Source organism: Lotus japonicus, chromosome 1, assembly GCF_012489685.1.
Source record: "Lotus japonicus ecotype B-129 chromosome 1, LjGifu_v1.2".
Classification (NCBI taxonomy): Eukaryota; Viridiplantae; Streptophyta; class Magnoliopsida; order Fabales; family Fabaceae; genus Lotus; species Lotus japonicus.
In genome coordinates, this window is record NC_080041.1 from 114471544 (window position 1) to 114542861 (window position 71318).

The 71318-nt window shown below is 37.9% G+C and overlaps 5 protein-coding genes and 1 long non-coding RNA gene across 6 annotated transcripts; 5 read left to right on the plus strand and 1 right to left on the minus strand.

The window, feature by feature from the left end:
• The first annotated feature begins 1998 nt into the window (after positions 1-1998).
• On the plus strand, positions 1999-33092 carry LOC130729481 (elongation factor G-2, mitochondrial). Its single transcript, XM_057581255.1, has 20 exons — positions 1999-2559; positions 3499-3720; positions 4240-4361; positions 4449-4599; positions 14315-14386; positions 23926-24021; positions 25038-25126; positions 25286-25352; positions 26094-26132; positions 26344-26404; positions 28640-28749; positions 28841-28915; positions 28997-29065; positions 29158-29279; positions 31103-31228; positions 31408-31528; positions 31648-31748; positions 31831-31891; positions 32587-32640; positions 32731-33092. Exons 1-20 carry the CDS (start codon positions 2164-2166, stop codon positions 32833-32835), a joined length of 2259 nt encoding a protein of 752 aa, XP_057437238.1. The 5' UTR covers positions 1999-2163; the 3' UTR covers positions 32836-33092.
• A 2206-nt stretch (positions 33093-35298) lies between these two features.
• LOC130732475 (uncharacterized) lies at positions 35299-36711 on the plus strand. The gene is made up of 3 exons (XR_009017046.1): positions 35299-35629; positions 35824-35945; positions 36151-36711. It is a non-coding gene; the product is annotated as an uncharacterized LOC130732475 (long non-coding RNA).
• A 7341-nt stretch (positions 36712-44052) lies between these two features.
• LOC130720252 (F-box/kelch-repeat protein At3g23880-like) lies at positions 44053-45784 on the plus strand. The gene is made up of 2 exons (XM_057570881.1): positions 44053-44586; positions 45149-45784. The coding sequence occupies exons 1-2, from the start codon at positions 44053-44055 to the stop codon at positions 45782-45784; spliced, it is 1170 nt and encodes a 389-aa protein (XP_057426864.1).
• A 4005-nt stretch (positions 45785-49789) lies between these two features.
• LOC130729483 (uncharacterized) lies at positions 49790-53855 on the minus strand. The gene is made up of 3 exons (XM_057581256.1): positions 52669-53855; positions 50553-50596; positions 49790-50474 (listed from the first exon to the last, which is right to left on the minus strand). Exons 1-3 carry the CDS (start codon positions 53477-53479, stop codon positions 49962-49964), a joined length of 1368 nt encoding a protein of 455 aa, XP_057437239.1. The 5' UTR covers positions 53480-53855; the 3' UTR covers positions 49790-49961.
• A 281-nt stretch (positions 53856-54136) lies between these two features.
• On the plus strand, positions 54137-59879 carry LOC130729484 (squamosa promoter-binding-like protein 7). The gene is made up of 3 exons (XM_057581257.1): positions 54137-54994; positions 56729-56847; positions 59418-59879. Exons 1-3 carry the CDS (start codon positions 54513-54515, stop codon positions 59657-59659), a joined length of 843 nt encoding a protein of 280 aa, XP_057437240.1. The 5' UTR covers positions 54137-54512; the 3' UTR covers positions 59660-59879.
• A 1630-nt stretch (positions 59880-61509) lies between these two features.
• On the plus strand, positions 61510-65808 carry LOC130729485 (probable plastid-lipid-associated protein 11, chloroplastic). Its single transcript, XM_057581258.1, has 3 exons — positions 61510-62044; positions 62867-62932; positions 65649-65808. Exons 1-3 carry the CDS (start codon positions 61563-61565, stop codon positions 65746-65748), a joined length of 648 nt encoding a protein of 215 aa, XP_057437241.1. The 5' UTR covers positions 61510-61562; the 3' UTR covers positions 65749-65808.
• The last annotated feature ends 5510 nt before the right edge of the window (positions 65809-71318 follow it).

A 71318-nucleotide genomic window follows, 5' to 3' on the forward strand; every position in this document is an offset into this window, starting at 1 on the left:
AGTAAGATAAGATATAGTTCGATAAAGGTAAGATATGATAAGAACATGATAGCCTCTTTGATTACGACGACTTTATCTCTCTTGCCTTCGGAGTTATGTTCATATGATGGTGGGTTAATATATATGTAATAGTACAAGAGCAGAAAAAAGACAAAGAAGGCAGAGCATGAGAAAGTGCCACTTATAGGCGTTACTATTTCTTGGTTTCGAAAATAGTTTATAGCATAAGGTAATGTTTGGTAAATAAGAGAGAATAAAGAAGAGAGAAAATTAGTAGTGAGAAAAAAATATGATAATGGTTAAACTTCTATAATTGTTTAGCATGTGAAATTTTATTGATTCTAATAATCAAAAGGAAATAAATGACTTTAGTATTAAAAATCAAAAATTAATGTCAATGGTTAAATATCTATGAATGTTGAATGTATGTAGAGATGACAGGAAAACCCAAACCCGCGGGGCCCAACCCGAACCGACTCGAAACTATGGGTGAAACCCGATTTCTTTGGGTTTGGGTTCGGGTTTGGGTTTCACCCAAATTTATTAAACCCGCACCCAAACCCAAACCCGAAGTCTTATGCATGTAATTACCAACCCTTATATATATATATATACTATTAAAGCTACTAAGTGGAGTTTTTTTTAAAGTTACTAAGTAGGCTTATGTTCATGAACTATATTTTTTCCTTTTTATTGGAATGATAATGAGGTTTAATCAGCTTACTTTCATGTTGCTCTCTTATGTACATGTTGTTTCCGGATTGATATTTTTGATTTTTTGTCGATTCGGTGCTCACATTGAGTTTTAGGTTTGGGTTCGGGTAACCCGAAACCCAGGGGTTTGGGTTTGAGTTTAACTTTTGCACCCATATTGAATTTGAGTTTGGGTTTGGGTGTTAAGTTTGGGTTTGGGTGTGGGAATGGCCAAACCCGCACTCACGGGGCCATTGCCAATCCTAAATGTATGTAATTTTATTTGGTTCAATTGATTAGTTTTACAATCAAATAAAACAATTTTTTTTAAAAGACAATAATGGGCAATGGCTTAATTGCATTGATATTAAATATAAAAAAATAAGGTTAAATTTCATTAAATGTTTAGCATATGAAATTTTATTTGGTTTAGTTGATTATTTTTGAAATCAAAAGACACTAAACCAATAATGGTTTTGGTATAAGATATCATCGACAACTTGTTTGACAGTAGATCATCAATAAATAAATGAGAAAATGTATTGAAAAATATATTAGACATATTTTTTTGTCATTCACGTTTAACAAATTCCTCTCACATTTTTTTTTCGTTATTTGAATCTTTGTTTTTCAAAAAAACACTAATCTTATGACTTCTTTGTATGAAAATAATCAAAATATCAAAAACATGAGGTCTGGGATGTATGTCAAAGTCATAGCTAGAATCATTCGACTTTCATCTTTTCCAAGTTTTAAGGATCCTAATGTGTCATATATTATGGAGATGGTTCTACTTGATGCAAATGTTATTTTGACACTTTCTTTTTATTTTTTCTACTTTTTTTCTAATCAAAATTGTGTTTACGGTCTTCTCCATCTCCGTATAAATTTTTTGTGTATTTTTAGAGTGATAAAATTCAAGCTTCCATTGACAATTCCATTGTGAAAGGTTTTTACAAAGATCCGCAAGCAAGTTTATCAATTTCATCATATTGACGTAGGTGCAAATACCCGCCCATATAAAGCTACAAAACATAATTACAAACTCAATTTCTAGAAGACTACGTTTGCAAAGTACGATTCAACCTTAACGGTTCCATTTAACAAACACACAAGAGTCAACAAGTGGAAATTCTTACAATTGGTGATGAAGAAAATACACACTTAATAACAACCAATGTTGTTTACAAATGTGTTTTTTCTAGAAATTAGTACATATATTCAATTTAACTTTAGTACGATTCAACATCAACTGTATCGTTTGTATTGTAATCGTTCATGACACGAGTTCAATACTAGTAAAAATAAACACACGAGACAATACATGGTCCATGAAAAAAAGTCGGCACTCGAACCCGACCCAGGTGAAAAATCCGACCCAGTTTCGTTTCATCATTTCTCTCGATCAAGGGTTTTACTTCGAAACCCCATTTCTCAAAACCCTGAACCCGACACCACCAACCACCATCCATGGCTCGCAGGTCCTCGGCGCCGCGCCTCCTCTACGCACTCTACACCTCAGCCTCAGCCTCGGCCTCACCGTCTCCGGCGTCGTCTCTCCTCGGCGGCGCATTCCACCTCCGGCACTACTCGGCGGGGAGCGCGGCTCGCGCGAAGACGGAGGATAAGGAGTCATGGTTGGAGTCGATGGCGAAGCTGCGGAACATTGGAATCTCGGCGCACATAGACTCCGGGAAGACGACGCTGACGGAGCGGGTGCTGTTCTACGCGGGTCGGATCCACGAGATCCACGAGGTGAGGGGCAGGGACGGCGTCGGCGCCAAGATGGACTCCATGGACTTGGAGAGGGAGAAAGGAATCACCATCCAGTCTGCCGCCACCTATTGTTCTTGGAAAGACTGTAAGGTAGTTACTGTTACATGCTCTCTATCAATTATTCATTCTTTGTTTTGTCTTTGCTCAATTCAACTTGAATTGAATTTTGAAGGGGTGATGAGCTTTTTTAGAATGATAAGAATCAAGGGAAAAAGGATAATTCTTGTTGCTCCAATGAAAAACAGTTGGTAATTTTTGCTCAAGCTTTAGTTGAAAATAATTTTATATTTTTTTCTTTCCCTTACTTTAATTTGAAAAATTACAAGCTAATAACTATTATGAAGTCCTAGGAGGATAGCTCAAGTGGTAGGAGCTGGGAGACATACGGGTTGGGTAGGGAGAGGTCCAGGGTTAGATTACTGGCGGGTGCAATTTATCTTTCCGATGTAACAAAAAAAAACTATTATGAATGATTACATAACATGGTATTATGGCTTCGAGCCGATGAGAAAAGACTTGATTGTTGTTGTTCTCTCTCTTTCCATGAAGTGAAATTGGGATAGGTGAATGAGTTTGAGGTTTTAGTTGAGGACAAGCTAAACTAGTGAAGTGTATTTTGAAGTGCTCGTGTTTTTAGAGTGATAGGGAATGGTAAAAATAGAAAAGTGGAATATTTTGTGCTTCTGGTTTCTGTTAGCATTATTAGTGTTAGTAATGATTATTGATAGATTAATGAAGTGAAAGTATTGAAGGTTGAAGAATGATGAGTCTTGTCTTTCTTTTTCTATGTAAGCTCGACTGAAATAGGTGGGGGGAAATAAAACTAATAGTTGTGCTAAACTGAAGCAAATTGTCTATTGAAGTTGATCAGAACTGTTGATAAATTAGATGCAGACTCCTTACTTTTCTTGCTTGCAGTATTGGCTGGAAGGTTAATTGATGTATTCTTCAAACTTTTTCAGATATTTTCCCCATTTATTTTTCTTACATTTATGTATATTTGAAGTCCTTGCAATTGTGTCTTTGCAGATCAACATAATTGACACACCTGGACATGTTGATTTCACGATTGAGGTTGAGAGGGCTTTACGTGTCCTTGATGGTGCCATTCTTGTTCTGTGTAGTGTTGGTGGGGTGCAAAGTCAGTCCATTACTGTTGATCGTCAAATGAGAAGATATGACGTCCCGAGACTTGCATTTATCAACAAGCTTGATCGGATGGGTGCAGATCCATGGAAAGTTTTAAATCAGGTGCATTTGTGATTTCTGGATGTCATGTCATCACAGTTACATTTTTTTTAGTTGCCATTTACATGATTTTGGTTGGTTTTGACAAGAGAACATTGGAAACAAGGTTCCTCAACTCCTGGTCAATTGGCATTGAGAAATTAATGAAGTGATCATTTTCTAAAAAGTTGAAGTTGAGACTCTTTCCTAACTGTTCCTTTATAACTGTTCTTGATTAAAACTTGTTTCTGTCTCTCTCCAACCTGTTCCTTTATAACTGGTCTTGATTAAAACTTGTTCCTGTCTCAATTTTTGGATGCATAGACCAGCCTAAATTAGACTAAGATTTTAGTATTATACAATTGATAAACTATATTTTTTTTATCTAGCATTATTTATTCATTTTTAGCTAGGGACTAAATTCACAATAGTACAAACTAAGGGAACCAAAAGTGCAATTAAGCCTATATTTTCAAAAAAAATTCTCAGCCTTATTTTTGAATTGAACTTTTACCATTTTGAGACAATTTGTTTTCTTTTCAGGCTAGATCTAAGCTTCGGCATCATAGTGCTGCAATACAAGTTCCAATAGGCTTAGAAGATGATTTTAAGGGACTTATTGATCTTGTGGAGTTAAAGGCCTACTATTTTCATGGTTCAAATGGGTCGGTTTCAAAAACCTCTGTACTGTCCATTCTAAGATGAAGTCTCTTGCCATTTTCTTCTGCTTACTTGATTGTTTCTTATTGCAGTGAAAATATTGTCATTGAAGAAGTACCTGCAGATATGGAAGCCCTGGTGGCAGAAAAAAGACGTGAACTCATAGAAACTGTGTCAGAGGTAGATGACGTACTTGCTGAAGCTTTTCTCGGTGATGAGACCATATCACCTGCTGATCTTGAGGTATAAGTTTAACAGGTTTTGTCCTGAGCTTTGTTCATTAATTATTTAACTTGATTCATTGCAGATGCTTTATATTTATTTTATTCTACTTCGAACAATAAATTTTTCACCCTGTTATCTAGAAATATAGAGGACCTTATGGCTTGAGCTTTATACTGAAAATGAAGGGAAAAAAAGGCATAGATATGTCAGCTTCTCAGCTTGTAATAATTTCATTATTTTACCAGAAAATTTATTCACATAGTTCCCATAATCCCATTTTCCCTTAATTCATGAACCATTGAAGGAAACTACTTGTATTTCTCTCTCTGTCCTTTGGTAGTGGTCACAAACAGACTCTGTTGCAGTAGACAGTGGTACTGTGGCACTACTCTCTCCTTTACCATTAGACGATGACAAAGGCAGGGTATGAGAGTGTGTGTGCTTATGGAGATAAAATTAAAAGGAGAACCAAGCGCAAAAAGTACATAATCTGAAGAATGTGTGTGAAGGGGATTAGCTTGACCAATTCCTTCAGTTTTGTTTGGAATTGATAAAGTGATGCTAGGTAGTATACCTATATGAGGTGGCAGAAAAGGATTTGTTAGCAGAGATGATCACAAGTGTACGAGTCAAGAATCCAGGTTGCTATGCTAAACTAGAAATGATAGGGTGTAGTGGATTGTATGCTGCTTTGAGTCAGAGATACTCATTATGCTCTGTGGAAAATCGGGAAATCTCGTCTGATGGGTCAGCTGGGGCAATTAGAGCAACATTCGTAGTTTTCGATTGTTAGTTTGCCGTTGTTTTACACTGGTCCTTAATGTGGTCAAATATGTGTTCGCTGGACCGAGAAACCAGCATAGATATTTTAATGGGTATATGGAGAGAGAATATTAAAATTGTGAGTGAAATAATTTTTTCCATTAAATTTCAAATCAAGGGTTGAGATGTGAGATAGTCACATGAGGGGATCCAAATCCCAAAAACTTGTGGTTTGGAGGTGTGCAACATTTTCGGAGAGTAGGATGTTGCAAAAATAATGGACTGGAGGGACTCCGAATGTGGATTAAGTCAGGTATAGAGGGCAGACTACCATGGATAAGGACAGTGAATAACTTCCTATTTTTCGTGCTTGTTTGAATTGTTAGCAAGAGGCATAAGGGCATCAATTCTAGCAATCAAGTTATTAAGCTCTGAATAATCAGTCCATAATCATATCAATGATTATTCATATTATTGATAGGGACTTAATCCATAAGCTAAAGAAAGACTACTCTAAGGTGTACACACGCAGGGGCAAAGTGGGAACAGCCATCGATTCCACTACCACACATGGGGGAAAATAACTAATTGATGAGCTGGCAGATCCTCTTTGCAGAGGATCAGGCCAGAAGGTGTGTATAAACATCTGAGGGGGGGAGAGAGAAAGGTAGGCATCATTTCTGTTAGAATTGGGAGAGAAGGGAACACTCTCGAATTGTTCCTAGCTATATTGCTTTCTATATTTTGCTTCCATTACTTCTGTATTTCCTAAGAATTTCTGGTGTTCTCATCAGAAATTCCCTATCAATATATCAGTAATTCAGTTTCTTCTTCCTAAAACCTCTGGTACCTATCATTGGTATCAGAGCTCCTGATCTAAAGGGAGCTTTGTATGGTAAATACCCGCGCGCAGATGGAGCACAGAATTGAGAACGTGGAACGAAATGTCACTGAGATGAGAACGATGGTCGACCAGCTTCACGAGCTGATGCTCCACCAAGAGCGTCGCCGGAGCATGGGAAGATCCCACACACCCCGTCGCCGTCACCGCACTGAGAGTCGTGTTTCAGACCCATCGCTAGATGACTCTCGGAGTTCTCACTCTGTCGTCCTCCGCCACGATGACGACTCACCCAGACGACGCATCAGAACAGGAAGGAAGATAGATCTTCCTTTGTTCAACGGTGAAGATGCCCATGGCTGGATCGTTCGGGTTGAACGTTTCTTCAGCCTCAACCACATCGACGACGGCGAGAAGGTGAAGCTGCTCGTAATAGCTATGGAAGATCGCGCTCTGAATTGGTTCCAATGGTGGGAGGAGCACGCTCCAGAACGTACATGGGAGGTGTTCAAGGAAGCGTTGATTCGAAGGTTTCAACCCGAATTGGTACAGAACCCGCTTGGACCATTGTTGAGTATTAAGCAGACAGTGAGCGTAATGGAGTTCAGGGAGCGATTCGAAATGGTCGCTGCACCACTGCGACACTTGGATCGGGAAATGGTCACTGGTATCTTCCTGAATGGACTCAAGGAAGAGATTCGAGCTGAACTCAAGCTATATCCACTGGGAAACCTTGAGGTTATGGACCGTGCTCTGCTCCTTGAAGAGAAAAACAGAGCAATGCGTTTGGGGAAAGGGGGTGATGAAGACAAGCGGGGATGGAAGGAGAAGGGGATGGCCACTTACAGAACAGCTAATCACTGGGTGGATGGCAGTAAATGGAAGAATACGAATTCTGGAACCACGGAGACAGAGAAGAATGCTTCTGACACTAAAACAGGGGAGCAGAAACCACAAGAAAAAAAATGGACTGGTGGACAGAGGCTCACTCAAACAGAACTCAATGATCGCAGCAAGAGGGGATTGTGTTTCAAGTGTGGGGACAAATGGAATCGGGAGCATGTGTGCAGAATGAAGCACTATCAGTTCATGCTAATAGAAACTGGGGAAGAAGAGGAAGATGATGAAGCGCCTTTCTATGAAGCTGAGTCAGAAGAATTGGTTATGGAGCACAAGACCTTACTCCTTTCTCTGAAGAGTAAAGAAGGAATCACCACCAGCAGATCATTCAAACTGATGGGACAGTTGGCTCTTGAAGGTATTGAGAGGACAATTCTAGTTCTCATAGATTGTGGTGCTACAAGTAACTTCATTTCACAGGGATTGGTCAATGAGCTGAAACTACCTGTGACTGAAACAGTAGCTTATGAAGTGGAAATAGGAAATGGAGACAAAATCCAGAATCAAGGAGTTTGCAAGAACTTACCCATATTGGTACAAGGTATGCATCTAATCCAACATTACTATGTACTGGAACTTGGGGGAACAGATTTAGTGCTGGGAATGGACTGGTTATCTAGTTTGGGAGATGTGAAAGCCAATTTTAAGAACTTAATTCTGCAATGGAAAGTTGGGGGAAGGAAGATGGTATTAAGAGGGGATCCCACTTTGAGCAGAACCCAAACTTCTTTGAAAGCTTTGTGCAAAGCCATGCACAACAAAGGAGAGGGGTTTTATTTGACTTGTGAAGACCCTATGTTAAACACCAGAGGTGAAGAGGGGATTTCAGAAGAGATGGCTGCCATCATAGCTGAATTTCCAGAAGTCTTTCAAGACTCTCCAGGGCTTCCACCATCAAGGAGTTGTGATCATGCTATAACCTTGAAGGAAGGAGCAACAATTCCCAATATCAGGCCCTATAGATGCCCTTATTATCAGAAGAATGAGATAGAGAAATTGGTGAGAGACATGTTACACTCAGGGGTTATCAGGACCAGCACAAGTCCCTATAGCAGTCCAGTGATCCTAGTAAAAAAAAAGGATGGGGGTTGGAGGTTCTGTGTTGATTACAGAGCCCTAAACAAGATGACTATACCTGATAAATTCCCAATTCCTGTGATTGAGGAGTTGTTGGATGAGCTGGGGACTGCCCAAGTGTTCTCCAAATTGGATTTAAAGTCTGGATACCATCAAATTAGGATGCAAGAGCAAGACATTCCCAAAACAGCATTTAGGACACATGAGGGACACTATGAGTATGTGGTAATGCCCTTTGGGCTCACCAATGCTCCATCCACATTCCAAGCCTTAATGAATCAAGTTCTCAAGCCTTATCTCAGAAAATTTGCCCTCGTCTTCTTTGATGACATCCTTATTTACAGCCAGGATGATGAGACTCATAAGGAGCACTTGAGACAAGTTCTGCACACTCTCAAGGAAAACCAGTTGGTGGCCAATCAGAAGAAGTGTTCACTTGGGAAGAAGCAATTGGGATACTTAGGACATATCATATCTGGACAAGGAGTGGCTGCTGACCCTAGCAAGATTCATGACATGATAGACTGGCCTATCCCCAAGGATTTGAAGAGCTTGAGGGGTTTCTTAGGATTGACTGGTTACTACAGAAAGTTTGTCAAGGGATACAGCAAAATAGCTTTTCCTTTAACTCAACTATTGAGGAAGGACAACTTCTGTTGGGATCAAACAGCCACAGAAGCATTTGAAAAATTGAAGATTGCTATGACTACCCTACCAGTTCTAGTGGCTCCCAACTTTGACAAGCAATTTGTGGTTGAGGCTGATGCTTCTGGCAAAGGGATTGGGGCTGTCCTTATGCAGGAAGGAAGACCCGTGGCTTACATGAGCAAGGTTCTGTCAGACAGAAACCAAAACAAGTCTGTCTATGAAAGGGAACTCATGGCTATTGTACTAGCTGTCCAAAAGTGGAGACCCTACTTGCTAGGAAGAAGTTTTGTGATCCACACAGATCAAAAGAGCCTCAAATACTTGACTGAACAGAGAATTATAGGTGAAGATCAGCAGAAATGGATTACTAAGCTAATGGGATACAATTTCACAATTAAATACAAGCCTGGAATTGAGAATAAAGCTGCAGATGCTCTCTCAAGGAAGTTTAATTTCTCTGCTATCTCTGTAGCTCAATGCCAAGAGTGGGAGGGATTAGATGAAGAATTGATTCAGGATGCCAAGTATGGTCGAATGATCAAAGCTCTCATGACTGATCCAAACTCTAATCAGGAATTTGAGTTCAGAAAGGGGTTGCTCTACTTCAAGGGCAGGGTAGTAATACCTAAATCATCACCTAGGATTCCCAGAATATTGGAGGAATTCCATAACTCTGCAGTGGGAGGACATGCTGGTCACTTCAGAACTATGAAGAGGATTTCCTCCCTCTTTTACTGGGAAAACATGAGGACATATATCCAACATTATGTCCAAAGTTGTGAAGTGTGCCAGAGGAACAAGTATCAGGCCTTGAGCCCTGCTGGTTTCCTTCAACCTTTGCCCATTCCTTCTCAAATCTGGACTGATATCAGTATGGATTTCATAGGAGGGCTACCCAGGACTATGGGGAAAGATACTATACTAGTAGTGGTGGATAGGCTCACCAAATTTGCTCATTTTATAGCACTATCTCACCCCTATTCTGCAAAAACTGTAGCTGAAACTTTCATTCAAGAAGTAGTCAGGTTACATGGTTTTCCTAAGACCATTGTTTCTGACAGGGACAGTGTTAGAACCAGATGTTTTATTGATGATAAACCCTAATTCCCAAACTGAGAATCATGGCAGAGTACAAGAGAAAGAGTCCACACTCAATCTCAAGGGAGTCCACACCCTCTTCCTAGGCCCCAGAACCCAAAATGAACTAAAAGATACCTCACTCTCTCCCTAAGTCTCTTATTTATAGTCACATTCACAAACTAACACCAACTAACTAATTATTAACCTCTAAGTAACTACTAAGAGACATGTGTACCTATCAATACTCCCCCCCTGAAAATTCACCTTGTCCTCAAGGTGAAGGACAAATGACAAGCTACATCATGGAACAACTATCCAAACAATCCAAAAGGGACAAGTACAGCTTCAACCAGGATCCCACAGCCTAAAGCAAAGAGTCCAAGACATGTATGACTTGGGGAAAGTCTTCAAAGTCCTGCTGAAATAAATGTGGCCTAAGTCCCAGTGCTGGAAAAACAAATAGCAGAAGTTCCAGTTGATGCAAAGAGGTTGAATACTGTAACTACAAAATAGAACAGCCATGCCAAGAACCAAAGGTGACAAGCACAATAGTTTCCTCCTGGATCCCATTGCAGGAAGCAATTAATCCCAACCATGTATGAAATGGCAAACACCTTCTCTGAACGTGTCAAACATATTATGCCAAGGTTCCAACATTTGCCAACCAGTTGAAAGAGCAGGGGAGCAGAGTCTCCACAGTCTAGCCTCCCCAAGCTTATATTTCCTAAGTCATTTTCATGTCCAGAACAAACTTCATAGCCAGTAAATCTCTTATACTTTCCCCAGCCCCAGCTCTTTATCAACTCCCAACATAATAGCCTCAAAACCTGACACAAAACAAAGCCTGCAACTTTGTAAAACTCCAAGCCATTATCAACAAATTGTTGATCATTTGAGGTCCCTTGGCCAACCACTTTTGCTTGCTGCACTTGGCACATCAAGACCAAATTTTTCTCCACTTTAACGGCCTCCTGAACCCATTTTCTATTCTGGGCTTGGCCCATTTGTTGAATAAGTATTTGGAGGGTAAATCCTTTGCATGCTGCTCTAACCAAACTCACCCATTTGCTATTTCTTCCTTGAGCTGCCAGCAAATAATTCACAGACCTTGGCAACAAGACACCTGGATCCCACTGCAAAAAGCTTATAAACCAAACATATATTCCAAGGTTTTTAACAACTCCTGCTAGTTGAATTTGGCACAGGAAGTCCAAAATTGTCTGGGCCTTGACTTCCTGGCAACATGCAATCATTGCTTCCAAACCAGACTGACAAATCAGAAACAACACACATGACTCACCTATCTCCTTCACACTTGCTATCGTAAGTCTGTTCCCCAAAGCTGCAAACTGTGGAAGAGAGTCACAGATCAGAAGATCTATCAACAGAAGTGGGTTTACCTCGTCTTCCAGCAGAACTTTAGCCACCGTACATCCTTGGTTTGGGGGTTTCGCCGGTGAACGAGAATCCTTTGCCAACAATTCCCGGTCTGGCGGTTGCGGTGGTGGGAGTGGCCTCGCCACCCTCCTTCGATGAGTCTTCTCTGTCGGCATGAAGAATCGACGGAATCCACTACCATTTTTGAATTTCTGGGTCCTGCTTCTCTCTACCCCCAATTTCAGAATTCTTGTTCCGTCGAAGAACCCTAAATCAACAATTTGGGGATAGACGGCGAATCCTTCCTTCTTAACACCTCGAAGGATGCAATTCTGTAATCCTTCCATTAATGAACCTTCAATTGTCGTTTGATTCCGTGTCGCAATTGCTACGCTCACCCCACCATATCTTCCTTCAACCTCTGTTTCAAAATTGAAGTTCTGAATCGCCTCCGCCACCGCTGAATCTGTCATCGTCGCGGCCTCAAAATTCTCCGGCGATGCCTCCGCCGCTACTCGCTCTTCCTCCACTACTTCAAGATTGGGTCTTCGCAACGGCTCCTCCGCCTCCGCCGCTACTCGCTCTTTTTCCGCCGTCGTCTCCGATTCACCCTTTGTTCCAAGATTCGGTTTCTGAATCGCAGAGGTTGAGTCTTCCTCTTCTTCAGATGCTTGCCCAGCCACTGCTGCGACTTGCTCTTCTTCCGCCGCAGTCCCCGTCCCTCTCGGCGATGCCGCCGCTGCCGCTGTTCGCTCCGCTTCGATTGCAGCCTCCGATTCTCTCCTTTCTTGTTCAATAAAGATGGTTTCTTGAATAACCTCAGAGAGAGAATGAAATTCACAAGATTGTACCTCTATCCGGATTTCTTCCTTCAATCCCTTCAAGAAAGTGCCTATCACAAATTCTGGATCAATTTCTCTGAGAGCACCCACGTACTTCTCAATCTTTCACATAATCTTCCACTGTTTCATCTTGCTTCAGAGAAAGAAGCAACTCAAATGGATTCTGAATCTTTGAGGGCTGAAACCTCCTCACCACTGCAATCTTGAACCCTTCCCATGAAGAATTGGGATTACAACTGGTCCACCATTGAAACCAGGTAAGAGCCCTTCCTTCTAAGGCCTCCATGGTTGCTTGCATCTTGTCTTCCTCTCTCACCTTCTTCAACAGAAAATAGCGCTCCAAACAGTGTACCCAATCATACGCATCATCACCCCCAAAAATTGGAATTTCCCTCACCAATTCCTCTGAAATTCTCACCATGCGCCTTGATTCTTCCATAACGCAGCAAAGAAGTTGTGGTTCAGGCACCAGATCGGTGCTCTGATACCAATGTTAGAACCAGATGTTTTATTGATGATAAACCCTAATTCCCAAACTGAGAATCATGGCAGAGTACAAGAGAAAGAGTCCACACTCAATCTCAAGGGAGTCCACACCCTCTTCCTAGGCCCCAGAACCCAAAATGAACTAAAAGATACCTCACTCTCTCCCTAAGTCTCTTATTTATAGTCACATTCACAAACTAACACCAACTAACTAATTATTAACCTCTAAGTAACTACTAAGAGACATGTGTACCTATCAGACAGTGTATTTATGAGTTCCTTCTGGTCAGAACTATTCAAGTTAGCTGGCACTAAGCTGAAATATAGTACAGCTTACCACCCTCAGACAGATGGTCAAACTGAGGTGGTAAACAGATGTGTGGAGACCTATCTAAGATGCTTAACAGGGACCAAACCCAAGCTATGGCCCAAGTGGTTAGCATGGGCAGAATACTGGTACAACACTAACTACCATGCATCCCTCAGATCTACCCCTTACAAAGCTCTATATGGCCAAGACCCTCCAGCAATCATCAGGGGAGATGTGACACAAACAGCAGTAGAAGAGGTTTCTAGGCTAACTGCTGAAAGAAACCTTATGCTAGAAGAACTAAAAGCTAATTTGGCTCAAGCTCAAAATCAGATGAAGCAACAAGCCAATAAGCACAGAAGGGACATTCAATTTAATGTGGGAGATGCTGTTTACCTTAAGATCCAACCTTACAAACTTCAATCCCTAGCCAAAAGGACCAACCAAAAACTCAGTCCAAGGTTTTATGGTCCCTTCAAGATTATTGAGAAGATCAGTGCAGTGGCCTATAAGTTACAACTTCCAGCAGGATGCTTAGTGCACCCTGTATTCCATATATCCTTACTGAAGAAATCTCTAACTCCTTCAGTTCCAGTCCAACCATTACCTCAGGGACTATCTGAAGCATGGGAACTCCAAGTGGAGCCAGCTACTGTACTAGATTCCAGGGTCAGTTCAACTGGGGAGATAGAGCTACTAGTCCAATGGAGGAATCTCCCTGAGTTTGAGAATTCTTGGGAATCCCTGCATCAATTCCAGCAGCAATTCCCAACCTTCCACCTTGAGGACAAGGTGTTTTTCAAAGGGGGAAGTGATGATAGGGACTTAATCCACAAGCTAAAGAAAGACTACTCTAAGGTGTACACACGCAGGGGCAAAGTGGGAACAGCCATCGATTCCACTACCACACATGGGGGAAATAACTAATTGATGAGCTGGCAGATCCTCTTTGCAGAGGATCAGGCCAGAAGGTGTGTATAAACACCTGAGGGGGGGAGAGAGAAAGGTAGGCATCATTTCTGTTAGAATTGGGAGAGAAGTGAACACTCTCGAATTGTTCCTAGCTATATTGCTTTCTATATTTTGCTTCCATTACTTCTGTATTTCCTAAGAATTTCTGGTGTTCTCATCAGAAATTCCCTATCAATATATCAGTAATTCAGTTTCTTCTTCCTAAAACCTCTGGTACCTATCAATTATGAATTATATTAATTTAAGAAGAATAATCTCATGAATTATAGCTAATCAGCGCTAATCACCTAAGTTTGTAACAACTAATTCTTCTGATTATACATGTGCCTAAGTGTAGCATGTATGTCTATTATAATGATATTTGAATACCAGTTATTAGCTCCCCTCCCTACACATTTTTCGCTTTTGATAGTTTTTGAATTTTGAATTTTTTTATAGGGTGCAATTCGTAGGGCTACCATAGCGCAGAAATTCATACCAGTATTCATGGGTAGTGCTTTCAAAAATAAGGTAACCATTTTCTTCAGTTTGTAATGTGTAGTCTGTAACTCCTTTATTTCTCCCCTTATTTGATTGATGCTCATTTTAATTTTTCTAAAGATTTAATCTAGTGTTGTGATTGTGATGTAATTTAGTTTGGGGTTTGATTTATTTTTCTTTTGAAAATGAATCCATTTATACTATTCTTGTTTACAAGCTTCCAGGGGTGTACACAAGTATCATAATGGCTACAAGTGCGCATCGCCGACCAGTAATAAATTTGATGCTCCACTATTGGCCTTTTGGGTCTGGTCACATGTTCGGCCAGGGCCCAACTTAAGTACAAGTTAATTTATACCTTAATATTGAGGAATAAGATGAGAGGAAGTGTAAGAAACAGAGAGAAAAAATGTGAGGGAAAGTTATTTGGTTTTAAACTTATTATTTCATTGATTTTGATATGGAGTGTCAGTGTTGTTAATTGTAGGTGGTGGGTCATGGCGGAAAGCCATAATAATACCATACATGACTGTTGAAAATGCTGAAATGTTTAACTGAATTTCATTGATTGTAAAACTGAATAGTACAATTGATAATCTCTCTATTTATAGAGAGCTAACAAGCTTGCATAAGAAGCTAACTAATTCTGTTATGCCAGCTCAGCTTGACAGCTAAGCTTAACAACTAACTCTGTTATACTAACAACTAATCTTGACAGCTAGGATAACTAACTTCACAGCAGTAACTTATCAGTTACTTATCAGAAACTATATAGTATACTCTAATAGGCCCCCTCAAACTCAAGGTGGTTGAGAAATAACATGGAGTTTGGTACAAAGATGAGCAAAGCGAGTTGGAGCAAGGGCCTTGGTAAAAATATCAGCTAACTGATCTTCTGAAGGAACATGATGCACAAAGAGGGACTTGTTAATAACTTTCTCTCTCACAAAGAAAATGTCAAGTTCCATGTGCTTGGTGCGGGTGTGAAGAACTGGGTTGTGAGTCAAGGCTACAGCACCCATATTATCACAGAAAACTCTTGGAGGAGTAAAGGGAACTTTAAGTTCTTGAAGAAGAGATTGTATCCACAATAGTTCAGCAGAGGTATTTGCCAAGCTCCTGTATTCTGCCTCTGTACTAGACCTAGCAACCAAGGTCTGCTTCTTAGAACTCCAAGACACGAGATTAGGGCCAAAAAACACACAGGACCCTGAAGTGGACCTTCTATCATCAGGATCTGAACCCCAATCTGCATCACAAAATGCCAGCAATGGTACAGGAGAAGTCAAGGAGCAGGGTTTCAGATGTAAGCCATGATGAATAGTACCCTTTAGGTACCTAAGTATGCGCTTGACAGCCTTCCAATGGTCCTCCAAAGGCTGGCTGAGAAATTGACAAACTTTATTTACTGCAAAGCTAATTTCTGGCCTGGTTAGAGTAGCATATTGCAAGACCCCTACAATGGACCTATATAGAGTAGGATCAGCAAAGTAATCAGACCCATACTTGCTTAACTTTGCACCACCAATCATGGGAGTAGAGATCCCCTTAGCTTCACCCATATCAGTCCTCTCAAGTAGATCATGAATATACTTTGTTTGAGTCAAGAGTAAGGATCTATCCTGCAAATGATGAACTTGAACACCAAGAAAATAATCAAGTTTGCCCAACTGCTTTAAAGAAAATTCTGAATTCAGATTCTGAACTATCTTCTGAACAAAAGGCAAGGAATTTCCAGTAATGATGATATCATCTACATAAACAAGAATGTAGATGCAGCTGCCCTTTGTATGGAATGTGAACAAAGAGGGATCACATTTACTAGGACTGAAACCATACTTGATCAAGGCTGCTTTCAGCCTTTCAAACCAAGCTCTAGGAGCCTGTTTTAGTCCATAGAGGGCTTTATTTAGTTTGCAAACTAGGGACTTGTCTGAATGTAGATAACCAGAGGGTTGAGTCATGTAGACTTCCTCTTGGAGTGCACCATTGAGGAATGCATTGTTCACATCAAGCTGATGGATGTGCCACTGCTTGGTAATAGCCAAAGAGAGAATTATTCTTATTGTAACAGGTTTGACTACTGGAGAAAAGGTCTCTGAGTAGTCAAAACCTTTAACTTGGTGGTAGCCCTTGGCCACAAGTCTGGCCTTATACCTATTTATAGAGCCATCAACATTTTCCTTGACTCTAAAAACCCATTTACAGCCAATAGGTTGTCTGTCCTTGGGAAGGGGGACCAAAGTCCAGGTGTTGTTGGCCATCAATGCATCGAATTCTGCCTGCATGGCAGCCTGCCATTTGGGGTCCTTGAGAGCCTGCTTGGCTGTTGTAGGTTCTGCTTGAGTTAGTAGCAATGTAGGAAATAATCTAGGCATCACAATGCCAGATTTAGGCCTTGTCTGCATGGGATGAGCATTCCTAGCTGGTTGAGGTGCAGAACCTAATGGTTGCACAGGTGGAACAGATTGAGAGTGATTGAGAGTGCCCTGAAGAAGCCTGAGAAACCAGGGGAGACTGGACAGGACTCTGCTGTTCTGAAGTTGAATGCTGAGGAGATGCACTAACAGAAGTAGTAGGTACTGTTGTAGTTAGCTGAGTGGGGATAACAGTAGGTCCAGCAGGCACAATTGGTATATCATAAGTGATACCTGGTGCAGAAGAACTTGGAGGAGGAGAAGCCTTGTCAGAATAAGGGAACTTAAATTCATCAAACACCACATCTCTGGACACATAAATCTTTCCATCACTATCCAAGCACTTATATCCTTGATGAGATGAAGAGTACCCAATAAACACACACTGCTTAGACCTCAAAGACAACTTTGAGTGTGTGTAGGGCCTGAGATGGGGAAAGCAAGCACAACCAAACACCTTCAGAAGCTTGTAATCAGGTTTAGTCTTGAACAGCTTGAAATAAGGACTTACATTCCCCAAAACAGAAGTGGGCAGTCTATTGATAAGAAATGTGGCAGCCATAAAAGCATGATCCCAAAATTGAAAAGGTAAATGAGAATGTGCAAGCAATGAGAGACCTGTTTCTACAATATGGCGATGCTTCCTTTCCACACTACCATTCTGATGGTGTGTGTAAGGACAAGTAAGCCTATGAACAATACCTAACTTTGCAAAGTAAGAGGTAAGAGGCTTAAACTCAGTGCCATTGTCAGTTTGAAGAGACTTAAGTTTCACACCAAACTTTAACTCAACCATGGCTTGAAATTGGAGAAAAGTAGAACAAGTATCAGATTTCCTTCTAATGGGAAAAATCCAAGTGAACCTAGAATAGGCATCTACACAAGTAAGGAAATAGTAAAAACCACTAGATGATTCAAGGGATGCAGGTCCCCATAAATCAGCAAAAACACGTTCTAATGGTGTATTATAGACAGTAGTAGAAGTAGCAGAAGGTAATCTATGAGACTTGGAAAGGCAACAAGCTGAACAAACTTGAAATTTTGCTTTATTAGGTACTGGAATATTACAAGAAGTCAAAGCAAAATGCAAAGCCTCATGATGAGGATGTCCTAACCTAGAGTGCCACAAACCATAAGAGGTTGGACATACAAGAGAAGTACTACTAGTGCTAGATACATCAGACTTAGGTAAAACAGTAGAGTAAGCAGAAGAAACAGCAACAGATGGGACTGAAGAAACAGCAGCTGAGGGAACTGAAGACACTTTGACAGAAGGTTGCTTGGGAGTATGCATGCCTTCAAAGATATACAAGCCATCTGGACCAACACTACCTCGAAGGAGAACCCTAGAAGTTTCCTGACATTTGACAACACAATAAGAGGAGTGAAAATGTGAAATTCAAAGTAGACATTATTATCCTTAGCAAATTTGCTAACACTAACAAGGTTCTTGGTAATATCCGGAACTAAGAGAAGTTTACTAAGAGTAAGTGTGGTGTTTGTGTGATAAGGAGAAGGAAAGGAAGCTGAACCAATAGAGAGAATAGGCAAACCTTGTCCATTCCCCATAAGAATATGATCATTACCAGTAAGTGAAACACTGTCAGAGAGCACAGAAGCATCATTTGTGACATGGTGAGTTGCACCAGAATCAGGAAACCAGGTGCTAAGATTAGCTGCAGCAGAGGATGTGCCAACTGATGAAGGTGGACCAGTGAGCATAGCTTGAGGAGGCCTGGTTGTAGAATTTGCAAGCCTTTGGCCTCCGCCAGAAAACTGTGAACCTCCATTGTTCCACTGTGAACCAGGAGCAGAAGCAAATCCAAACTGCTGAGAGGGAAGTCCTATGCCAGAGCCTTGGCCATAGAAGAAACCAGGACCAAACTGTTGGCCAAAACCAGAACCAGCTTGGTGACCAAACTGTGTAGGTGTGCCAAATTGTGGAATGCCATAGAAAGGTGAAAAACCAAACTGAGGCATCATAGGAGAAGGCACAGACATATTAGGCATATTGAACGGAAAATTCATGCCATATCCACCAACCATTCCAGTAGAAGCTGAAGAGGAACCGCGATGATAACAAATACTTGCATCATGACCATATTTATAGCAAATTTGACACTGAACACTGCGATTACCTCCTTTACCACGTCCACGTCCATCACCATAACCACCGCGAGAGTTGCGACCACCGCCACGTCCATTGTAACCACCACGGTTGCGATCTTCATAAGAGCGATCATCAAAGGAAGAATCCACAGCACTGGAAGCATAGTTCGCTTCAGTCGTCACGGTTGACGGGGCTGGCGGAGGCGCTGGTGGCGGCGCAGCCTGAGTCAAAAGCGCTGAAGGCGGATTCGCATTCAACTGACGAGATCGAGTGCGATCCAGACGCGCTTCATGTGCGATAATCATCGCCTCAACTTGCGAAACAGGAGTCAGAGCTTCACGATTGTAAACAATCGTCAGGAGAGGACTATAGTCATCGGGAAGGCCATCGAAGACAGCTTCAAGGTGCTCGCGATAGGTGACGGGATCACGGATGGTGATCAACGCATTCACGATCGATTTGATGCGTTTGAGATATTTCGATGTGCTCTTCGATCCTTTGGTTATGGATCGCAACTCAGATCTGAGTTGCGTGCTCTGCGCCAGTGAGTGCGCTTGGAAGAAATCGAGCACCGCCTCCCAGATCTGCCACAACTGAGTGCAATTGACCACCGTAGGAAGCACCGATGGCGAGAGCGAGGAGAGAAGCCATGTGAATAGAGCAGAATCTTGCTGCTCCCAAACAAGTTACGCAGGATTCTCGACTGCGTTCATGCGATCAACTTCGTTGAGAAAGCGAGGTGGAATATCAGGACTGTTGAGGAAGCGCTGCAATCGATGAGTGCAAGCAATGCCTTCAACGTGTTGCTTCCATGAAAGGAAGTTAGTGTCATCAAGCTTCAGAGTAAGCTTGTGAGTCAGAGAAGAAGCAGTCGCAGCAACAGAAACTGGAACTGGAGTTGCAGGAATCTCAGTTTCCTGAGCAGGTTCTTCATCAGCCATGGTGATGAAGAAGAAGAGAAAAATCTCTGGGATCGTACTGAGCTCTTGATACCATGTTGAAAATGCTGAAATGTTTAACTGAATTTCATTGATTGTAAAACTGAATAGTACAATTGATAATCTCTCTATTTATAGAGAGCTAACAAGCTTGCATAAGAAGCTAACTAATTCTGTTATGCCAGCTCAGCTTGACAGCTAAGCTTAACAACTAACTCTGTTATACTAACAACTAATCTTGACAGCTAGGATAACTAACTTCACAGCAGTAACTTATCAGTTACTTATCAGAAACTATATAGTATACTCTAATAATGACAAATAATGGCGGAAACAGTTGTCATATGGCGGGATATCGGCCATGGCGGAAAGACAAAAATCGCTATGAGAAACTGCCATGGCAGCCATGGCAGATATTTGGCAACACTGCTGAGTGTACGGCAGTGAGATTATATACAAGGTGCAAGCTGCATACCAGCAGCTGTGATGACAGCTGTCATCATGAGTATCTTAGGAACTATAATGGAAAATAAAAGTGAATAACAGAATTACAACTGATTGCAACTGTAAGTGCAACTACACTCTAACATGCCCCTCCAAGCTCAAGGTGGGTGAGCAAGTGAGAACTTGTCAACCACCTTGTCTCTTCTTGTAAGAATATAAAAAAGATATCTTATAAGATCTTAATATATATTAAAGTATCTTACAATATATTACCAATAACATAGGTCTCTTTTTATAATTTGTTTCTTTATATTGGTATGTTTCCTTATTTAATAAGGATTAGGAGTCTTAATTAGTTTCCCTATTTGACTAGAATTAGGACGCTGCCATTAGTATAAATAAGGGTCAGTACTTCGTCTTGTAAGATTATTGTCAATATGTTATATTATTCTTTGTATTCATTTTTCTCTTTCTATACTTAAAAACAAAACCCTATAATTTCATCATGGTATCAGAGTGGTAGCATAGCATCCTCTGTGACTTGTCCCATCCCTGCCCTTCTGTTGAGTTTCCCAAATTTTTGAACTCTATTATACTAATGTATTTGCTTTCCCAACATGCAATCTATTTGAACATCATTGTCCTGATTTTTAGATGCTCTGTTTTGCTTGTGTCCATGTTTTTAGGGCTATCAATGTTGACCAACCCGGGGTTCAATCCCTCTATTCATTAATAGCGCTGACCCACTCTTTATAATCATCAACGGTCAAAGATAAAATATAACCATTTTCAGAAGCCACTATCCTTGGTGCGATGTTGCTTCTATGATATGTTTTTGGAGCTTCAACTGTTGTAAGCGCTAGCTTACTTGTGGCAATCATTGTGTATCGAAGGTGACTTATTGCCCATTGATCAACCCACCCCCCATGCACTGCCACCTAGGAAGCACAAACACTTGTCTTCAAGGGAATGTCCCCATGTCCGACACAACATCGACACCTGTATGATACCCGTACGTGTCAAACACCTCTTTGCGGTGTCGGAGCAATTTTTTTTTCTTTACCTCGAACACTTCATACCGACACCTCTTGTTGGTTGGTTGTAGGTCACTGATTTTTAAACGCAATTAATTAATACATTAATTAGAATAATTAGTGTCTGATTTGTACAGCTAATTAGGACTTTTATGTCAATATTATTAGCATTCGTAGAGAGAATATTTTCCCTGATTTTCAGGCTAGAATAGTGCCCAAGTCTTTAGTCATTTGTATTCTATAAATACTTCTCATGTATCATTTTACCAATTCAATATAATATCAGACATTTTCCGCAGGAACTGATGCTCTTGATTCACAGCGTAGCTCATCTTAGGTCTAGTGATAGGTGCAGACGTGCAGTACGAGGTTGGATCAGGAAAATGATCAGCTCCATATTTGGTCATTCTGCTATTGACCATAGGAGTGGAGATGTCTTTAGTCTCTATGTTAGAACTGGTATCAGAATAGTGGAACTGAATAGCAATTAACAGAACTGCCACAATTAACGGAACTGCAGTATATAATTACTGAAATAGATGAATAACACTGAGAAATTCTGATTACAAAGATAACGCAGTTCTGATAACAAAGATAACAGAAATCCCTAAAAGAAAGGAAGAGAACACTGGTTCCACAACCAGTTCTGGTTCCAAACACCAGATCCTAACTCCTATTTTCCAAATAACTGCCTCGTAACTCTTAGGAACTGCTATTTATAACTTCCTAACCAGAGTTATTCTTTACTAACTGGAGTCTAATTAGTTAAACTCTTATTAAAACAATATTTTAAACTTAGCCAGCATTCCTAAACTTCTTCCTTACGTATACTTTCTGCACAACCGATTTAGGCAAAGGTCTATCACTCTATCATGTGGTGCCCCAAGAGATCATTAGTTTACTTGGATTAGCGCGAGTAAAAACCCATTTTGTAGGCGCTGGACTTACCCACCTAGTAAATAGTCCGAGTCACCAAGCCACTTTAAGGAAAATTCTTAAAGTCTCCCTACAAGCTTCTGACTCTTACACCAAAAGGCTGATGTAGTCAGATCCAAAATGTAGAGTGAACAATGTTGGATCACATTTTGTTGTCTGAAAACCATATTTCAAATTTTTAGCAAGGAAGCCCTTAGTCTCTTAAACCATGCCCAAGGGTCTTGCTTGAGCTACAAGGCTTTATGCAACTTACACGCCAGTCAGCTGCTTCAAACCCATGTGGCTGGACCATACAAACCTTTTCCTTCAAATCACCATTTAGAAAAGCATTGTTAAGTGTAGGGTTGTTAAACTCATGAGTTGACTCATAGAATCGTACGAGTCAACAACTTCACTTAACTGTGTCTTTTGGTTTTAATCATAATGGAGAGTGTCTCGGAATAATCAAACTCCTGTCTTTGATGAAATTCCTTGGCCTGGCCTTGTACTTGTTTATAGTGCCATAGGGTCCTCCTTCACTCTAAATACCCATTTGCAGCCGATGTGATATCGAGCAGCAGGTATGTGTACAAAGGACCAGGTATTAATGAGAAACAGCTGAGGAAGTAGGCTCCTGCAGGTGAAGAGAAACAGCTGCAGCAAAGTTGGCAGGAGTGTAGGTGACACCAGAGAAGGTTTTGGAGGAGTAGCGCCGGAGAAGCCCACGGATTAGTTGCTGGAATGGTATAAGTAGATGCAGGAAGATTGAGTCGAGGGAATCAAGTCAAAATACAGAAATCAGAACTCTTAAAGATAACATCTTTGCAGACAAAAATAGGACTAGAACTGTCTAGCCACATACACCCTTTATGTTTATGGGAATAGTCTTGAAAAATGCCCTCCTTAGAGTAGTATGACAACTTAGGATTAATGGAGGGCTTAAGAAATGAGCAGCATGCACACTCAAATATTTTGAGGAACTTGTAAGGATGTTGGTTATACAATTTGAAATGGGGACCACTATTTTGGAAGACAGGACTGGGCAATCTGTTTATAAGGTAACTGGCTGTGAAAGGTAAGCATGATTCTAACAGTGCAGGGTCAATTTGGCATGAGCTTGTAGAGACAAACCTGTGTCAACAAAATGTCTGTGCTTTCTCTTAACATTCTCATTTTGGTGATGAGTATAAGGACAAGTGACACCTGTGAACAATTTGCAAATCAAAATAAAACTGTAGCAGAAAATTTTACCATATCTGTTTTGCCCTCCTGTTATTTCTGCTCTGTCTCTTCTGAAAGTTGGCTACTTCTTTTACTATCATGGCTATGTTGCACAAATTCTCTGATGGGTTGTTTGTTTGATTTTGTTAATATTTCATTTTTCTCACTTATGTCCTCTAGCATGACCTGAGTGTGATATTGTTTATAATATCCTGATATTTATGCTTTCTGAAGCGGATTCTTGATATTTTTAATTCTTTTAGTGATTAATCTTTTCATCATCAAATAGTATCCAATTATCCATGCTCTCAAGCCAGAATAAAAGAATTAATTTCTCAATGTGGAATCCATGTAGACACCGGCATGTCCAAACACTATAGTTTATCAATATGACCCAAAATTGAACATTATAGATTTCATGCATCCTCATCACTTGTTTATATTATTACCTTTGGTCTCTTATATTTTTAATCTTCGATTACTCGTTCAGGGGGTACAGCCACTTCTGGATGGTGTAGTTAATTATTTGCCATGTCCAATTGAAGTTAAAAATTATGCTCTTGATCAAACCAAGAACGAGGAGAAGGTAACTGATTCATAGAAAGTGTATCCTTGTTTTGCTTTGATTCTACAATGCTATTGTGATTGACTGATTGTCAAATTCCAAATTGAGTTTTGAATTTTAAAGCTAAATTTTTGAACCATGATAATAACATTCAATATTAAAATGATAAAAATGGCTACGAACATGTGTTGGTCCCTTGGGAGGGGGCTTAGGTCCCTTGAGCATGTGGTCTTAGGTTTGGTCTTGGATGCATTTGTATGGATAAGATACTGTGGGGGGGGGGGGGGGGCTCACTGTGGTGCTTGACTGTAATTCTGAAGATTAGTTTCTTGCCTATCGGATCAAGGATAATGTGGGAAGCCAAATAAAGATGTTGAGTTTGTTCTCTTTTATGTAATAAAACATAACAATCATTCAAAAGTGAAATATCAATAGTAGTCATTGTAATACATGCAGCGCTAGCCAGAAAATAAAATAAAATTCCAAAATCCAACTTGACATGATCAAGTTTTAAATAGTGGCAATAGTAAAATTACTTTGAAATTTGAAAATAAAATCACTAATTAAAAGAAAGGTTTATTTAGAAAGGTTTAGGTCCGTTGGTATTTGCTAATATTTTCGTTTTCAATTGGAAAATTGTTTATGATTTCAGGATAGAGTTGGGTCTTCAAAGTTAAGGTAACAAGGTAGGTTGGCTTTAAATGAGCTTGGGAAGAATTTTTCAGCTGTCCCTTCCTATTGTTTTAAAAAATGGAAATATAAAAAAATTACTTTTGCATTCAGGTTGAGCAGAAACCTACCTGGGTTTGATGCTACCCGACTGTTTTTGTCATGTAAAAGAATTGCTAGATTGAAATCACAATATTATGGAAAGTATGTTAGGTTATTTTCTGCGAATTAATAATCTAGGGAGATCATAATTATAATAAAAATTGTGAGCTGCATGTGTTTCACATACCTTGGTTGCTTTGCTATATTACTATTTTATTCAAACAAAGACAATTATCGGGTTATTGTAATAGTTGTTACTTGTCTAGGTGGAGTTGCTCGGAAATCCTAATGGACCACTTGTGGCATTGGCTTTCAAGTTGGAGGAAGGACGGTTTGGCCAGTTAACATATCTAAGGTACCCCTCACCTTAGTGGTGGACTGGTGGTTAATCTCATTTCAAACTGTTTATTTTTTCTTTTATATTATAGATTGATCTTCTGTTTCAAATTTGTGGTAACCTTTTAGTACATTACACATATAAGTTAATGTATTTTCTTTCTTTTTTTGTTTGTAGAGTCTATGAGGGTGTTATTCGAAAGGGTGATTTTATTATTAATGTAAACACCGGCAAGAAGATCAAGGTAACTTTGAGGCTCTTCACTTTTTTCAGTTTGATTGCAGTAGTCTTGTACATATGGATGTTTTGGCTTGTGGTCCTGATTTTCGTTTTGGGTTTGTTATGCAATTGTGTTTAGTTTTTACTCTCCATTTATTCATGTCGGGGATATGCGGGAACCAGAAAATAGGGGCCCTGTGTCAATGGGCCGAGACTATAAACCATAAAGTGAATATGACAGTATGACTCCACATTTTTACCCTAAACCTTAAGATGTTGGTTATATGGGTTTACTATTCTATATTATTATTATCTAGCCAATCTCTAACCAATGTGGGACTCCTAACTCGCACTTGAATTCCATCCATCTCCTCCCCAAGTGTGCATGGTTGTCAAACTCGCGTGTCAACTCGTAGACTGGGAGTTTGCGATTCTGCACGAGGAAATTGAGTTAACTCGGCCACAAACTCATTTTCTCTCCGACTCAAATGGAATTAGTCAAAATCGGGAGTTTTAGAAATCTTGTAAAATATAGGACATCTTGTGATAAATATAACTAGGTAATGTAAAAATCATTGTAGATAGGGAAATAGTGATATTATGCATTTATTTTACGTATTATATATAATACACTCGTTGTATAGTTTAGACACGGATTCGTTCCAATTCCACTTGATTTCTTCTCATTCAACAATTGCCACGTCTCAGCTCTCTTGTATCGGGTCTATAATAACTTGTGATTGAAGCCTTTCTTCTGCTAATACAGGTCCCTCGCTTGGTTCGGATGCACTCAGATGAGATGGAGGTTTGTTTCTGGACTCAGTACAATTAGTGATCTTCCTATAATATTCAATGCCTTTTGAAAGAACCACTTTTTCTTCTTCTTTATAAGGGAGTACAAATTATAATCAGGGCTTTTTTTTCTCAGCCAAATACATTTTGAATATTTTTATTATCAGTTATTCTCTGCCATCTTTTTATAACTTATAATTGAGGTTTTCTCTTAAAATCTACAGGACATTCAGGAGGCTCATGCCGGCCAAATAGTTGCTGTATTTGGTGTTGATTGTGCATCAGGTTCTTTTCTCTGTTAAGTCTATGTATTTCCTGTATTCGGTATTGCTCCTTTTTTTGTTTTTGGCTGGTTAGGTTTTTGCTTAGACTCTTTAGGTGGCAGTCTAGATTTCTTTAAAAAGGTGGTAAAGGAGGAATATAGAACTCAGGAAACTCTCCAAAAGAAATAGGAATGAAGTTGCTGATAAAATGCAAAGAACTGTTAAACTTTTCTGCTTGTCAGAAATACACATTTTAATGACTGAAAATAGCTGCAGTGAATGCCATAAGCACAATTGAATCTCATGAATACAGGATGCTCCAACAAATATACAAGAGATCCTTGTAAACCACACACTACTACTAAATGTTGTCTCTTATTCTTATTCTTGCGATAGCCTTTGTGTGGGAGCTCAACAACCAAAGAGAAACTGTGTGAATGTGATAGATTTAAGGTTTGCATGATAATACTGGAGAGAGAAGAATATTCTTGAACTTAATCTGTGACAGTATGAATTTGTTGCAGTGTATATAGTTAGGGCTTAACTCTTCACTATCGCTGTCTGACACTACCTGGAATGAATTCTGTTAGTTTAGGTATCTAACAGAAATGTGCTTGACAGAGTTCTTGAAGTTGGTTACTAATACAAAGTCAACTGAAACTTCTGAAATGTATTAAGAGATACTCCTTCACGGTGAAAAAAGTTTTTCTCCTAGAACATGAAACAACTACCTGTCATTTTCAGTTATAGATGACTGGAAATCCCAATGTAACTTTATCCAAATTTATAATGTCATTTAATTTGACCTGTGTGTTCAGAGTCATCTTCCCTATCAGGATTACAGGATGATAAACACACCGAATTATACTTAACCATTTAAATGATGAAAGCTGAATGTTATTTCTAATAACTCAAATGGTCAAGTGATTTACATTACATGATAGTAATCTCTTGTTGCTATTGCTCTAAATCAGAACTACATTATAGGCCACAAAGATACCCTAATAAAGGCAAATTGAATGTCCTAAAAATTAGTTGTACAAATTATACAATAACACACCACTTCCCCTTTAATCAGTTGGTCCTTGGATATTTACCATTGCAGCTTGCTAGTAAGATCTTGAAACCACTCTGTGGAAAGCCCTTTAGTCAACACATCTGCCAATTGGTGTTAGCTGTAATAAACAAGCTGCTATCTAATTTTTCTAAGCAGAAGTGAAGTATCGGTCTATCTCTATATGCCCTTTATTGACAATGTTCTTAACATAAAAAGGTAGCATAGTGAGCTTTGCGATGGGCTGCACGTAGCGGCCCAGGGTTACTTCGCACCACGACCGCCCGATAGCGCCTCTATAGCGCGCGATTAACAACCCTGCTTTTACTATATTTATCTTTGCTACTAGTTCAAATGCTTCTTGGTAGTCAATTGATTCAATTCCATATGTCCGAGAGTATACCCTTTTCTTTTGCAAGAGAGTATTCCCTTTTGCAATTAGTCTGGCTTTATGGCAATCCAAAGTCCCATCAGGTTTGTACTTCACTGTGTACCCATCTGCAACCTACTGGTCTTTTGTCTCTTGGACTTTCATCAATCTCCCGTGTTTTCTTCTCATCTAATGACTCATCTCTTTATTTGAGGTTCAAACCCAAATAAAGAAAAGACACATACTTCATTAAATGTGACATCATGGAAACAAAAAATGGACGATTTGGAGGGTGTTAACACTTATAAGGTGGTAAAACGTATTAAATGTGACATACATGGAATAGTGGGCTTCGAAGATGGTAGCACTTGGTTATATCTCTTTCTGTTAGGACTATAACCCAAGAAAACTCTCAACAGCTCAAGGATCGAGTTTGGAACAATGTTAATGATGTACATGAACAAAAGCTACACACCCAGAAACATGAGACGGAATACTCTGCACAATAGGGACAGCGGGAAAGATAGAAATCATACAGTGCAGTCTTACATTGCCAAGAATACGAGAGGGCAAATAATTCAACTAATACCCAACTGTTAGGACAGCTTCCCCCCATATGTGCTAGGAACAGGCATTTTAAAAAGAAGGTCCTTGGGTGGCTGGGGAATGTCAGTATTAGTTAGCTGTATCACACTTTTAACTAAATCTTAGTGTATTCTAGGTTATAGATGTGTTGTTGGGACAGTCTATTTCAGTTTAGTATTTATAGCTCATATTTTTGTTTGTAGTTTTAATTAGATATTGGCCATGATATATTTTGTCTTGGTCATCAGGAGATACTTTTACTGATGGGTCAGTTAAATACACAATGACTTCTATGAATGTTCCTGAGCCCGTGATGTCCTTAGCTGTACAGCCAGTCTCAAAAGATTCTGGAGGGCAAGTGAGTAGTTTCTTTTGTGTAACATACAAAGCCCTGCCCTGAATTAAAATAAAGTTGTATCATATGATTTATGTTCTCCATGTACTTCTAGTTTTCAAAAGCTTTGAATCGCTTCCAGAGAGAGGATCCTACTTTCCGTGTTGGCTTAGATCCAGAGAGCGGGCAGGTTGTCCTTCATTATTTTTATCTTTCTCATAAGTGACAATATCATTGTTCTTATAATGACATTTGTAACTTTTGTGGGTAGACGATCATTTCTGGAATGGGGGAACTTCATTTAGATATCTATGTTGAACGCATTAGGAGAGAGTATAAGGTACCCTTTCTCCCCCAACATATATTCCTTCTTCCTTGATGGTGTTGGTCAAATGTTTTACTCCTGGAGTTTCATTCTTATGTGTTTTTAAGGTTGATGCTTCAGTTGGAAAGCCCCGTGTGAACTTCAGAGAAACTGTTACTCAGCGTGCTGATTTTGATTATTTACATAAGAAGCAATCTGGAGGGCAAGGGCAATATGGACGGGTAACTGGGTATGTTTTCAAGAGTAATTCTTATTTTATTTATTTTAAGTAGTAACTTGGCTTCACCAGAAATTTAGCTGCATAGGAACTTGTCATGCATACAACCAAAGACTACAAATAGAGATAGAAGCCAATGAAATTATCCTTAAAATCTTAAAGAAAAAACTTGCTATGAAACTTGTGTATGTTCATTCTCGAAGAGAATCATGAAGTCAAAAAATGCATCCAATAATAAGTCATGACTTCCACATACTCTTTGATTAATATCCCAAAACAGTTCATATTCAAGGACAACAGAATTTTAGACAATTATTATCCTCGACAGATTTGTTGGTGGGTGTATACATTGTCTAAAAGGCCCTTCCTAGTTTCTCTGTGGTGCTTGGTTGGCTAGCAGCTACCTCAGAGTTCAGAGGAATTTTTCAGTTGGATATTCAGGGAAGAGCAACCTTTGCTCCCTTGAAGTCCTTTTTCTATTTTTATTTTTTCTAGATATTTAGGAGAATATCTGCTCCTGTGCTTCTTTTTCTTGTTTCATGAATCTCTTCCCTTGGTCAATGTAGTAAGGTTTAGCATTACTTATATTGCAAACTCCCAATTTTTTTGACCCTAATTATTACTAAGTTTCTACCAGTTTTAATTTACAATTGTGTTTCTTCCTTTGGTGCTCTTTGGAGGATCTTTATATTCTTGTTCTGCATGTCTATTCTCATTCAATAATTTTATCATTTATTGTAAACAAAGATGATTTAAAAGGAGCGTGGTTAAACTAGTAAACTGTGTTATCATTTTGTATGTTCACCGAAACTTGTGTAAATACATTTGTATCTCATTTCATGAGGTTATGAGCTGTCCAAAATATTTACCTTACTGGAGCTGAATGTAGTAAATAACTTTCTCAATAGGTACATCTGAGACTGAAGAAGTTCTTTTGCTATAAATGTAGCAAACAATTTAACTACATTATATGTTCTGCTGGGTTTTTCTGAAGTAAACTAAGTTCACGCTGGGTATGAATTACGAAAGCTGTTGTGACTTTCCACTTTTTTTTTGAAGGGACTTCCCACTTTCTAATACATACATAAGTTACTCTACCTTTTGGACTATGAATGGATCCATGGGATATGGATCCATGGGATATATTTTATATTACTTAACTCAAAATGGTTGTCCCAATAAAAACATTTGGTAGTTGTTAAAGCCACCCCCTCTCATCTAATTCCACCTCCCCCTTGTTAAGTGCGTACACGGTTCACGCACTTATAAGTGAGTGAACTACGCACAAGTGAGTGGAAAAAAAGGGGGTGGAATTAGATGAAAGGGGGTGGCTTTAACAATTACCAAAACATTTTTAACATTGTTTAAGACACATGCACGGTATTGAAGTCACACGTGTTAGTGTAAAACACATTTTTAACAGCTTATTTGTTGATCATGTTATGCTAATTATTTTTACCATTTATTAGAGTATACTATACCAAGTTGAAAATGCTGAAATGTTTAACTGAATTTCATTGGTTGTAAAACTGAATAGTACAATTGATAATCTCTCTATTTATAGAGAGCTAACAAGCTTGCATAAGAAGCTAACTAATTCTGTTATGCCAGCTCAGCTTGACAGCTAAGCTTAACAACTAACTCTGTTATACTAACAACTAATCTTGACAGCTAGGATAACTAACTTCATAGCAGTAACTTATCAGTTACCTATCAGAAACTATATAGTATACTCTAATACCATTCAATGGTGGATGCCAGTTGTATTGTTTCACGTCTTCCCTAATCCCACTTCTATTTCTTGATGACATATTTGCTATTCAATGTGGTCACAGGTATATTGAACCACTTCCTGCAGGGTCACCAACAAAGTTTGAATTTGAAAACATGATTGTTGGTCAGGCTATTCCATCAAATTTTATCCCTGCAATTGAAAAAGGTTTCAAAGAAGCTGCCAACTCGTGAGTTAAATTTATTAGTTTGGCAATCGTGCTTTCAGCATTCAAATTTCATTTTTGTGATTCATCATGTAGTGTTTTGTAATAACGTAATAGGCAAGATCTCATTGTTTATACAATTTTGCTGCATGCCAATACGATAAAACTGTTGGGTATGAAAACCAATTTTGCTCTCCATACAGTGGTGCTTTAATTGGACATCCAGTTGAAAATCTTCGAGTTGTCTTGACGGATGGTGCTGCCCATGCTGTTGATTCCAGTGAACTTGCATTTAAGTTGGCTTCTATCTATGCTTTTAGACAGGTACTTTTCATTTCTATTATCCATATTTTATAATATTATTGCACATATTCTTTTGACTCCTTCAGATAATAATGATGGTCCCATTCGTTGAAATTTTATTGTACTATCTTTTGTAACAGTGTTATCCAGCTTCTAGACCAGTTATATTAGAACCTGTTATGCTTGTTGAGCTGAAAGTACCAACAGAATTTCAGGGAGCTGTTGCTGGTGACCTCAACAAGTGAGGGTTCTTTATTTATTTTTTAATGGATGTTGTTGTAAAAATTCTTAATTTTCTGACATGTTTTTGCATCCGTAAAAAGGAGAAAAGGTGTGATTGTTGGCAACGATCAGGAAGGAGATGATTCTGTCATTACTGCTCATGTAAGTACCTAACTAATCTTAGTTGGCAACCTCTGTATTAGTTCCAATAGTTGATCATTGAAACTGTGACATAATGCTTTATATGATTTGAAACTTGAATGTGCATCTACATTTTTCTTTGTTCTCTTTTTTCGTGTTCATTAGAAGGTTTACGTCAGTGTTTTTAGAGTAGTTGGCTATTGTTACATGTTTGATGATTCAATTTGGATTGGTGCTTTCGGAAAATATGCCTTTTGGTTCTTGATATGATGCTGGATTTTAGAACATGGCTCTTAGCCTAACTCTTCCCAAAAGCTGGATGAGGGGTGCACTACCTTTTATAAGTACTACCTTGGTTATATCTCTAGTCAATGAGGACCTCAATATACCCCTTCACGCCTAGGGCTGAACTTTCGGAGCATGAAGTTTGTAGGTCTTAGAATTTGGGTTAAGCCTAACTCTACCCCAAAAGTTTGCTTAGGAGTGAGGGTTGCCAGGATTATTTTGGCCATATCTCCAGTCTATGTGATACTTCTCAGCAGTAGGAATAGACAGGCTGGAAAATTGTTATTCTGGATCAGTAAAATGTTTGTTAGTGGTTTCATTTTGGTTTTATCTCACAAGTTTACTTCAAAGGCTGTTCTAGTTCTTGAACCTTTGGCATTAGTTGTTTATCCGTGAGTCCTTTTTAAATAGGTTGCTGTTAATTATTTCAGGTCCCTCTTAACAACATGTTTGGGTATTCTACATCTCTGCGTTCCATGACACAGGTGAATATCACTTCATCAAGAACATTTCACGTTTTTGTATAAACTTATATTTGTTCTGTAATTTCCTGTTGCTTTTTTCAATAACTGCAGGGAAAGGGTGAATTCACAATGGAATACAAGGAACATTCCCCAGTTTCTCATGATGTACAGACGCAATTGATAAACACGTACAAGGGCAACAAGGCAGCTGAATAATCAGGTGTCTTTGAATTACATGGTACTAAGATTTTATCTAGAAAAAGCAATTGTGACAACACTGTAGGATATAGGTTTGGTTCATTCATTAGGTTCAACCAATTTTGGAAAGCAAATAAAAGTTGCTCTATGTGGTAATATAGTGTGATTCATTAAATTAGATAAATTATTTTTGTAAGGCCATTTGTATTGTATAAGATGTAATTTATGCAGCTCTTCTATTTGTAACACTAGTTTTAATTTAACCAAATTGCATTCGATGATTTGTACATTTAAAATACCGATCTGCTTTTTTCTTTTTTGGGTGGGGAGGTATTTTTTTCCCAATTTCAGGTTCCTATATTTATTTATTTTTTGGTCAAATTTATATTTCTAAAATGTTGGATGGCGTATATTCATAATTTCAGGGATCAATAATTACATAGACATGACTGGTACGGGTCATGCATTTATTGGTTGGTTAATCGAGGTGAATGGTGTCTAGTTGGAAACATAACTAACATGACAAAACCTAGAAATATGTTTTGATAAAGAAATATCACCATTTTGTGAATCTCGAGTCGTACAAAAAAATCTATAATGCGACATTTTCTCAAAGTTGCAGAAGAGCTGAGTTGAAGCAAGAACTTTCTTTTTCTCTATCAAACATTGAAGATTTAGAACCCCCTTATGTATCCCTAGTTTTTTGACTTTTTTCAATGTTTTGTGGTACCTCCTTGAGCAATTTCTGAAACAAATTTATACATTCATAAAATCAATCATTTTTTGGCATATTCCGATGAATTTAAAACCGCAGCATGAAGCTTTTATGGGTACATTCTACAACTTACAAATTTGAACAATTTTCCTTCCAAATAGAATCTCTCGAGCTACATTTTTTCCAAGTTAAGCGAATTGAACGACCATGAAGCTAACATCCTCGGAAAAATTCTTTTGGACAACATGTTGCCTAACTCATCCATTGAGAGGGTATAATATGGTTCAGGAGATGCCTCATGTTGCTACACAACACTTTTAGACGGTTTAGACCACAATTTAGTCATTTTAAGTCAAAATTGAGTGCCAGTCAAAAACTATTTCCTTTTGATGGGGGTAGGAGCATTTTTTTATAACTACAGCAAGGAAAAAGGAAAAAAGACAAAAAGAACTACGGCCTTAAGAAAGGCAAACCAAGCGCATCTGCCTGCAAAAGGGCTACAACCTCAGTTAAAGGAGAGCTTCAAACACTGAAAGCACTCGCATTGGTTGAACCAAGCTTGGCTAATTGATCTACGACGACGTTGCCTTCGCGAAGCAAGTGACGACAATGGACAACCCAACGCCGACGAAGCAGACTCTTAATGCTACTAATTGTGCAAGCATGCTGATGAAACGAAGGATAATCCGAAGTGATAAGGCTTAGCGCGAGCATCAAATCCGTGAAAAGCTCCACACATCTATGCCCATGCTCCCAACACAAACTCAAACCCCGCAGGAAGGCCAAAAGCTTTGCACGAAGACTGTCACAGACACCTGCATGCCCAGAGAAGCCAAAAATCCAATTCCCCTCTGATGAATGAACAACACCCCCAAACCCCGAAGGACCACGGTTACCAATAGAACTACCAACAGTATTAAGAGCAACAAAACATGGGCGAGGCGGAATCCAACGCACCCAACGCTCCATCGGTCGAGTAGCTAAGCAGTGAAGAAATTGGGCAACCATCCCCCAAAGGGCTCGAGCCTTCCACACCATCTGGAATAGCTGCTGGCTCGAACCAGCAAACAAAGCTCTACACCTAGCTTTCCAAATAGTCCATGCCGCCGACAAGATCACGAGCAGGCCGAAGCCATCAAAACCATGCAACACCTTCTGAAAAGACTGCTGAGTGAAGAATGTGGTCGGAAGCACAAATCCAATCCCTCGCCAAACTTCCAAAGAAGCAGGGCAAACTAAAATGCAAGAGTCCAAATTTGAAATTAGTTACAGCTATAAATATAAGTAGGACAAACTAAATCAAATAAAATCATTCTCAGTTGCAATTTAATTCCTCACTTGACCTAGGTTTTACCAATTGTGGTTGCTTCTTTGATCTCCATTTTATTCCATATTTTCAACCAAGTTTACAGTTTTAAAACTCTATAGTCTATGTTAGAGTTTTAATCTTCTATTCAGACCAGAGATCTTATTTTGATTATTTTAATGATTTTTTTCCAATAAATATTAGTGGGTGAAGGGTCACTTTCGTCCCTAAAGTTACCGGCATTGGCATTTTAGTTCATATTCTATGGAAATGTTGCTCGTAGTCCCTGATGTTGCAAAACGTCAAGCACATTAGCCCCTGGCTTGACTTCCGTCAGTGAATGTTAACAAGAAATGTGATTTGGCACGTTATATGCGTGGACTTTCCACATTGATTTAAAATTGGGGAAATTTTAGGAAAACTTTAAATTTTCAATTTAGTCTCTAGCCATCATCTTCTTCATCATTTTCTTCCTATCACTCCAAAACCAAACATTTATGAGAGAGGAAAAAAAACCAAAAGAAAAACGAAATTAGGGTTCAAGAATGGGTGAAGTGCACCAACAAGAAGAACCCACCATTTTAATTAGGGTTCTGAATCCCAAGTGTCAAATGTGTTGTGATCAGACCCAACAGCTGCAGCGCCTGCAAACGACGCCGCCGCCGGCGAGGAGGTCTAGTTTGCCCCATCTGCCTCCGAGCCTCAGGAGAACTGTCTCTGATCTCACTCCTTCGCTGGTTAAAGCTTGCCATCGTTCTCTGAACTCTTAAGATACCACCCCTGATTCAGCGGTATGATGACGGATTTTCCTGAGTTTCTTAGTAAAGTAAAGTTATAATCTTTTTTGGTTTTGGAATAATGGGTGTTCTTCATTTTCTTTTTATGGGGCGTGTGCATGATGTTATTGAACATGCATTTCTTGGAGAAAAAAATAATCTTTTTAGGGTTGGGAATCATGGGTTTTCTCTGTGTTCAATTTTTGCAGAAGTTGAGAAAGATGGGGGATCTAATGAGGGAGATGATCAAAGGTGTGATGAAGTTATGAAAAGTGAAGAAGAAGGAGATGAAGAGTGTGTTGTTGCTGAAATTGGCAAAGTCCCATCTCAGGTATGGAATTGGAATGGTTAAGTCTTCATTTTGGACTATGATTTTATTAGCCATGCATCATCTTCAATGTATTTTGGCTTGTGATCCTTTAATTGTACCCAGAAATTATGCTTCTAGAATCTAGACGCATCACTTCATTGTTTGGATAAATGAATTTTTTGCAACTTAGACTGATTTATGTTTCATGCTTAATCCATATTTGCAGGATGAATTGCATAGAAATTCTGAAGAATATGTAAGCGTGGAATGGGCATGGAGATTTGGGTTGTTTTAAAAGTGGGAAGATGAAGATTTTTGTTTAGTTTTTGAGGTGGAGATGTTTCTGAAATTGATTTCTTTTGGGTAAGATGATGAGAGGAAGAAGATGATGGAGAGATTGAAGATTTTTTTATTTAGGGATTTTGGCTAGGTACTAAATTGAAGTTTTTCAAGGTTTCCAAATAAATTCCCCAATTTTAAATCCACGTGGAAATTTCACATGGGAAATAATGAGCCAAATCACCCTTCCCGTTAACTCTAAGACCCAAGATTTTAAAATTTAATAGATAAATAATTTCCAACTCACGCATAGGATTATGTGTAAGCGTGAGAGGAACTTGACTCGTGTTTAATGTTTGGATTAATATTATGAAGAAGAAAGTTCAGGAAAATGACTAAGAATAGTAATATAGTCGTTATAGGCTATAGCACGAGTTTCATTCCCTTCCGCCTTAGGGCGAAAACGTTAGTAAATGACTAAATTGCACTTAAAGACACGATGGAAACTAATTCCAAAAATCTTCAGAGAAATGTTAGAACTTCTCTTAATCCTTCCATGACAAGCGCTTTGATGCGAAACCCTGGAATGCACGAACGTCCGATTCTAATTCTCGGAGGTTTGCCGAAACTAAAACCCTGATAGCTCAAGAAACCTAGAATAAACGGTTGATGAAGACTTTTTCTGTTCGGAGCTTCAAATAAAGATTTCATCCGCGTACGCCCGCTCTAATCGACGTTCCAAATCTTTCTTCAGAAGAAAGTTTCTGCATCCGAGGTCAAAACCATAAAGTGCATTTTAAGCCGGTAAACATTAAAAACAAGCCTCGAAAACCAAAAATCATACTGATATTTCTTTGAATAATTAGAAGATCCAGCGGGAAGAATATCGTGTCTAAAATACGTTGGAATCAGTAGGAAAAATCGGAATCGCGAAATAATCATTTTCTCATGTTTTCAATTTCCTATAAATAGGACTTCAAAAACTCAAAAAAAATCACACCATCCTTTTCATTTTCTTTGTTGGCCGTGGGTGAGCTTGAGGGAGAAAGGAGGAAGAGTTTTTTTCCGGTTCTTGCCTGATCGTTGCTCTGTTCGTTGCTACGCGTAGGCCTCGAGGTACTGATGTTATTTCTTTCTTCTGATCTTAAATTCCGTCGCTTTTTGTTATGTCTTTCTGTGCTCCAAGTTTTGAGCTTTTTGTAAAACTGTCCAAAGAAGTTGATTTTAGTGTCTAAATATATTCTCTTCGTACCCAAGAACAAGAATACGTCATTATTATCGCCAAATTCCAGCCGGTTTGTCCTAGGTCTCTATAACTGTGAAAATGACCCATTTCTTCTAAAGTTTCTGTTTTTATCATCTAAAACTTGCGACTGAGCTTAGCCTCAGTAGGATTAGTTGTTCTAAATAATTTTAGGAACGTACCCATCTAATTTATTTTCAGAAATTCCAACTTTGAGTTTTCGAGCTAAAAACACTGACCAAAATACTCCTGTGTTAGTTTTCAACCCGATAATTTTTCTGAGAGTTTCCCTGGCCTAGATATCACCTAAGAATACCTAGGAATCGATTTAGATCAAAGAAAAAGTTCGAAAACCCTATTTTACATAGTTGCCGAAACCTATTGCTTAGGGTACCGTGTCCAAAAATAATTTTTGGGTCTCTATGACCTAAACCATTGCGTAGCTCTTTCGATTGTTGAAACTTTGGCGCTGGTTTCGTGTCATTCCGAGTTCTGTAGCTCGAGTTATGCTCGTTTTAGCGAACGAAGTTCTGTTGTCAATTCGTGCCTAAAAAGGAACTCTGAAGCTTTAAAAGCTTTCTTTCCGGTTTCGATTAGCGTTATTAGATAGTATTACTTCTAGTAGGGCTTGTGTTGATGATTGTGTTTCCTTGTTCTAGGTTCACAACTTCCATGCCCAACTTCTACTCACGAAGGTAAGGGTAACTCAGTTTTAGAGTGTCTTTGAGTCTTACCTGCTTTTATCGCACTGCATGTGTTTGAGATGAAGATGTTTATGTTGATTGACATTTGATTATGATTGTTGTGCTGAACTAGGAAAATGTTTTCTGGAGGCTTCGGCCGAGTGAACTTATTGAGACGTGTGTCTCCGTTTTCTGAGAGGCTTCGGCCGTTTACTGGTTTCTGTCAATTGAATTGAGTTATGTTCGTTGATAATAGGAATAACATGTGGTTACTCTGAATTGATCATTTGCTGGGCATTGTTGTTGACTGACTTGGCACATAGGCTTTGGTCATTAAGTGGCGATGAGGTGGGTGTGGTCCCACGTGATTGTCTCGTCTTTCGAGGCGTTATGTAAATACGGTTCTCGCACAGGACAGATGTCGAACGCGATGCTGGGACAACCGGTTCGACAACTGACTAACAGTAACAAAACCAGAAAAATAATAAAGTAGAACACAGAAAATTGGTAACCCAGTTCGGTGAAACTTCACCTACGTCTGGAGGGTTTGCACCCAAAGAAAGGAAATCCACTATCTCAAGATTCAGGAATTACAGACACTCATGAACACCACAGTTCATAGTTCACTTCCTAATCTACCCAAGTGTATTTCTACTTAGTATCTCAACCTAAGTATGAGAGCCTCTCTCCCTTTCTCTCAATCACTGCCATAGTGATTGGTAACAAACAATCAACAATCAGAGTTTGAAGAATTAAAGAACACAGAACACAACTTTGCTTTATGGAATCAGGGAGCAAAGTTTGTTCACAAGAAACAAGGATAAAGAACAATGAACAACCCTAAAATACTTGATCTCTCTCTATTAGCTTCGGTGGTCTTCAAGCTTTAGGTCTTCATCCCTTTTTATATACTTCAGCAGCAGCAAAGGCACTAGGGTTTGCTTGGGCTGAAGTAACAGATTGCAACAATAATCAAATCAAAACAGAATCTCCAAAGATCTTGTTGCGTTTTTTCCCAAGTAAAGATAGAAACAAATCTTTTATCAAAGATTGTTTCCACAAATAACAACCCACAAATCAAAACTCTTCTGGAACAGCTACTTGATCATCAAGTAACTATAAAAACATATCTTCATAAAATCTTCAAGGGCCCACAAAATCAAACTTAAGCAAAGGACTAATGTCCTACCTTCACGAAATCAGATGCCACGACATTTGCTTCGACAATCAGTTGTTTTTGACAAAATGCTTGACAAAATGTACCAACAATCTCCCCCTTTGTCAAATTTTGTCTAAAACAACTCACAGATCAGAGAGGGTAAACATAGAGAACCAAAGCTCCCCCTTAGCAGCAGAACTCCCCCTCAAATGATGCATCCATACCAACAACTTGCATAGTTGGAATATAGAACATAGCAGCAGAACATACTATCTATCCAACAAGTGTAAACTAGTAAACCAGTAGCAACTTGAACAGTAGCAGCTTGAACATAAACCAGTTACTTGCCTTGTCTTGAAAGAGTCTTCAACTTATTATAGACCAAAGCTAACACTTGCAAATCACACATAGTCTTCACAGCAACAGAAACAACACAGATTCTTCACCAAACTACTCCCCCTTTTTAACACAAATTTGGCAAAGATAGCACAGCATAAACAAAACCATCACTTCTAAGACCAGAATGACAACAATTCATGAACACTTTCAATAACTGACTTCTTACAAACGGTAGATGGTTCAGAACCCAAGGCAGATTGATGGATTTGGAGATCAAGTTCAGATGTGTCAACAATGGGGTTTGGATTTCCAGCAGAGGGTTCCATATTCACATCTGAAGTAGTCTCAACTAATGTCTCAACATGAGGTTCAACATTGGGAACAGAAACAGATTCAACTGATATCTCATGAATCACATTAGGCACAATAACATTAGGATCTGCACTTACAGATTCACCTATGCTTGCATGAACAATTGCTGGTGCATTTGAGACTTCAAGAGAACTTGCGGCAACACATTTCTTCCTCCATTCCTTCATAACATCTACACCAGAACTCTGAGATTTAAGAAGAGCAACATCCTTTGAATATGATCTATTCACCCTAGATGGTTGTGGAGACATCTCTTCCTCGCCGAAGAACTTGACTCTAACTCCTTCTTTAGGTTTCCACTCTTTCCTTGATGAAGCTACTTGTGGATTAGTCCTTGGTTGATCATGAGACTGAGGATATCCATATAGCTTGTAACAGTAGGGTCTTATATGACCAAGTTTGCCACAGTGATGACATCTCCAAGTAGATTTCTTGGATTTTCTGAACTGAGGGTACACATGTCGTACAGAATGATGCGACATTGGGTCTGACATTGGTTGCTTAGTTTGCTTTTCAGATGAAGCAGACTTATTTGCACTCTTGTAGCTGAAGCCTATCCCCTCCATATCTCCAACTGTTTTCCCAACTTCCAGAATCTCCTCTAACACATTAGTACTTTTATTCATCATACGAATAGACTTTTTCATACCTTCAAGCTTTGAGTTCAGTAATATTACCTCCTCCTGCAGTTTTGCATTAGTGATATGAAGTTTCTCATTCTCCTCACGCAACTTGCTGATGGTCTTTACTTCTTCTTGCAAACTGGAGTTATTACTCTGAAGTTGCTTCTTCTCAGCAATCAAATCCTTGACTTCTTTTCTCATTTTCTCACCATACGTACATGATTCCTCCCACTTAGCCAGCAACAATTTGTAGGTTTCAACTAGTTCTTCCTCATCACCATCACTTGACTCAGCATCAGAATAGCACTTCCCAATGAGAGCCTTTACATGAATAGCCTTGGTTGTATCATTCTCATGTTTGTCTTTGAGTTGAAATCCAGTATTCTTCACATTGTCCGACACATTGTCCAGGACATTTATATTTGACATTCTGCCCAAACTCTTCAACGCTTTGTTAAGTAATGATACAGCTTCTGCAATGTTTGCATCAGTATCCTTCTCCCTCTGATCTTCATCTTCTTCAGTGTTGGACACAAAAGTTATACTCTTCGCCTTCTTCTCAGATCTACCATTAAGAGACATCTCAAAGGTTTGCAAGGAACCAATGAGTTCATCAACCTTGATGTTACTGATGTCTTGGGCTTCTTCAATGGCAGTTACCTTCATATCAAACCTCTTGGGGAGAGACCTGAGAATCTTTCTTGCTAACTTTTCTTCAGACATGGGTTCCCCTAGGGCAAAAGAAGAGTTGGCTAGATCCCTTATACGCATGTGAAACTCATATATGGATTCATCCTCATTCATCTTCATAGTCTCAAACTGAGTTGTAAGAAGCTGAAGCTTTGACATACGAACTCTTGATGTTCCTTCATGGGCAGTCTTGAGAATCTCCCATGCTTCTTTAGCCACAGTACATGTGTTGATTAACCTGAACATATTTTTGTCAACTCCATTAAAAATAGCATTCAAGGCTTTGGAGTTTCCAAGAGCTTCGTCATCTTCTTTTTTTGTCCACTTATCTTCAGGCTTCAATTCAGTTGTGGATGCTATCACAGGATGTTTCCACCCCTTGACTATTGCCTTCCATGTTATACTGTCCATAGATTTGAGAAAAACCACCATTCGAGCCTTCCAGTAGTCATAATTGGTACCATCCAAAATTGGTGGCATATAGATTGATCTTCTTCCATCCATAATGTTGTCCTTGAGAACAGTATATATTCCCTGGAGCTCACCCAACAGAATAGGGTGCCTGCTCTGATGCCAATTGTAAATACGGTTCTCGCACAGGACAGATGTCGAACGCGATGCTGGGACAACCGGTTCGACAACTGACTAACAGTAACAAAACCAGAAAAATAATAAAGTAGAACACAGAAAATTGGTAACCCAGTTCGGTGAAACTTCACCTACGTCTGGAGGGTTTGCACCCAAAGAAAGGAAATCCACTATCTCAAGATTCAGGAATTACAGACACTCATGAACACCACAGTTCATAGTTCACTTCCTAATCTACCCAAGTGTATTTCTACTTAGTATCTCAACCTAAGTATGAGAGCCTCTCTCCCTTTCTCTCAATCACTGCCATAGTGATTGGTAACAAACAATCAACAATCAGAGTTTGAAGAATTAAAGAACACAGAACACAACTTTGCTTTATGGAATCAGGGAGCAAAGTTTGTTCACAAGAAACAAGGATAAAGAACAATGAACAACCCTAAAATACTTGATCTCTCTCTATTAGCTTCGGTGGTCTTCAAGCTTTAGGTCTTCATCCCTTTTTATATACTTCAGCAGCAGCAAAGGCACTAGGGTTTGCTTGGGCTGAAGTAACAGATTGCAACAATAATCAAATCAAAACAGAATCTCCAAAGATCTTGTTGCGTTTTTTCCCAAGTAAAGATAGAAACAAATCTTTTATCAAAGATTGTTTCCACAAATAACAACCAACAAATCAAAACTCTTCTGGAACAGCTACTTGATCCTCAAGTAACTATAAAAACATATCTTCATAAAATCTTCAAGGGCCCACAAAATCAAACTTAAGCAAAGGACTAATGTCCTACCTTCACGAAATCAGATGCCACGGCATTTGCTTCGACAATCAGTTGTTTTTGACAAAATGCATGACAAAATGTACCAACACGTTATAAAGTGGCAATGAGGTGGGTGTGGTCCCGGGGGATTGTCCCATCTTCCGAGATGTTCTAAAGTGGCGATGAGGTGGGTGTGGTCCCACGCGATTGTCCCGTCCGGAGTGGCGTTAAGTGGCAATGAGGTGGGTGTGGTCCCGCGAGATTGTCCCGTCTTGAGAGACGTTGCTGATCGATCCATTTTGGTAGTAGCATATAGTTGCATTATAGGGAACTAACACCTAACCCTATGTTGTTGGATTTTAGTTATTGGTTTATTGATATCTGATTTGATGTTACATTGTTGAGGTTATTATTATCTGAGTTAATCTATGGTAAGATGTGGATATATGAGTTGAGTTATGTTGCTAGGTTATTTACCATGCTAGGTAATTAAATTCGAATAGCATGATTTTCTCTTTTATACATGGTAGTTGCATGGAGTTAACCCTTTCTATTTGCTATTTGTTGTTTGGGCGCTTAACGCTATTAGGCGATGGAGAGCCTTCCGCTGAAGCTTAGCTGTTCAAGTTGGAGACCGTGACCGTGGGCGGTCGAGTAGAGGTGGATGAAGCAGTTGCTTCTCCCTTTTTGGTGGACTATGTCTGAGTTTCTTTTTCCTTCTGAAAACTCTGTTGTTTAAACCTTATATTCGCCACTTGTCTAAGTGAGCGTACTTATTTTGGAAACTGGTTCATGATGATGTAAGACACTATTATTATTATGTCGGGAATGGGTTGTTGAATGAAGTCTATGTTATATATTCAATTATGTTCAGCTGTTTCGAAAAGGAAAAAAAAATATATTGTGTTTTCTTAGGATTACGAAATAGTCCTTAGACTTGTTAGGTTACTAATGTGACTCCTCAGTTGAGAAACCGGGGTGTTACATTAACGTTAACTGACAGGAGCCAAGCTAGGGACTAACGTGCTTGACGTTTTGAAATATCAGGGACTACGAGCAACATTTCCATAGAATAGGGACTAATATGTCCGATACTTGTAACTTTAGGGACGAAAGTGACCATTCACCATATAGATTTTTTTTAAAGTAAAAGATATAATATATTATTCAAAGTCGAGAAACAATTAATAAACTTAATTAGGCATGTTTGCATTTATCATATATACTAATTATTTATACTAATTAAATTGATATCTTAATAGATAAGGAAAGGAAAAGATGTACTATAAAATCTCAATGGTAGAGCCCAAAGGGGCACCAGATCATTAGATTCTTAGGTTATTGATATTTTGTGGGTCTTGTTCATATGTTAGGTCTATTTTCTTCAGAAAATCATGAATAATCCCCATGTTGTTCCCATTCTCCCTTCGGAACTCGTGGAGGAAATCATTTCACGGCTTCCCGTGAAAACCCTAATGCAACTCATATCCGTTTCCAAGTCATGGAAATCACTCATCATCGATGATCCAAAATTCGCGAAATTGCACCTCAAGAATTCGCCCAAAAAGACGCACTTCATCATCAATTTTGAAGATGAGATCGATTACATTGACGTGGATACTTGTTTCATTTCGTGCTCCGTGCAGCGTTTTCTAAAGGAGCCTTCATCCACAGTCGACGAAGGCAAGTGCTACCGTTTGAAGGGAACAAATTCAGTTGTTGGCTCCTGCAACGGCTTGGTTTGTTTGGGAAACTTTTATGATGTTGCCCTAATTAAAGAATTTTGGGTCCAGCTCTGGAACCCTGTTATGCGCTTGAGTTCTAAGAAGTCACCAACCTTGAAAATCAACTCGCAGACTGAAGAGTTTGGGCCATGTGATAAGATGAATTATGGGTTCGGCTATGATGATTCGCATGATGCGTACAAGGTGAGTAAAGATTCCAATTCCAATCTTACCATTTTGAAGATAATTATTTAGGAATTCATAACAATATATGAGAAATTAATATTTACATAATTAATACCACCACAGTTTGAAATTCTTACTCTAGTGGCTACATCGTGATCCTTCGCATGTTTCTAAAGTGTCCCCGGTTGAATTTCATTGTTGGGACAAAAAATATACATCATTTTGAAACAAATGATCCAGCCAAAAAACCTCTACATTACGAGCAACAATTTAAAACTATAATAGCACTTTGATTAATTCAATCTTGCAATTGGATTTATTATTCTTTGCACCATGGAGAATTTTATCATCTAAACTTGTCTTTAATGTAAAAAATGATGTATTTTTTTGGGTCAAGTCAATCGTCACTTCAAATTTTCATGAAGACTAATTTGATCATAATAAAGAGAGATCAATTTAACATACAATTAGTCAATTTAATTTAATAAATGAAATGAATATTTTAAGACTAAGTGACTTACATTATTCAGCACAGATGTATGGTCCTTTTGGATAAATTTTACTATTTACTCTTCGCTAGGTGGTGGTGGTGTTTTGGAATTGCACTGAGCAGAAAATGGAGACAATGGTTCATTGCATGGGTGATAGTTGTTGGAGAAAAAAATCCAGCGATCCTAACTTCCCACTTCTGCTGAAACAAGTCAATGGTCAGTTTGTGGGTGGTTGCCTTAACTGGTTAGCACTTGACAAGGTGAATGATCTCAACTATCAATGGAACAATGTTACTCTCAAGAACTTGGTGATTGTTTCTTTTGACATGCGTGATGAGATATATAAATTTATATCACTGCCCGAGGGTGTTAGAGATGTGCCTCATGTCGAGCCAGATCTTGGGATTTTAGGGAATCACATGTGTCTTTTCCATCACAGTAAAAGAGCTGAAATTGTTGTGTGGCAAATGAGAGAGTATGGAGTTCAAAAGTCTTGGACTCAATTAGTGAGAATCGGTTATCAGGATCCACAATGTGATGATTCTGTGCTTCGTCCGTTGTCGATGTGCTTGTCTGAAGATGGTGACTTTCTGTTGCTCACCTACGCTGCAGGGGTGGTAATATTCATGTGTAAATTAAGAGATAATAGTGTGGAGTATACTGAACTTCCTGACAAAGATTGGTTGAGTATCAGTAGTTATGTACCAAGTCTAATTGCGCCTTAAGATTAAACTCTTCTTTGAAAATTTGTTCTTATAAATTTATGTTGAACTAGACAATGAGTTGAAATGATTTTTTTTAATTGAGTTTCTAACTTTGCATGTAGCTTTGTTGTCCACTCACTGTACCATTAATGAGAACAAAGGAGATGAGTAAATAAAAGAATAGCCCACATTCTTGCAAGTGGTTGAGCAATAGTTGGATGGCAATGCATGCATTTTGCTGCACTATCATTCATATAACCCATTGGCCTTGTTGAAAAATTTGTATAGGGAAAGATCACCAACTCATATTTTTAGGTTTGAGTTCCTAATTTAAGAATTATATTTTATGTTTTAATGTATTGGAGAAGGTTGGTTTAAATTGACTTCAACAAGTGTATTTGTTTTTATTTTAGAATTTCAAAAATAACCAAAGGTTGTTTGCTTCTCCGATTGTGTCGAGTTAGTTGATATGGTAAAAAGTGTGTATGATGTATGTCAGTTCTGGCAAAGAGATGTAATTCTGCAGGTTTGAGACATGCTTAATCATGATTGACAAATCTCGGTGCATCACATCTCACAAAAGTATAATATGGTGACAGATGCTTTAGCAAAATATACAACTAAAACTACTTGTAGTTGGTGTGTCTAGAAACTCTGCCAACTAGCGTGGTGCCCCTGCTTTACCAAGGTGTTTTAGCTTAGTTGTTATGTTTTTTTCTATCTTCCATTTGTAACCAAAAATCAAGAAGAGGTCTTATTTGTTAAAGTTGTTATTCTTGAGCTTTGTGAATATTATTTTCACACTATACATGTGTGCTAAAAATTGTCTAATGGAGCATGTCATAGTATCATATTAGGTTGCACGTTTTTATAAGTGCTATTTGAATCTGATGACTTTTCTTACCTTAAAATGAGACATCATCCCTCACCCTAAAATTTGTTAGTGGTCCCCACACTCTTTAAACTCTCCATCCATCTCTATTATTATTTCTGTATAAAATGTGTGTCTCACAAAAAGAAGCAAAACCCTCCCATGTCTCCCAATTTCCGTCTTCTTCTGAGCACTTGAATCTTCTGTGAATGAGAGTGCACGTGTCAGAAGGCAGAAGAACAGTATAATTGGAGTTTTCTATCCAGATTTGTTGGAACTGATGTTTGGTAGTGAGGGAAATTAAAAGCTTAATTTCAAGTGTAAAGAAAAAGAAAAAACAAATATGATTAAAGCATGTTCCTCCAAAGCCAGAGGTACCTGTCAATCTGGCTGTCTCTGCACCGTTTTGGGCCACATTGACCGTATATGTGGTTACACTTTTGTTCACTGAATTGGGTCAAGTAAAAAGTTATGGATATAAAAGGATTGAGATTTGAGACTCTTTAGGGTGAATACACGTCAAATTGGAGGATAATGATAAGGAAAAGGAAAAGGAAAAGAGTGAATAGTAAAGATATGTCCCTTCAAAGATACATGGTGAGTAATTTTCGGCCCCTGTTAATATAAGAATTTAATTTATATGTATGTAAAATATAAAGAATTTTACACATACATCAAATTATATCTCTCTTCACTTTTATCTTTTAAGATTACTTTCTGTATTTTTATCTTTTGGTTTCTAATTGACCGACCTCATAATTATTAAAGATTAAAATCATTATTTACTATTGTTGGTTTAAAAAAATATAAGTTCAAAAAAAATATATATTAATATATATATAGATCTATGATAATTTTGTGAGTTGACCGGTGGAAAGTCAACGTAATGATTCTCTGATCAAGTCATTACTCGAGAAATGAACTCTTTTTTTCCTTAATGTAGGTTCATAAATCACTTTGAAAAACTCTTGGTAATAACTGTTGAGAGATTGACGACTAACTAAGGGAGCGATTAAAATAGATAAATAAACAGTGAAACGACTGTGCAAATAAGACTGAAAAACGATAAAGAATGTTGGAAATAAAGTGAAGTACTGAAAAATTAAAGGTAAGAAAGTAAATGACAAAGGTAAATGTAGGAAATTTATGAACTGTATTGATTGTTTGAGTTGTGTATTTTTACAAATGTTCATCTCCCTATTTATAGTGCGTAAATTGGCTAACTCCAATAGTTGACAAACACTTGACCATTAACTTGTGTTTTGATTTTACAAGTGTTCATAAATCATGGGGGCTAGTGATCTATATCTCCTAAGAGCATCTCCAATGCTAGTTCTTATTTCTTAGTTCTTAGCACTATTTATGTGGGCTCGTATTACTACATGTGCTTAAGCAACTCTCAAGCAATTTTGCTCAAACCATGAATTATTAGTTCTTAGTTCTTACCACTATTCATTTGGTCTTACCAACCACATTATTTATACTTTTTTATTTTTATAAAGTAATAAAGTAATTTGAATGAGAGAGAAATAATTAATATTTTAATTTAAAAACTCAAAAAGTAAAACTCCTTATATAATAATTGGGTTCTTATTTTTAAGAACTAAGAGCTCCATGTCAACACCTCAAATGGTAAAGTTTTTAGTTCTTAATTTTTAACTCAAAAATAAGAACTAAAAATCTTGCATTGGAGATGCTTTAATAAGCTTAGAATCTTTTTTTAAACCTTTATTCCTCACTTAGGTTTTTTCAATAGTGGAAAATCGTCTTCCCTATTATTAAGGAGCTGAATCTGAGATTATTTAGGCGCACAAAAAAAGTAAAGGGAAAATTGTGCAATTTAAATGTGTATCCCTAAGCAAATTCTTAGTAGCATCATTGTGCGGATCGACTCTAAGTTTTGATGATAAATCATATGTTTTTTTCTTGTGTTAACAGGGATAGTTATTGAAAAGAGGTAGTAATTAACTAACACATTCTGTTAACAAAGATATTACTAAAAGATTATTTTAAACATTCTAAAAAACTTTGAAGACCTAAGTACACATTTTTATAAGTCAAGAAGTTGCTTATAATTTGCATTTTCCTGTAAACAATTGTATTTAAATATTAATGTCTAGAAATATCTTATAATTTGTTATGTCTACAATATGAATGGATATTTGAAAGTTTAACAAGCTAATATTTTATGCAACTATTAACCAACCATGAGTGGATCACCGTCTGAGTTTAACAACACAGTACTTTATGGTTTGTTTGGTATAGAAGAGAAAGTAAGAAGAGAGAAAGTGAGAAGGAAAACATGAGTACATAGAAAACGTTGAGAAAAATAGTAAATTTATATATCGTATGGTAAATTTAAGGTTGTTGCACAAGTATTAAGAAATAGCAATTAATGTTCTTGTTTTATTAAAATTACAATCTAACTTCCTACTATACCCTTTATCTCTCATATTAATTCTAACTTTTCAACTTTTCTACCATCAATAAATGAAGGTTACTATTGGTAAAGTATAATTAATGTTCTCTTGAACTTTGTAAAGTGGCAGATAATTAGGAACAAAATTTAGTTAGAAATAGTGTCAGTTATTTAGGAACGGAGGGAGAGTAAGTGATGCAAGAGAAAGATAAAGAGACAACCCCAATTATTAGGTAATGCATTGGGATGAAGGCAAATATAGAAATCCCACATAAGTTAGTTGATGCTTGTTTTTATTTTATTTTTTCTTTATGTTTTCACTCTATTCCAACGGCCTAACATCTCTTGAAACAATATTTAACCGCCAGAAATGTGATTTTACATGATAATTTTTTTCTGTTCTATCTTTCTCTTTTATTTTTATCATACCAAACAACTCAACAATTCTCTCATCTCTTTTTTCAGACCATGTACAATGGTTTAAACAAAAATTTTCCATTCAACACCACTTTTTCTCTTCCCAACACTCCACATCATCTTCTCTCTCCAATTCAACACACTTTCAACAAATACCCACTCCAATGGTTTTCTCTCTCAACACCCTACCCCACCACTCACCCTACCCCACCACTTTTTATTTCATATTTTTATTTAATTTTATGTTTTTGTTTTTTTTATTTACATAAAATTACAATTATTATTTTAAATTAAATTAAATAATAAACACTTAACGAATTAATTTTTTTTAATATAGATAATAATTTATTTTATTTCCTTAACTAAAAAATGGAAGACGATAAACGAAGCACACAATAATATATTTTATTTTCTTAACTTAAAATGCAAGACAACAAACTAAGCACACAACACACAAATAACGTAATTAGTACGATACAAATCATCTTCCATCACGAAGCATTTGCAAACTTTGTCCATATGTGCTTCACTAGATCTGCTTGCAGTTCGTGATGAACGTTCGAATCACGCAACTCGGATCTAGCACGCACATGATTTGCAAAAGCGGGTAACACCTCGGTCGAGTATGGTTGCAGTGTACTAGATCCACCTTCCCCAGATTGCTCAAAATCAGTCCAACGTTGAGCAAATGTATCTCGTTCATCCTCAACAATCATATTATGTAATATGATGCATGACCTCATAATGATACCCAAATCAGCTATGTCCCACAAACGAGCTGGTTCACGGATGATTTTAAAACGAGCTTGAAGAACTCCAAATGCACGTTCGATGTCCTTCCGACATCTCTCCTGAACTTGTGCAAACAACTTATCCGGTTCACTTTGAGGAAGTCTGATCGATTTGACGAAAGTTGGATAAGAATGGTAGATACCATCAGCTAGATAGTATGCCATATTATAGGGACGTTGATTCACAATGAAACTCACAGTTGGAGCCTTTCCCTGTTCCACATCATCAAACACTGGTGATCGATCTAGAACGTTTATGTCGTTCAACGTTCCCGGACATCCAAAAAAGGCATGCCAGATCCATAGATCATGAGATGCAACTGCTTCAAGAATAACTGTAGTGGTTCCCTTATCCCCTCTAGTAAATTGACCTTCCCATGCTTTAGGACAATTTTTCCACTCCCAGTGCATGCAGTCAATACTCCCGATCATGCCTGGGAACCCCCTTTGTTCACTAACCTGTAGTATTCTTTGCAGGTCCTCTTGAGTTGGTGCTCTCAGGTACTCGTGCTCATACAATCGTATGATTCCATTACAGAATCTACGTAAACACTCCAGTGCTGTAGTACCTCCTATTTTGATGTACTCATCGACTGCATCTGCTGCCACACCATATGCTAACATTCGCATTGCTGTGGTACATTTTGCTAAGGGTGATATACCTTCTTTCTTGGCTGCATCAACTCGCTGGGTGAAGTAGTTATCACTACTTGAAAGGTCCGCAACGATTCGAAGGAAAACGTGTTTTTGCATCCGGTACCGACGACGAAACATTGAATCGTCATATGTAGGCTCATTGGCAAAGTAGTCGTCAATTAGCCTTCGGTTTGCTGCTGCATGATCTCTACGGACATACTTTCTACGAGGTGCACTATCTTCCAAATTTTGGTTTGGACCCAACCCTAATTGGTTGAGTATAAAAGCTTCTTCAAGTTGAGAATTTTGAAGGTATGTTGCAATATCAAAAGGATTTTCACAAGGATTCTCAAAAGGATCAAAAGGATCCATTTGTTGTGAAATTCGAAGTAGAAAGTAAGAGGTTTTGGATATTGGTACATAAATTGATCTATGAATCCATATATATAAGTAAATTGAATGGTGGACACTGACGGATTCAAAACAAGTTACCCACTAGAGTTAATAATCGGAAAAGGACTAGATTCGAATTGAGTGGAGCATATTCAAACCCAATAACCCATACACTAAAGCCGAACACTGCAGACTTGACACCACTGGCAAATTATTAAAGCAAACCCCACCGACTTGACACCACTGACAGATTCGAAACAAGTTACCCACTAGAGTTAATAATCGGAAAAGGACTAGATTCGAATTGAGTGGAGCATATTCAAACCCAATAACCCATACACTAAAGCCGAACACTGCAGACTTGACACCACTGGCAAATTATTAAAGCAAACCCCACCGATTTGACACCACTGACAGATTCGAAACAAGTTACCCACTAGAGTTAATAATCGGAAAAGGACTAGATTCGAATTGAGTGGAGCATATTCAAACCCAATAACCCATACACTAAAGCCGAACACTGCAGACTTGACACCACTGTCAAATTATTAAAGCAAACCGCACCGACTTGACACCACTGACAGATTCGAAACAAGTTACCCACTAGAGTTAATAATCGGAAAAGGAGTAGATTCGAATTGAGTGGACCATATTCAAACCCAATAACCCATACACTAAAGCCGAACACTGCAGACTTGACACCACTGGCAAATTATTAAAGCAAACCCCACCGACTTGACACCACTAACAGATTGGAAACAAGTTACCCACTAGAGTTAATAATCGGAAAAGGAGTAGATTCGAATTGAGTGGAACATATTCAAACACAATAACTCATACATTAAAGCCGAACATTACAGACTTGCCATCACTGACAAATTATTAAAGCAAACACAACATACTTGACGACAACACTGACAAATGGTTAAAGCAAACACCACAGACTTGACACCACTGGCGGGTTTGACCGAATACAGACAAATACTCGATTGAAATTAATTACCAAATAGGTCTTGGGCCAACTTACTCAACAGCTCTTTCTTACGGTCATCGAGATCCTCTTCAGAACTTAGCTTGAGATACAAATTGGTTTTCATCAATTGGTTAGTCTGTTCTTGCACCATTGTTAGCTTATCAATTCGTGCAATCTCTTGAGCCTTCAAATCTTTGTATTCAACCCAAACTTTCCCCTTCTCCTCAACGACAGGTTCTTTACTTTTCTTTTTATTCTTTCTTTTAGCTGCCTCCCTACCCATTGGACGAGGAATTGATCCTATAGTGGTTGAGCCACATGCATCACTGTCGTGAGATCTCTTAGATCCACTACTTGCTGAGCCACCATTTCCTCCTACTTGACTACAAAAACGTGGTAGATCACGGAGAGCGATCCATTCTTCCATCAAAGTAAATTGAACATTCTTCCCACATGCGAATAATTCCTGCGCTTTTGCCAAAACATCATTATCCGACCAACCGCTTCCTTGTTGACGCTTAGCGGCATCATAAGCGCCAATCCATTTACCCAGTATTTTGTTCATATAATTCCAACGGTTTCGACATGCAATTCCATCACGCGGAGGATCGAATGAGCAATGCTCATTACAATACTCAGCAATATCTCTCCAAAATGTTTCTCCTTTCTGGTTTTTCCCCACAACACTGCTTGTTCCACAGTTAATCCACCCACTAATTAGCACCAAATTTTGTGCAGTGTTCCATGCGGGTGCATGCGTTTTTTTGCTCTTAGGAGTGACTTCATTGACTTCATTATCAGCTGACCCGTCACCAAGATTGACTTGTGTTGAAAATTCCGGTCCATCAACACTAGGAAAATTTTCACGAACCATTGGCATATAACCACTAGACTGGGGTGTTTGAGATGGATATCTCACAGATCCATAAGATGGATGAGAGTTTGGAACAAATGATGACTGGTTCGAATATTGATTTGGATCTGGATAATAGTTTGGATTTTGAGGATGTTGGTTGGAGAATTGATGTGGGACTTGAAAATAGTTTGGATTTTGAGGACGTTGGTTGGAGAATTGATGTGGGACCTGATAATTGGTGGGATTTTGAGGACGTGGGTAAGAAAATTGATTTGGATCTTCATAGTTGTTGGGATTTTGGTTGGAAATTGGGTAGCTTGAAGAATTCTGGGTGTTGTAATGATGATTGTTGGGATCCATTTCAAAACAAATGCTAATAGAAGGATAATAAGATGGTGAGAGAGATAATAAGATGGGGAAAAACTTGGTTTTTTTTTCTGTGTCCAAATCTAACAAACCAAGTCTCTATTTATAGAGAAAAAAAAGTTATGAATTTTGGTAAAAAAAAAAATTAAAATTATTTTTTTTCAACAAGATAATTCAGTTTAAAGTTTTTAAAAAAAAAAAATCCGGTCCGCCAATGGGACGCTGCCACGCGTCCCATCCTATCCTCTCTGTCCTCTCTCTCCTCTCCAACTGACACGACACGCGCCTTGTCGGCGCGTGTCGTGCACGCGCCCAACGTGCTCCAATCCGGAGCTGCCACGTGGCTCCGGATGGCTCTCTCAACAATGTTGAAACCATTCAACATTTTCCCTCCTTCAACAATATTCAACAGACCATTGTAAGTATTAAACAAGTTTCAACAACATTAAACAAGAGAAAAAACAGACCATTATATTGTAAGTGGTCTCATGTTCATCTTGTCTCTTCTCTTTTTCTTTCCTAAATCAACCTTATCTTATTATTGGCAGAATAATTAAGGGAGCACTATTCCATAAACACATCAACAATGCCAAGGGAGATCGATGCTCTTCTGAGCCTGTAGTGTCTTGTCACTGCTTTTGATTTCTTCTCTTCACTCTTACGTGGAATCTTCATATCGACAGAGGCTTCTCTCTCTCTCTCTCTCACTTCATTCACTCCCTCCTCCTGCGTGTTCTGAACGAATAGGCTTTACAGCTCTTTTGGTCATAATAAGAGCACTTTAAAACCTCCATTGGACTATAACAAACACAGAAACCTGCTAGCTGCACAATCCTCCATTATCTCTCCCTTTCTTTCCTCTTTCATACCAACCAAAAAGAAAAAGCAAGATCTCACTCAGAAATATAGCTCCTTCTTCCCATTCCACTTCTGCTATACCTTCCAAACTCCTCATCAACTCAACTCACCTATTCAAATTCTTTTCTTTTAATTTCTTTTTTTATTTATAAAATATATTCTTCCAATTATGGACTTTGGAGGGAACATGTTCTGTCTTAACGGTAACAGTAACGGTTTTGCTTGGGGGGACAATTCATGGGAAACCGCCACTACTTGCAACAACAGTTCAAGGCTATTCCACAACACTGGGGAGAGCTCCACCGTTAACCTCCATCAAGCTGACGGTGGTTTACGGCAGCAGCAGTTTCCCTACGGCGGAGATGGGTCCCACTCCCATGTGTACGCGGACCCGCATCTCACTTGCTTGAAGCTTGGGAAGAGGCAATACTTTGAGGATGCGAGTGGTGGTGGTGGAGATAAGAGGGGCAGAGGGTGCAACGGTGGTGGTGGGGTGAAGGCGGCGGCGAGGTGTCAGGTGGAGGGGTGCCACGTGGCGCTGGTGAACGCGAAGGAGTACCACAGGAGGCACAAGGTTTGTGAGATACATTCCAAGGCACCAAAAGTTGTGGTGATGGGGATGGAGCAGAGGTTCTGTCAGCAGTGTAGCAGGTTATCATTCTATCTAATATCTCTCTATTCATAATCAAATTAGTCACTGAGTGAATAATTAAAGTCTTGTTAGAAGTCAAGTTTTCATGAATAATTTTCCCCGGTGAGATTAATATTCACATGAATTATGTGCTGAGACATGTGACAAGTGAATATTAGATTTTGTGTTTGGGTTGAAAATTTAAATTAAGTTTTACCATAAATTTACTGTGTAAATTATCCACGAGTTGTGGTGTGGTGATTGTTCACCTCGTTCAGCATGAGGTAAGGGGTTTGGTATTACAATGAAGTACTTTTAGTCGTTAGTCGTTTACTGTTTAGAGCGAGCACTAGGGCTGTCCACCGGTCGGGTTCGGTCGGTTTCGGGCCCAAAAAGCTCCACCGACCGAACCCGCATGTCACAAAACTTGGCCCATAACCGACCGTGACATCTTTCGGTTTGGGTCGGTTTCGGGTTTCTCGGGTAATGGGCGGGTCGGGCGGGTTGGGTCGGTTTCGCAGAGATCAAGTAGATGAAAAATTTCAATTTGAGCAATTTCAGATCAGATCCAGATTCCAGAGATACTACCAAGTATCAACTTACCAAGAAGTCAAGAATGTTTTCCATTGCTTTTCTCATGCGAAAGAGCATGTTCACTTCATCCTTGCGATTTCACATCAGAATCGATTGATGAAGATGAACAGGCTATTTCGGATCAGAGAAGCATGGAGCCACGGAGGATGAACCGATTTCAGAGGCTTAGGGTTTGAGTCTTTGAGATGCGTGAGACTGTGAGGGAAGAAGGCAAGAAGCTCATGCAGATGCTGTTGCACTGTGGAGTGTGGTGGTGGAGTGGCTAGACCGCTAGGGTTTGAGATGTGTGAGGGTGCAGAGGATGGCGGCGCAGAGGATAAGGAGAAGGGTGGTGGCGGCTAGGGTTTGGAGTTTGGAGAGAAGAAGAAGGGGAGAAGGGTGGTGGTGGCGGGTTTGAGAGGTAGGGTTTCTGGGTTTGAGAGAAGAAGAAGAAGAGGAGAAGGGTGGTGGCGGCGGCGGGTTTGAGAGAAGAAGAAGAAGAGGAGAAGGGTGGTGGTGGCGACTGGCGACGGCGGCGGGTTTGAGAATTGAGAGAAGAAGAAGAAGAGGAAGAAGTGAAGAGAAAGAGAGAGGAGCCGGATTATTAGGTTTAGTTTGGGTTGGGTTTGGGCCGGGTGAATTTTTTTTTTATAGGTTTAGTTTGGGTTGGGTTTGGGCCGGGTGAAATTTTTTTTTTATATTGGGTTCGGTCGGTTCGGTCGGACCAGGCTCCAAACCGTAACCGACCGAACCAACCCAAATGGAGCCGGTTTTTCTCCATTACTCAACCCGCCACCCGACCCGACCGAACCGAGAAGGCCTTTTTTGGTAGCGGGCCGGTCGGTTTCGGTCGGGCCCAAAAAAGTTGGACAGGCCTAGCGAGCACCTCCGACAAAATGATTAGTGACAGCTATCGAATATAAGTTTAACAAATATCATCTAATTAAGATGAAGTTTGAAAATATGTAACATCTTATATTGTAAGATAATTGTGAAATCAAATTTAGGTGTAAGTTTATTTTGTTCTTTCCACTTTTGACCTCTATAATAGAGAGATAGACAGAGACTATATATTGTTATGGTTTTGGTCATTAACTTATGATATAGGGTTAGTTCATTATTTAGTTAATTGAGATAACTAGCTAACAAGAAAATGTGTTGGTGGGGATTGGATATTTTAGGTTTCACGTGGTGTCAGAATTTGATGATTCAAAGAGGAGTTGTAGGAGGAGACTGGCAGGTCACAATGAGCGAAGAAGAAAGAGCTCACATGATTCTGTTGCAAGGAATTCTCCACAAGGTAAACTGTGTTGGTTATTCTTGAACTTGCAACTAATTCATAAAATACTGAAGTTTTAAATGTTAGTTGTTAGTAAATTAGTACAAATTATCCTTTCTCAATGTTCGAACCCTGACCCTTCCTTCACCGACAATTACCCTTAACTCAACCATGTGAGTTACCAATTCCACCCCATTGATTTTTTATTATGATGTTTGATCAGTACTTAATTGCAGTTTGTCTTATTATTATATATAGTCTTATTTTAAACTAAAACATTCGCCAACATGGATAAAGAAAAACCGTTTCACATAAAGAAGAGCATATTGTAAATAAATATAATGACAATTATATTTTATAACAGTTTTGTCTATGATGGACAAAAAAAAATCCGGTTCACAAGTTAAATGACTTCTGTATAAATTTCTTCAGCATGAGAAAACATGAGGGAATTTCACATAAGAGGATCTCCCCCTATAAGGAACATATTGTAAATAGCTTGTACTAAATGTTAGTAGTAAAAACATGGTTTATGGGTAAATTAGTTTTTAACATGATAAACTAAAGAAATGTCATTTTATAACAAGTAAAATCATGTAGTTCATGGGTAAATTAGTTTATACATCTCTCACTTCTCTCTGTTATTTCTCTCACAAGGTCTTGGTGTATTTGAGTGATCAAAAGTTATTTTCCTTCCAAACAACCACAATATCATCAACATATGTGATTAACACAATAATGGATGGTGATTGATGTTTCATTAATATGGAATAATCTTCTTTAGCTTGTTGATAAAAAATGGAAATGAGCAAATAAGAGAATTATTCATACCACTATCCACTAGCTTGTTTCAGCCTATAAAGAGACTTTTGAATCTTGCAAGCTTGAGTTTTTGGATTGCCAACCAGATCTTGAGGAATAGACATGTAAACATCTTCCTTCAATTCACCATGGAAGAACGCAGTGTTCACATCAAGTTGGTGAATATGCCACTGATAAACAAAAGCTAGTGCTAAAGTTAATCAAATTGAAGCGGAGAAAAAGTAACGAAGTAGTCTACTCCTTTGATTTGGGTATAACCTTTAGCATCCAATCGAGCCTTGTAGCATTCCATAGAACCATTAACCTTTGTTTTGATTTTGTAATCCCACTTACTCCCAATAGGTATGATTCCATTCGGTAAATCAATAATATTCCATGTAGTATTCCCTTGTGAAGCTTCTAACTCAACTTTTATAGCATCCACCGACATAGATGTTGACATGCTTCTGCATTTGAGATTGGTTCAAACATAGAGGAAATATATCAAGAGAAAGCCTAGTGTGAAGGAGACAAAGACTCATAGGATATGAATGTAGAAATAGGATAAGGTGTTGTGTGATGAGTGGAGGAATTACAATAATAATCTGCTACATGTTTGGGAGTATGTTATGTGCTGGTGGATATTCTTGTTTGAGGTGCAGAAGATGGAATATGGGTATTGGGAAGTATTGATGTGTAGGGGTGACAAGAAAGTCGTGTGAAATCTGTGGTCTGGGGAAGTGGTGGTACTAGTAGTATTATGTTCTAAGTATTGTCAGGGTTGAGTTTGTACTCTAGTGGAACATCAGAAGCCATGTGACCTCGTGCTCTTTATGTCTAAACTTGAGTCTCGTCACTTAGTTTTAGTTCATAGTCTTTTGTTTTTCATTAAGCTCATTCTCTTATTTTTAGACTTATTTTTGGGATCATGGGTCGTTAAGTCATTTCGATTCTGATACTACTTGTTGGACTTGGAAGCATGAGACCAAAGTATTCTTGTAGGATGAGGTGAGTGTATTAGGGTGTTTTTGGTTCAACTAAGAGGAGAGGAGGGGAGGGAAGGGGAAGGGGAAGGGAGATTTTGTATCTTATCATATTTGCTTAAGAGGAGGGGAGGGGAAGGATTTTAAAACAACTTTATTTTTGTTACCCTTACTTATCTTGAGAACCTAAATTTGAGGAAGGCAATTTCTGTCTAACAAAATATTTTCCTTTCAAACCTCCGCACTTCTGGAGAGAGACGAATTGAGTTAGGAGGGGGTTTGGCCCCCTACATTCCCCTCCCCACCCCTCCTAAAAATTGAACCAAATAAGATAAGTTTAAAAGAACCTCTCACCACCCCTTCAGGCAAATATTATGTGGATCCAAATCCTATGTCGCCATTTAGTGTCCCCTTATGGTTGGTCATAATTCATCTACTGTGCATGTAATTCGAAGATACATTTTTTCAATTCCATAACTAATAAATTGTGTAAATGGAAGAGCCATACATAATTTAAAAGGTCTTCGTTAGAACATATGTTATATTTGCATTCAAAGGTCAACTACATATTTTGCAAGGTTGCATTTGCAGTCTTATTATTGATGTGTTCTTCCTGCATTTTAACCTTCCTGCATATTTCATTTTTATCTAGCAGTAAAACAATTACAAGTGATGTTGTGTGTATGTGTGTGTATTCAAAAATAAATAAATAGTACTTAGAATTAAATTGACAAAAGTAATCTCAGCATGCAATTTTCTTGTTCATAGACAATATGCTGATAACTGATCTTCCGTACTTATTATCAGGAGAATGTGCTCTCTCTCTTCTGTCAACTAAGAGAGATTCTTGGCTTTCCCCTGCTGATCTCCCCACAAGATGCAGTGCTGCATTACGTGAATTGATCGCTGAAAACCGGGCAGCCAGCATGGCTAGGCAGTTTGTTTCAGACAGGGACTGGAATCTGCACCATCATGCAGTGGAAGACTTCAGGGAAATCCAACCTGAGTCCAATTATTTCCCACACCAGATGTTTCCTCAAACACAGTAATGGAGGTGCTTGGCCTAAAGTTTAGGGGAACAATAATGCATAAAGGGAGGTCTCTTTTCTAAAGTTTTCAATTCTTTATTTTGCTAAGAAATAGCAATGTTGAACTTTTTTCTAGGGCCATGATGCTAGCTAGACTAGTTAGGGTAATAAATTGTAGGATTGTATTTGCTTCTCTAATCATTGCTAAATATTTGCAAGGTTATATTTTTAATAAATTGAGTTTGCTTATATGTTTTGCATTATAGCTCACTCAGAATTTATGGAGGAGAATGCAGAATTAGCTTTTGCTTTTGAACTTCACATGGAACAAAAACATACAGCGTGAATCTTGTTTCTAGCTTGTTTAATGTTCAAGAAAAACATATTTTAGGGGTTATTTGTTATGGGAATGGTTTTTCTTGGTTCTTTGGTTTAGTGTATTGTTGGTGCCGGGACCCAAAAATAGAGAAATTCGACTAACTGTGTCGGTTGTTAATTAGCTTATTTGGATTGTTTGAATATGACACCTGATTTTAGTCAGCTGAGTTACAAGGTGCTAATTGGGTCAGCTGTTAGTTGATGGATCAACTGATAATCAGTTGCTAGCTGTCAATTAGTCGTTAGCCAATGCATTGTCTCTCAATCAGTCGTTAGCCATGGATCAGCTATCAACTAGTCCCTAGCCGATGGATTGACTGCTAATTAGTTAATTTCGACAATCCAAATTAGGCAGCAAATTTTGGCTTGTTGGGTCATCACTTAGTTGATGAACAACTCTTAGGCGTTTGATCGACTGCTAATCATCCAGTTCTAGACTTTTGAATTGGTAAGCTGGTTTGGGCCTTGCAATGTGAAGGGTTGTTAGGCTAAATTCATTACTTGAGTAAATTTCTAGATAAATCAGGTGCTAAAAGAGATCATGCAGATTGATAATAGCAAATCTCTACTTTTGAGAAAGGAATATTTTGCATACATATTGAGGGTTTTGCTATAACTAATTAAACTTTAAGTGATATTTTCATTCAAAACTTGAAGAGAAAGTCATAATGAATCTACTTGTCACAAATATAAAAGCTTTATGCATATGTCAAATTGAGGTAGTGGAGTCAACCGATCAACTTGGAAAGAGGAACTCTCTAATTGGTGCAACAGTTTTTTAAGGATATGATAAGATGTCATAATCTTAAATGTTCGTATACTTGCTTAGCACCTAGAGAACATGTTAACCTTCATTAAAGGCAAATAATTGTTGTAATCTAGTGTGATTTGCCTTTATAAATAGTCGGGACTCGTTTGTAAACACAATCAAACAATCAATTCAACTTCAAATTTCTTGTATTTTCTCTACTCATTTACTTTTCTGCCTTTATATTTCAACACTTTATTTATTTTCAATCATTTATTTATTTTTCATGTTTTACTTTCAACTTTTTGAAGTCTTTATTTATCCATTTCAGTTAGGCCTTAGTTTCGACTAGTTACCTTATCAACAACCTCTCAAGTGCAACCACTAAGTTTTTTGGACTGTTGTAGGAAGCTGCATTGAGGTACACACTCTCTTCCTCGAGTAATCGCTGGTTTGTGAATCGCTACGTTGGTTTCTCAGTTGACTCACACGACTACCATAAACCTAAAATCTACTTGAAGCAAGAGTTGGTTTCGAACTTTCTTGTCTTTGACGGAAGTCGCCACCCATTCGAGAAATGGCCACATGTCTTTTCTAACAAATGTCTTTCCCGGGATTCGAATTGTACTCATTCTCACAACAATATGTCTAACTCGCTTACTAGTAGATCAACGTACACATACACATACACGTGCACCGCACGTGGTTATTTTGTGCTTGAGATTTTTAGTTTCAGTTCTCAACCGCCAATTTGTTTCAAGTAACGCCAATGGAACTCAATCACCACCACATGCTCCGATGGCCACCACCTCCACCCTCTTTCTCCTCCCCAAACCCTTCACCTCTCAAAACCCTAACAACAAATCTCGCTACCCTCACCCGCGTTTCACCTGCTGCTCCGTCACAGCCCAATCCCTCCCCGCCAAGGACCACCTCCTCACCCTCATCTCCGACCAGGAACGCGGCATCAAGACCCAGACCGACCCGGCCAGGCGAGCCTCCATCGTGGAGGCGATCGACGCCTTGGCCGCTGTCGGCGCCGGCTCCGTCACCACCGGCGACTCGCTGTCAGCCACGTGGCGGCTGCTGTGGACCACCGAGAAGGAGCAGTTATTCATTGTTGAGAAGGCTCACTGGTTCGGAACCCGTGCCGGTGATGTGTTGCAGGTCATAGATGTTCCGGGAAGAACCCTCAACAACGTGATCACGTTTCCTCCGGATGGAGTTTTCTTCGTTCGGTCGAGTATTGAGATTGCGTCGTCGCAGAGAGTTAATTTCAGGTGAATGATTGATAATTGATTTTGATTTTGGTGTGAATGTGATTCTATTTCTATCAGTTGTTGTTATCTGATTTTGATATTTTCTGCATTTTGAATTGTTGTATTGTTCAAGGGTTTTGGTAGTTGTAAGTTATAACTAAGGTAGATGGTTAGATCTTGCATGTTTCGAGCGAAGTGCGAGATGAGTAGAAAGAAAAGAACATTTTGTCATAATGAGTCAGCATGCTTATGAATTCTTGTTTGGATTAGTTGTAGTAACTACCCGAGTCTAGGTAAATTTTGATATAATTCTAGTTTATTTTTCTTCGCTTTGGAGCATTAATCAAGTTTGAAATTGTTGGAGATGTAATTTGAGACCATTTAAATGTCACTATTTATGTGTTGTCGCGCATAAGCTTTAGGGGGAGTTTATGTTTGCTGGGGTATTACTATTAGAGATACCATCCTCTGTGACTTTTCTGTGGTTATTCCGCTGTTGAGTTTCGTAAATTTTGGAAGTCTTGTGTTTGGTAAACTCACCCATCCTTAGTTTTCAATGACGGTCTTCACCTATTGTGTTGGCTGTGACTGATTCCTACCACTGAAACCATGGACTTGCATGACTGCGTGCTAGAGATAGTATAAAACCATTTATTTGCCTTTACCTAAGAGCTTAGTATTTTGGGGAAGGTGGTCCTTGTCATTGATGTAAAATGGCATCATACAAGCTTCTCTATGTGTGAAACTTTATCTACTTGTTGTTAGTGAACCGAAACTATATTTATAGAGTTTAAAACAAGACATATTTCTATTAACTATGAAGACTGATATTGGTTGTTTTAGATTTACTAGTGCAGTGTTACGTGGGAAGAACTGGGGAATACCATTGCCACCATTTGGACAGGGTTGGTAAGTACATAATTTTACCATGTAGTTGAAGTAAAATTCAGTTTAATTATTTAGGATGTTTCTGTTATATATTCCTATGTGGTACATTACATGCTGGCCTATTATTTGAGTGCTTGGTAGGGATGAAACTAAATTGAAGACTCGGAAATGTAGACCAAAATGATTATTAGTGTTAGAATTTAGGTTAAATTACTTCATAGGTTCCTATAGTTCTATAAAAACAAAATTAATTTATTTCCTAGTTTAAGTTTTTTTTTTTTTTAAATACTCCTCATTGGAATTTTTTGTTACTATTTAGAAAGTTTCTCTTATTTAGGGAGAATACCATTATTCAAGATTTATATATGTATTCTGATTTTTCTCCTATTCTTAGTTTCCTTATTTTTGTAGTTTCACATTATCAGTGATTGTAAACCTTGTACATATATGATTAATTTCTCAGAGATTATTCTCAAGCAATTCAATAAACTATTTGCACATCTCCTGATACCAAAGCTAACATTCTGGGCCTGAACAGATACCCTGACCCTAGACAGAACCCTAATTTTGTCAGATATGTTCTTAGTTGAGCCACCAAATCATGGCCAGTCTCATTCAGCATCTCTGATCGGTCACTCATGCAGCTGCGATCTTGTCGAAATTGCTACAGCCTCTATTCAAAGTGGAGAACTATGTCTAGATAGTATGGTGCCTCAAAATGAGTAGGACTTCACTCTTCCAGAATTGAGAAAAATAAAGAATTGATAGAAAAATGATTTTTTTATCATCGAACCGCCTGAAGACATCTCCTCTCATGATGTTCACTATATTTGACTTCTGAGTTTCTTAGTCTTCTTCTTCATCAAATATTTTTTCATCACAGTTAGTCAAGGCTTCAGCAGATGGTTCCATGTCTTGCAAAGTTGGAATCTTCCTGTTATGTCCTGTCAACTTAGGAAGCATGCTGATACTTCCTTTTTTAAGTGAAGTTCAGACTAAGTCCTCTTTTGTTGTCATTTATTTTGATGTATGAGGTCCAAGTCATGTTTGTGCTCCGTCAGGTCTGGGGTATTTTGTCAATGGATGATTATTCTCAGTATACTTGGTTATTCTTATTGAAAGAACGCTATGAATTATTTAGCATATTCAAATCTTTCTATACTGAAATTCAAAATCAATTAAGATTTTAATTAGTAACAATGCAGATGAGTATTTCTGACATGACTTCTCTCATCATTTATGTCTTCTCATGAAGTCATTTATCATCAACATGCATATATCCCAACAAAATGGTTTAGCTGAAAGAAAAAGTCATCATCTTATTGAGACTACTCGTACTTTGCTGTTGCAAGTAAACATTTCCTTTGTTGTGAGTGCGGTGAGACAAGTTGATAGAACTGGACCATGATTAATCTACTGAATTTCTTCCCACAGCACCAAGATCGGAGCTCTGGTACCAGTTGATAGAACTAGACCAGAAAATAGACAAGAAACAGAGTAGAAAAGAGAGAAAATTATCTTATTATTACAAGAACAGAAGTTGTGAATACACTTCTGATCAGAAACTCTCCCTACAACTGAATGAGCAACTTCAGAATGACCCTACTAACTGCCCTCCATTCCTGTTATAGGAATGCTAATCAACTAACTTATGAAACAACCTAACTAACTTAGATAACAACCTAACTGACTGAAGTAACAGCCTAGCTAACTGGCTATTTATCTTGGCCCATTTAATTTTAAATATAAAAGATATTTTACTGTTTGACTTAAAAATATTTATCAATATCAGTGTCAAAAGTGTCTAGCCACCAAGAGGTTGTCAACTTGAAGTATCCAAGTTGAAGAGATTTTTTTTTTGCTCAAACACCGCAATCTCCAACACATGTCATACGAGTGCCGTCTGGGTGTCGGTGTCCGACATCGAGGAACTTCTTATAACACAGGTTTCCCTGACAACTACATAGGCCCTGGCCCAATCTCACTTGGTTTTTGTATTTCTTGTATGATATACCTTATGAATAGGTGGTCTACTTCTATCAACTTATTTTGGTATAAGTTGGATAGATATATTATTTTATGCTTTGTTGAAAATATTGGGGCAAAAATTTTCATAATAGAGGCATCAGCACAAGAAAATAAGAAGGAAAACTAAAAGTAAGGACATGCAAGGAAAATAAATGGTTGCATATCCTCTTGAAGTTTCCATGAGGGCTTAGTATCTTTAGAATGAGAAGAAAGTTTTGTGGAAGAAGTTGGTGCAACCGGTTTGAGGTTTTGTTTTGCCAAATTTATGCATTCCAGTTATCTATGTGATCAAAGCCTTGTTTATCTATAAAGCGATATGCCATCATGTCTGTTCCCAGCAGCTGACCTGCCCTCGTGTGTTGTTTTTTTGTCACTAGCTTCGTAGTTTTACTTTTAAGCCTTTCACTACCTTAGTTGGGATGGCTATACTCGGAAGACACTGATGTCAGCTTGAAGATAGTGATTCATGTGCATACTAAGCGTTCTTCCATATAAATAATCTTGCTACTTTGATAAACATAAGTTTTATTATATTTTGTAGTCCAGAAAAATTATGATCTACCATCTTAGCATTGTGGTTTTATTAGTCTGATTTAAATCTTGATTTATCTTGTCAAGACTTGGGGGGCAAAAATGTACGAGCAAGGTCGTAAATGGTCTTTTCTCGTTCTATTTTTTTGATATTGTAAGGTGCATCTTGTTTTTGCAGGTTTGATACTGTGTACCTCGATGATGACCTTCGAGTTGTAAAGGATATCAGGGGAGACTATTTAGTTGTTGACAGAGCTTCCTACAGCTGGAAAGAGTGATTGGAACCTTCACTGTAATTGTGTTCATATTTTCATAATTAATAAAATATTTTAACTTAACTGCCTGTATATTTTCAATTCTATCTCTGTACTTCTCTTTAATTTCTGTCAATGTATTGTACATCGCTTTATAACACTTCCGATGTGGGACTCCCATACCTGACAATTAATCCCTAGTCCTAACATATCATCTCTGGTTAAGCTAATTTATCATCTTTATTTTCTGTTGCAGTTGAAGTAGGACCAGTTACTCTACAATACTTTTGTTCAAATATCCTCATTTGTTACTTGCATTGTTGTCTGTTTACTGAATCTTCATATGCCAAAGAAGATTCTGTGTTACTTGCACTTTGCTCCATTATCTGTTCCTACAGATGGCTGCCGACCTTGCAATCAATGTCCTTACTGTCCTGGTTAATTACTAGAGAAAGTCAAACCAGGGGCTCATTATCATAAACCATTCTAGATTTTAAACACACATGGTAAGAAATTTATATATGCTGTTTGTTTCCTTTGAGGAAAGAGAAAACAGATTATAGTTTCTTCAGCTTTTTTGACAGAACTCCCAAAAGGGGAGGGATTACTAGTACTCATAAGAATAATGTAAAAGTTTTCTCAAGTCTCAACCAATATTGAATTTTAACATTGTCTATTTGAATCTTGTGATCTTGGTTCGTCTTGGTTGTTCTTTGAGGATCTGCCAAATTTCAATTGAATGAACCATCATTGCATCTACATTTTCTAATTTTCTGCAGATTTTGTTTTTTTTTTTCTCCTTCTAAGCATGAGCACTATATATTAATGGTTACTGCTTTTATTCCTTTCTGATAACAAAGGAAACATATGCTTGTATTCTATGTTGGTGTTCTTTTATCTCTGTGCACTTGTATTGTACATATAGATTATTAAATAGTTAACATTTTCTTTGACCTGATTTATAAATCATATTGTTTATTGTGAAATTCCAATTGGACTATTGGAGAATGCTACCCTTGGTTAGTTGACAAGTGCAAAACCCCTCCCCCAAAAGCAAAGACTAAGTTGAAAGCAATTTTAATTTGTAGTCTAGAGAAAGTTTCATTATTTATTAAAAAAAAATCGAAATATAAAACTAAAACCACCCGAAAGCCCTAACGGTGCCTCTGTTCGTTGCAATAAATTACTTCTTAGCATAAGAAAAATAGTTCCATTAAAATCAGTAAATTACACCCAAAATTTCATGATTTTGTTTGTAATTCTAAAATTTAAAATAATCAGAAATAAAATAAGAAAGTTTGTTAGATAACAACGAACTTAACGTCCACTATTTTTCATATTCTTATATTCTATTTCTAAATTTTATTGAATTATGGTTGTTGGGTTTACATCTAGTTGTTTATTTACGGAGGAGATTGCGCTCAAGACAAATAGCGTCAAATGATTCAAATCTTAAAAACACATTCACTTTATGAAAATATGAAGAAAAGAGAAAAATTAAAGATAAGATAAGTGATGTGATGAAAAAAGAAGAGAGAGATAGAAAGATAAAAGTAGTTGAAATGGGTTGGAAAATAGAATGTGGTGTGAATACGATTGTTTATATTGGCACTAGGGAAGTGTTTGTGGAAAGTACAGCTTAGGCCTATCTGAGGATCTTGCAGATTATATTGTAATCTTTGATTTGATTTATTGGCTGATTAAGAACAAAATTATGGTAGTTGACGAATTCAAATTTGAGGTTAGGACTCAGGGTGACGTTTGAAATCTAGTTCTGTCCCCCACCACAGCAAGATAAAGGGGACACAACTGCATCAGGAAAGGGGAAAAATGGGTGTGCTGCTAACAAAGATTAGCACACCCAACTAAGCTTTGGATTATGTTCTGATTATGCACTAATAGTTGGACCATCACGTGTGGGTCGCCATTACTATTTTATTTTATTGTATCAGCAAAAAATTATTCATTATTATGATGTTGCTTTAATTTCTTGCTATATATCATTTGAAGCTCCTTTTGCATTTTTACAATCTTCATGTGGGATCCTCCATACTGTTTGTAGTCACATCTCCCATGTTTACTTTTGACTTTTGAGTTTGATAGAGATATTGGGCCTAGTCAATTCTTAGCAGCTAAAAGGCCCAAAAGAAATATAATAAATCCAAATAGATGCAGACTTTTTAAGGATTGTTACAGTTTAGTAATTTTCAGGTTCGAATATGCCATGATGCTACTTGTCTGACTCTCCCCTGCTTAAGCGTGGAACACTAAGTATAAATTATAAATTATTAGGTTGATGAATGAGAAAGATACTCAATAAATTGAGTAGTTGCTCTCATTTTACTTTTCTTCTTATTTTTCCTAACTTTTCTAATTAGGCTTTAAAGGTTTTTCATTGTTAGGACTTAGGAATCAACTTCCTACAAGAGTTCTAATTTTTAAAGGAGGTAATAATTATAATAGTCTTTAAAAAAATTCACAATAGTGTGATCAAGTTTTACACATACATTCTTTCAAAAGAAAGTTTTACACATACATATATGATAAGACTTATTATTTTAAGATTTATTATTTTACTACAGTATAATTAAATTAAAATAATAAAATATAAATGGCGATATATAATAATTAGATGTATGTGAAAGACTCTTTATACTTTTAGTAAATTAAATAAGCGTGATCTTTTTTGAAATTAAACGTGAAATTTATTGATGCAATGTATGTTTGCTTAGGTTTTCAAAAAAAAAAAAATTTGACCAAGATCTTTTTTTTTTTTGAAATCAACAACCAAATAAAATTAAATCAAATCGAATTCGGCATAGATGTCAATACATCATCCCTCAAAAGACTAGACAACCCCGGAGGCCCCTCCTCAATCCAAACAGAGTCTGGGTAAGAAGATCTATAACCAAGTATTTATCGAATATCTTTCTCACAACTATTTCAAAGTGAAAGTGAAGAAATGTAATTAATTATAATATATTTCAATTTATATTATTTTTTAATTTCATGCTTAGATAATAAATTATGATACTAAGTTATTTATTTTTTGATGTTAAAATTAAAAATTTCAACGATTAATTATGTAAGTTTTTACTTCTAGTTATGAATGTATAGTAATCGAAAGATATAACTTCCATTATATAATGATTTTTCCCTTTATTGTACCTTTTTGACTTGCTGGAGTTGGTTGCCTCGACTGTTGTTTCTCTTGAATCTCCTCCTTTCAAACAAATATGATTAATTCGACAAAAAAAAAACAAATATGATTAATTATGCATTATATGTATTAAACAATACTATATGAATAGACAAACCACAGCTTAGTGGATTGAATGTCATCTTTAGCTACTTTAAGATTCTTCTTTACTAAGGTTAGAAAATTAAAAAGGTGCATAACATTTAACACTTGCTTATAATAATTTGTAAATTACTTTTACATGATTCACAGAATCTGAAGTTATTGATTTTCTTAGACGCATCGATAACCAAAATCGCTATAGTAGCTTCAACTGTCCCATCACTAGCAGGCGGATTCATATTTTAGGGCCCGTTTGGTGGTCAGGATAGGATATGATAGGATATGATATGTGAACATGATATCAACAGGATAGGATAAGAGCAGGATAGACTCTTATCATATCCTGTGTTTGACGTGCACATGATAAGGACAGGATATGATAAGGAAAAATGTATCAGATTTATATTTGAATAAAGAATACATTTAAAATTGATCATTCTATTAAATTTAATTTCTTTACATTTTCATGAATGAGTCTATATTTTAAAATAAATAAAATTAATTTAAATTTTATTAATTAGCCTATATTATTGTTTTGAAGATACCCTATATTTTAAATAAAATTATGCAGTTAATCGATTGGTTTTCACTTAGTTGTGACACGTGATGATTAACAATAAAAGTTAACTAAATTAAGAATATTATTATTTCAAAAGTATTTTATATTTGAATTATAAATTATTATATAAGTAGATAAGTAGTTTTAAATAATAGGAGATGAAAATAAAAAATTAATCTATTACTATTAAAAAATCAATATTTGTAATCAATGTTTTTCACTTAGTTGTGACACGTGATAAACAATAAAAATTAACTAAATTAAAAATATTATTATTTCAAAAATACTTTATATTTAAATTATTATATAAGTAGATAAATAATTTTTAAATAATTGGAGATGAAAATATTAAATTAGTCTATTATTATTAATAAATCAATATTTGTAAGTTAGTCTATTTTACTATTTATGAATAATAATTTTATTTATTTTTTATTTTAGTTAAATTAATATTTTTATATTTATTAATTAATATTATTATAAATTATAAATTATAAATTATATAATATTAAAATAAATTAATTTGGAGTTAGGATACTGAAAGAAAATATATAACTGGTATCCTATCGTGTTCTATCCTAGCTCCCCCCTCAGGATAACTTTTACACATGATTGACAGGATATGATAGGATACAGGATAGTGTTATCATATCCTGCTGGCGCAACAAACAACAGATAACAACAGGATATGATTATTATCCTGTCCTATCATATCCTGTCCTGGTCACCAAACGGGCCCTTAATGGTCAATGGTTAATCTTATGAGAATTGTTATTCAAACCCCCCACAGTTATTCAGATCTCTGAAAAAGTGCAAAAATACTTAAATATTCTTAATGAAAAAAAATATTAAAAAAACCCCACCCCTCCTCACATTCTCTCTCCTCTCTCCTTACTTCTTTCCTCTTACTCTCACCCTCCACCACCACACACCACCACCACCACCCACAACCACCGCCACCCCTATGGCCACCGCCACCACTGCTGCCGCCACCACCACCACAAGCTCCATCTTATGTCGTTTTTGAAAATTATCAATTGTAGGAAGTTGTTACTGTCGTTTTTAATTTTTTTCTGCAAATAAACACACTTTAGAAGTGCGTCGTTAACGCACGTATAACGTGCGAAGTAAACGCACTTTTAAACGGTGAATTGCTGTAAATTTGTACATAACTGATGTTAGATGATTTTTAAAAATTATGAGACTCTACAGTAAATCAAGTTAGAATATTTGGAGATTTATTGTGGAATAAAAAATGTTTGAAATTCAAAATAAAATACCAGATGAAGGAATTTGGCTAAATTACACAAATCTTAGGACCTTCAAAGAAGATGCTAAGTTATGATCGTTTGATTTTTCTCTTCAACTTTGCAGTTGGTCGACTTCGCATCCGAGATAAAAAATTGTCCAATTTTCCAAACTGCACCGCTCCTGATTCTAAAGCGACTACTACAAGGTGCCGGAATTTGGAGATTCTGACTGCATATTTGAGCTCAGAATGGTCATATTACCTTAACCAAGAAGTGTCAGTCCCAAATTTCTTCCAGAAATTAAACAGGAAAAAAAAAGAAATCAGTGCGTTTCGCTCGCACTGTGAAAGTGTGACCAAAACACACGTTGAAAGTGCGTAATGGACGCACCTTCCAAGTGCGTGATGGACGCACTTTCCCGTTTGGTTTTCGGTTTGATTGGATTTCGGTTTTTTTGATCGGTTTGTCGGTTTTGTTTGGATTG

What these genes read in the sequence shown, in the direction of transcription:
- LOC130729481 (XM_057581255.1), top strand. Translation starts at nt 2,164, where the DNA reads ATGGCTCGCAGGTCCTCGGCGCCGCGCCTCCTCTACGCACTCTACACC. An exon ending in GTAGTGCTTTCAAAAATAAG is followed by an intron (nt 14,387 to 23,925) that starts GTAACCATTTTC and finishes TTACTCGTTCAG; the next exon opens with GGGGTACAGCCACTTCTGGA. An exon ending in TAGATCCAGAGAGCGGGCAG is followed by an intron (nt 28,916 to 28,996) that starts GTTGTCCTTCAT and finishes TTTTGTGGGTAG; the next exon opens with ACGATCATTTCTGGAATGGG.
- LOC130720252 (XM_057570881.1), top strand. Translation starts at nt 44,053, where the DNA reads ATGAATAATCCCCATGTTGTTCCCATTCTCCCTTCGGAACTCGTGGAG. An exon ending in ATTCGCATGATGCGTACAAG is followed by an intron (nt 44,587 to 45,148) that starts GTGAGTAAAGAT and finishes ACTCTTCGCTAG; the next exon opens with GTGGTGGTGGTGTTTTGGAA.
- LOC130729483 (XM_057581256.1), bottom strand. Translation starts at nt 53,479, where the DNA reads ATGGATCCCAACAATCATCATTACAACACCCAGAATTCTTCAAGCTAC. An exon ending in GGAAGAATGGATCGCTCTCC is followed by an intron (nt 50,597 to 52,668) that starts GTGATCTACCAC and finishes GAACCACTACAG; the next exon opens with TTATTCTTGAAGCAGTTGCA. An exon ending in ATGATCTATGGATCTGGCAT is followed by an intron (nt 50,475 to 50,552) that starts GCCTTTTTTGGA and finishes GATGTGGAACAG; the next exon opens with GGAAAGGCTCCAACTGTGAG.
- LOC130729484 (XM_057581257.1), top strand. Translation starts at nt 54,513, where the DNA reads ATGGACTTTGGAGGGAACATGTTCTGTCTTAACGGTAACAGTAACGGT. An exon ending in TTCTGTCAGCAGTGTAGCAG is followed by an intron (nt 54,995 to 56,728) that starts GTTATCATTCTA and finishes TGGATATTTTAG; the next exon opens with GTTTCACGTGGTGTCAGAAT. An exon ending in TGCAAGGAATTCTCCACAAG is followed by an intron (nt 56,848 to 59,417) that starts GTAAACTGTGTT and finishes ACTTATTATCAG; the next exon opens with GAGAATGTGCTCTCTCTCTT.
- LOC130729485 (XM_057581258.1), top strand. Translation starts at nt 61,563, where the DNA reads ATGGCCACCACCTCCACCCTCTTTCTCCTCCCCAAACCCTTCACCTCT. An exon ending in TCGCAGAGAGTTAATTTCAG is followed by an intron (nt 62,045 to 62,866) that starts GTGAATGATTGA and finishes TGGTTGTTTTAG; the next exon opens with ATTTACTAGTGCAGTGTTAC. An exon ending in CCACCATTTGGACAGGGTTG is followed by an intron (nt 62,933 to 65,648) that starts GTAAGTACATAA and finishes TTGTTTTTGCAG; the next exon opens with GTTTGATACTGTGTACCTCG.